The sequence below is a fragment of the Molothrus aeneus genome, chromosome 21, assembly GCF_037042795.1.
Source record: "Molothrus aeneus isolate 106 chromosome 21, BPBGC_Maene_1.0, whole genome shotgun sequence".
Taxonomy (NCBI): Eukaryota; Metazoa; Chordata; class Aves; order Passeriformes; family Icteridae; genus Molothrus; species Molothrus aeneus.
The window spans coordinates 1549098-1609602 of record NC_089666.1 but is presented as its reverse complement, the minus strand read 5'-3'; the positions used below and the strand labels follow the sequence as shown (position 1 = coordinate 1609602).

At 50.6% G+C, this 60505-nt stretch overlaps 1 protein-coding gene across 1 annotated transcript; it reads right to left on the bottom strand.

Moving 5' to 3' along the window:
* Positions 1-6269: 6269 nt before the first annotated feature.
* On the bottom strand, positions 6270-60063 carry IFFO2 (intermediate filament family orphan 2). Its single transcript, XM_066564047.1, has 9 exons — positions 59459-60063; positions 24528-24588; positions 24090-24185; positions 21003-21143; positions 18407-18552; positions 14032-14152; positions 10293-10382; positions 9384-9514; positions 6270-6663 (listed from the first exon to the last, which is right to left on the bottom strand). The coding sequence occupies exons 1-9, from the start codon at positions 60061-60063 to the stop codon at positions 6558-6560; spliced, it is 1497 nt and encodes a 498-aa protein (XP_066420144.1). The 3' UTR covers positions 6270-6557.
* Between the last annotated feature and the right edge of the window lie 442 nt (positions 60064-60505).

Here is a 60505-nt window from a genome sequence, read left to right as displayed (position 1 = left end):
CAGGACGGAGGGTGAGGAGGGCTGGACACGGGCTGGACACCAGCACACCTGGGAGGGGACACTGGGGTCGGTTTTGGCACTAAAAAAAGGAAAAATGGAGCAAATCCGCCGAGCTCAGAGGAGATGGGGTGGTTCTGGCTCTGGCTGAGGATGTTCTCAGGGCTCCTCCTGCCGTGGATTGGAGTCTCGAAGCGTTTCGTGGTCCCAAATCCACTGGTGGTGTCCCATTCCAGCCCCAGGACCGGGAGCTGGGTCATCCTCCAGCCTTTCCCCACCTGGGGTCATCCAACAGCATCATCAGTCCAGTCTTTTCTGTTAAAATGAGCTAATATACAGAATATAAAGCACAGTATTTACACGGGGACGGTAACCAGGGGCGTTCCCACACCATCAGTAGTTCATTGTCACGGGGATAAAAGAAACTCTCAGGTGACCTAAAGAGGAACGGACAAGAAGTGACACAGCAAGAGGGAAGAGGCATCAATACCTCCCACTCGAACACGATAAATAATAAATAATCTTTTTTGGCAGAAGGTCGCTACATTTACTTTAACCACAGGAAGGTGTTTTAGGGACTGGTTTGTGAGTTTTTTGCTGAAACCAGGTTACACAAAGGAGCGTGGTTTAGTGACTGAGCTTGGACCGCCCTCAAACCCTCTCCAATAAAACAGAAATTTGGGGTTTTGGGGGTGCCAGTCTGGGCAGCTCCACCGGGTTTGTGGCACCGTGGTGCTCTGGGCTGTGCTGCCACAGAGGTGACACCGCTTTGAAGCCACTCCAGGGGCTGTTTTAGGCTGTTTAACATCATTTCCCAAAAGAGGGAGCTGGCCAGACCCACAAGCACCCCCTTCCCGAGTGCTTCACTGTTGGAGTGCCTCAGATTAGGGGGGAATGGTGATTTCTGCAATCAAATACCCATATTTAAACACAATTTATTGCTCCTTCAAAAGAGAAGCTTCGAAAGGCTCCTGCAAACGCAGAAGGGTCTGTGGACACTGAACTCACACAAAAACAGACAGGAGGGAAGGCTCAGGTGTTTCCTCAGTGCTCTGCCAAGGGCCTGGCCCAGCCCTGGGTGTTCCCTGTGCAGGGAGAGGGGCTGGGATCCCATTCCCATGGAGAATTCCCAGGCAGTGCCCCCAGCTCCCCTCTGCTGTTATTCCCACCAGGACACCGCCTGCTGCCTCCTTGGTAATTTTGTTTCTCGGTTAAAACTCACAGGGACACAAAACACATCCCACTACAAAGCCTAAAATCCAGCGCTGGGGTGGCAAGCCCAGAGGCAAAGAGCTCTGAGGGCTGTGTGCTCCCCTGCAGCCGAGCACAAGGACAAAAACCCCAAAAGTCCTGAAGCCAAGGGTGGGAAATCCTCCCTGGGGTGTCCCTGCCTCATGCAAGCGCTGGGATGTCGTAATTTAGCCAGGATCAATCACTCCTGAAACACTCGGCTCTAAAATGAAGCACTCGAACGTGAAAGCTCCCAGCTCTGCAGCTCTTCCAACACAAACATCCACCCCATGTTCCCAGAGCCAAGGGAAACACCAGGAACAGCTCTGGGAGCACCCACGGCCCTTCCACAGCCAGCTCGTGTTTTTGCTGGCAGGAATGATCATGGAAAGGAAAATTAATATAACCTCACTTTAGAAGCAGCTCTGGATGCATATTCAGGCACGATTCCCATCTGTTGTTTTGCTTTGTTGAGTTAATCCCAATTTCTACAGGTACAAATAGAATTTGTAGTTAATTTTTTATTATCCAGGCAGAGTTTAACCCCTGTCCTGCCACGCTCCTGGGATCCAGGAGGTCCTGACCCTTTCCAGGAGCATCCTCCCAGTCGGGAGTGAGGAATAAAATTGCAGGGAAGGGAATGAAATCACAGCAACAATTCTGCAGAGGCAGAAGAGATGCTGAAGCTGCAGCCTCCCCTGCAGGAAGCCACCTGTGAGTGCTCCACAGCCAAACCTGTCCTGGTTATTTCCACCTTGACTCCTGGAACCATCAGAGAATTTGGGGGTCCCATCAGAGCAGAAGAGACTTTACAAGGGAACAATTGCATCTGCCAACAGAAATCTGTTTGCACTTTAAAAACCTCTGATAAAAATAGAATATATACTGTGTTTTTATAAATAGATTACACATTTAGCTTAGATGAGTTTCATTACATTCCCCCCCAAACATTTTTTTTTAAAAGAATTTTGCTTTTTTTCCTTGTGTGAACTAAGATGATCATCACTAAGTCTTTGAAAAACATGTTTGTACCACATTATTCTTGAAAACATTTGTACCACATTATTCTTTGGACATTTTTGAACAACATGCATCCACAAACTGCCATTTGTTTACTGAAAACATTTTTTGTACAAACCCAGTTTAGGAATTTGATCTATTATTACACTGCTAGCGAGCAAAAAAATTTGCTTCCTTGAAATCCCCTTTTAAAAAATGAGAAACGATGAGGAGGATTTTCTGACTGTAAATCTAAAAAAGTGTCAATATGACACCGCATTAAGAATAGAAAACAAAAATAAAGTATTTACAGCTTTACAAAGGAAAAAAGAAAGAGGTCATCAAAATCATTTCCAGCATTTTTACAATTAAATTCCTTTTTTTTTTCATTTTTTTTTTCTGGCAAGCTTTGATCTGGTGCCACACACACGGAGCAGGAGCAGCAGCACGGCCGGACTTGGAACCAACGACCTCCCAAAAACCCCCAAGGACCAACCCCAGCTGCCCCAAAAGGCTGGCCCAGCCTAAATGAAAATAGACCCCGAGCATGAAAACGCCTTTTCTGCTTTAGGAATGGATTACATGTGGTTACAGAAAGACACCAACACCCACGGGAACCTCTACTGTCCTACACATCACCCCCGAGCACCTGAGTTCCACACCCTCTGCTACACCCCACATCCCCCTCACCCACCCTCTGTGGGTGCTCCTGCCCACCCCACACCCCAATTCCTGATATGGGAATTCCCTCAGCCCCCACTGTGGGTGCTCCTCTCCATCTCACACCCCAATTCCTGCTATGGGAATTCCCTCAGCCCCCTCTGTGGGTGCTCCTCCCCATCTCACACCCCAATTCCTGATATGGGAATTCCCTCAGCACCCTCTGTGGGTGCTCCTGCCCACCTCACACCCCAATTCCAGCTGTGGGAATTCCCTGCCCTCAGCAAAACAGCTCCTCCCTTTGGGAACACTCAGCCTTTTTCCTACCAGGACCCTCAGTTTTAGGGAAAAATAACAAACCCAGAGTGGAAGGGAAGCACAACCTCAACAGCTGCTGGGGCTATGGAGCCAGGAGCATTTCAGGATGAGGGGACAGCCAGGGGCAGGGCTGGGGGCATTCCTGGGGTGAAGCAGCTCTGGGAGTGTTCTGGGTGAGGGCAGAGCCAGGGGCAGCTCCAGGAGTGTTCTGGGTGAGGGCAGAGCCAGGGGCAGCTCCAGGAGCGTTCCCAGGTGAGGGCAGAGCCAGGGGCAGCTCTGGGAGCGTTCCTGGGTGAGGGCAGAGCCAGGGGCAGCTCCAGGAACATTCCTGGGTGAGGGCAGAGCCAGGGGCAGCTCTGGGAGCGTTCCTGGGTGAGGGCAGAGCCAGGGGCAGCTCCAGGAACATTCCTGGGTGAGGGCAGAGCCAGGGGCAGCTCTGGGAGCGTTCCTGGGTGAGGGCAGAGCCAGGGGCAGCTCCAGGAGCGTTCCTGGGTGAGGGCAGAGCCAGGGGCAGCTCCAGGAACATTCCTGGGTGAGGGCAGAGCCAGGGGCAGCTCTGGGAGCGTTCCTGGGTGAGGGCAGAGCCAGGGGCAGCTCCGGGAGCGTTCCTGGGTGAGGGCAGAGCCAGGGGCAGCTCCGGGAGTGTTCCCAGCAGGAAGGGAGCCAGGAAGGGAGCTGGGGCAGGCTCCAGGAGCTGATTCACTGTGCTGAGCAATGCCTGCCCCAGCCACTGAAGCATCACAGACATCCAGACTTGGCAGACGCTTCCTCAGCCTCGGGAGAGGCTCCTCGGGAGCAGCTGAAGTTCAAAACCCTTCAAAACCCTTCAAATTGCAGATTTCAAACATGCAGTCCCAGCCCAAAAAAAAACCCAAATCCCCCTCTACCCAACCCCCAGCTTGCAGCCCTAGCGAACATCACATTTACCACTTTGGCCACCTAAGAAATAACAGGAATGAGCACTTCGGAATGAGGTTTCTCTTCCAGAGAAAAGTTATTTACAGGACAGACCAGGCTTTGGAAAGGCCCTCACCCTAGGAGCCAAGGAGTTGTCACCTACTCTGCACTGAGCATTGCCACCAGTAAGGACACCACAGGAATATCCTTGGATCCACCACAGGAATATCCTTGGATCCACCACAGGAATATCCTTGGATCCACCACAGGAATAGCCTTGGATCCACCACAGGAATAGCCTTGGATCCACCACAGGAATATCCTTGGATCCACCGCAGGAATAGCCTTGGATCCACCACAGGAATAGCCTTGGATCCACCACAGGAATAGCCTTGGATCCACCACAGGAATAGCCTTGGATCCCCCACAGGAATAGCCTTGGCCTTGGACAGAAGCCATCAGCTGTGGCTCTGCACTCTGTGCATGCTGAGGGATCAGCCTGCTCCCTCCTTCCCAGCCTGGAAAGCTCAGGGAGCTCCTCTGACCCACGTGGCCTCAAGGCTGCTCCGTGTCCAGGCAGGAGGAGGAGCTGACAGCCAGGCAGCAGCACAGGAGGGGAATCATTCCTGTGCCCACAGTTCCTTCCCCCAGGAACACCCCAAGCCCTGCCCTCTCCATGGTCATGCCACACTGAGGGGTTCCAGCCAGGAATGAGGCATTTTCCAGGACACCCATGCTTTCCATGGAATGGAGAAGCAGGATCTGCACTGGCTGCTTGCTTGCAGTGCAGCTCCAGAGATCCAGAGGCTTGGGGACAGCACTCAGGAAGCTCACAGGATTGGCCACTTTCCTTTCTTTAACACAGAGGCTGCAGGAATTGGGATTTTCCCTGTCCAGCCCTAGCACTGCTCCTGCACAGCATTTCCTGGCAGGCAAAACAAACACATGTGGAATTTACTCTGAGTTCCAACCACTGCTTAACCCCACAGCTGGCTTTGGGCAGTATCAACTACGCTCTCAATCCTGATTTAAAAACAAACATAAAGTTATTGGCTGAGGTTTATACCCTGTTTTTACCTGGCTGAGGTGCTACAATTCCCATTCTAACCGTGAAGAGCTCGGTGGGGCTGGAGTTTCCTCAGCCACCACCGCGTGATCCGACTTGGATGCTGCTTCTCCTGGGTAAAAATGCAGAAAGATGGGCAAAGCCAAGGTCCTGCCACTTTCTCACAGAGAAAGCACGTGGCTGTTCCTCCCCAGCTCTAGGGCAGCAGCACTTTGGGATTCAGTTTACCATGCCCTAAAAAGGATGACAGCATTTCCCAGTGCTCAGCTTTCCCCAAGAACAGCGGTCAGGAGCTCTCCCAAAGTCCTGTCTCCAGCCTACACCTAGGTCAGTTTATCCTGATGCTTCACCTACACATCATGGAAGCAGCATAAAATGGAGTTATTTCTCTGTCTGCAAAGGAAAATCTGCAAACACTAAAAAAAAAAACCCTGAACAAAGAGACAAACCAGGGCTGACTCCCCTCCTAACCCAGCACTGGAAACAAAGGCATTGTGATACAACATTCCACCTCAAAAGAAGCTCTACAGACATCTAAGTGTGCAAATGTGGGTTTAGCTTTCCTTTTCCCAAGGGATAACTGTAGCCCAGCAGGGACCAAACATTCCATAGAAATAAGGCGAGCTTTTTTTGTTGTTTTTGCATAGTAGTTACTCAGTGATAGTCCCCCCCCAGTGACCCCTCCTGTGCCCCCCTGCTTTGCCACCGAGCTGAGTCCTGCTCCTCCAGGTCCTGGAGTCCAGAAGAAACCTTGGACACATCCCAAAGGCTCCCTCAGCCCAGAAGGTGGGATGAAGGAAACCCTCTGAATTTTGTAGAACTGCTTCGCCCTGCGAGCTGACTCCAAACCCGCTCTTGTTGTTAAACATGTGCAGTTCAATTTGGAGGCAATTCTTTATTTTTTTTTCCTTGTGCCAGACATTTGTAATTGCACCACAATTGTCTTGGTTTTGCTGCTCTTTTTGCCAATGTTGCTTTTGCCAATCAGTGCAGCAGCTCAATAAAACCAGCAGCTTATTGAAGTACCCAGAGCCTCTGCAGCACCATCCTCTGCTGCCAACAACTTTGGTTGTTTGTAGGTTTGTTTTTCTTTAATAATATATTTTATAAAAACACCTGCTATTAATATTCCACTGGAGCTCAAAGTGGCTCAGCTTGGGGCAAAGGCACAATTAAAACACCGTGTTTCCCTACAGGACTCTGCATTTATGGTTTGTAGAACAATAGAAATGTACAGCACCAATCCTTGGCTGGGAGGGGATGCGTGTAGGAATGAGTCCTCAGAGTCCCTCTGCAGGGGCTCTCGAGTCTTTCACCTTTCCCCCAGCAATTGGTTTGGAATTTTTCTTCTCTCTCCATCTCCCCCTGGACTGGAATGCTCCCACTTCTATCAGCTGACCATGGGCTCCACGTCCGTCTCTCTGTCCAAATCATCCTGAATTTCATCTGTGTTTCCTGAGTCACTGCTGGCTACAGAGCTGGGGGATGGAGAATTCCTGCAGGGAAACACAGGGAAAGGTGCAGCCAAAAAGTTAAATATCCATGACTGAAGGAAGAAAAAAAAAGTCTTAGAAGAAAACAGTCACTTTCCCTTCCCAATACTATTCAAAAACCCCTTTAATAACATTAAACATTGGAATTTCCCCAAGCTATTCAAAAACCCCTTTAATAACATTAAACTTTTGGCTAAACAGGAAATATCAGCAGAAAAATCAAGGTGCCACCCCAGCCATCCCCCACTCAAACACAGAGGCTGTCCCAGGTTTACTGATGGGGAAATGGAGAGCAAAGACTCTCAGCATCCCTAATACCCAGAGCCCTGAAAATTGAAAGTTTATCATCTTGTTCTACTGGGGTTGAGCAAGAGATAAGAGAAATCCCTCATAGTGTAATGTTCTTAACACATGAGAAGATTAAAAAACAAGTTCTTCATGTAAGTCCAGAGTCGAGATTTAATTTGGGGTTTTAAGAGTTCTAAATCTGAGATGTTAAAGACTGGAAGTCCAGCTGAGCTGGAGCTCCCTGTGCTCAGGAGCAGCTGCTGAACCCTTGGGGCTGTTCCACACTCCCCCTTCCAGGGCTGAGCTGGGACACAAGATTCTCCAAAGGACAAGGCCATCAAGTGACAGCGTTGCCTTTAGCCCAAGCTGGCAGGAATTGATGCTTTAAGTTTTAGCTTTAATATTTCTCAGATTCTGTGCTGCATTTGTGTATAACTCTGAACTTCACACAGAGTGTTAGCAAGTTCTCCTCTCCTTTTCCAGCCCCAGAACCAAGGGGAACTATTGCAGCTTCAGGCCCAAGAAGTGTAAACAGAAGTGAATTGGGGGGAAGCAAACTGGGAGAATGTGACTTCATTACCTGAAGCTGTAATTGGACAATTAACCCACAATATGCAAATGGAATAAACTGATCAAGTGTGAAAACTGATCCCCCATGGTCCATCCTGGGTGTAGCCTGGGCCAGGCTCCTGCACTGCCCAAGGTGTATCTTTGGAGGCCTTTTAATAAATCCCTACTTTATTCCTGTAACAGTGTCCAGCCTCTGCTCCAGGTGCCCTCTCCAGCATCAGACCCAGGAAGGAATGTGCTGGTTTTCACCTTCTTTCCTACCTCTGCTGAGGTCAGGATGGAAGGCACTGGAGCTGATAGTTTGTGTTCAGATTTAGGTGTTTATTATTTCTCATCAGTGTTACAGTCTCACAGCAGTGAGTTCTGCAGTTCTTCACCAACATGGCACTAAATGGCCAACAATCTTTTGCTGCAAGGTCTTTTAAGGCTAAACTGTCCAAGTAAGAAATTACACCTGAATTATTTTTACTTTTAACCCAATAATTGATCCCTCAAAGTCTGCAATGCAGACTTTTCTGTCCAGTTAGAAAATACCACTGAAACCCATGGAGAAGAAGGAAGAAGAAGGTGAAGAAGGTGAAGAAGAAGGTGAAGAAGAAGGTGAAGAAGAAGGTGAAGAAGAAGGTGAAGAAGAAGGTGAAGAAGAAGGTGAAGAAGAAAGTGAAGAAGAAAGTGAAGAAGAAGGAGCAGCCTCCACTCTAAAACCTCCATCTTGCTCTATATTTATTACTATATTCTAAAAGCCCAAACTCTAAGTTTTCCACCCTGTGATATGACACACTTCTAATCAACCACAATCCCAGTGTTATCACTCAATTCTGGAAGCTTTTCCACGGCCTCAGGTCAATGCAGTGCTCTCCTGGGGGTCAGTGCCTGGCAGCACAGAAAGGCTGAAATTCTCAGCATGCAGAGCTGCAGCAGGAGGGAGCAGGAGGGAGCAGGAGGGAGCAGGAGGGAGCAGGAGGGAGCAGGAGGGAGCAGGAGGGAGCAGGAGGGAGCAGGAAGGAGCTGGAAGGAGCTGGAAGGAGCAGGAGGGAGCTGGAAGGAGCAGGAAGGAGCTGGAAGGAGCTGGAAGGGGCAGGAGGGAGCAGGAAGGGGCAGGAGGGAGCAGGAGGGAGCAGGAGGGAGCAGGAGGGAGCAGGAGGGAGCAGGAAGGGGCAGGAAGGGGCAGGAAGGGGCAGGAAGGGGCAGGAAGGAGCTGGAAGGAGCTGGAAGGAGCTGGAAGGAGCAGGAGGGAGCAGGAGGGAGCAGGAGGGAGCAGGAGGGAGCAGGAGGGAGCAGGAGGGAGCAGGAGGGAGCAGGAGGGAGCTGGAGGGAGCTGGAGGGAGCAGGAGGGAGCAGGAGGGAGCAGGAAGGGGCAGGAAGGGGCAGGAGGGAGCAGGAAGGGGCAGGAGGGAGCAGGAAGGAGCAGGAAGGAGCAGGAAGGAGCTGGAAGGAGCTGGAAGGAGCTGGAAGGGGCAGGAAGGAGCAGGGAGGGGCAGGAGGGAGCGGGAGGGAGCGGGAGGGAGCGGGAGGGAGCAGGAGGGAGCAGGAGGGAGCAGGAGGGAGCTAGAGGGAGCAGGAGGGAGCAGGAAGGGGCAGGAGGGAGCAGGAAGGAGCTGGAAGGAGCTGGAAGGAGCTGGAAAGAGCAGGAGGGAGCTGGAGGGAGCTGGAGGGAGCAGGAGGGAGCAGGAAGGGGCAGGAGGGAGCAGGAAGGAGCTGGAAGGAGCAGGAGGGAGCAGGAGGGAGCAGGAGGGAGCAGGAGGGAGCAGGAGGGAGCTGGAAGGAGCTGGAAGGAGCAGGAGGGAGCAGGAGGGAGCAGGAGGGAGCAGGAGGGAGCTGGAAGGAGCAGGAGGGAGCTGCTGGGGCAGCAGAGGAGCCCTCACCTGTCAGCTGAGCCCTTGATCAGCCTCCTGCAGGTTTCCATCTGCACGTCCAGGCCCCGTTTCATGCTGCACATCTCCATGTACTCGTGCAGGTGCCGGTTCATGTCGCTCTTGGCTGTGGCCAGTTCCAGCTGAAGGGCAAAGAATCAGCTTCAGGGGAGGAGCAATCCCACTTTTCCTGCGTTTCTTTCCTTTTCCTGCACTCTTCACACTGCCTGAGCTGCCCAGAGCCCACCCAAACACCCCACAGTGCCCATTTCACTCACTGCTCCTGACTGCCAAGGCACCCATGAGCCCAGGAAGGGCAGTCAGAGCTCCACACTGGTTCTGAACAACCCTGGTTTGGCTTTTTATTAAAACTTTTCTGTTTCTAACACTACCACAAAAGCCATCCTGCTGATTTTATGCCTTCTAAAGTACCTGAACTATCTTAAGTGTAATATAGATCTCCAAGAGCTTGTAAGACCTAGCTCAAAAAAGCCATATATCACCCTGGAGGGCTCTTCCTGCTCTTGGCACCTTGTTTGTCAACAGGCAGTCACTAATGAAAGCAGCTCCAGGCAGGACAGAGATTTTGAGAAGCTCCAGCTGCTGTTTCTGGCCATCTGTGAGGCCCCATCCTGGGAAGCATTTCCCAGGGTGAGGGTGGACATGCAGAACAAAGCAGGGGAAAAGAAAAATAATGTGTTTTATTCCCTTTGTTCTGCAGGTTCTCTCTCCACCAGCCTCAGATTTATGCTCAGTGCTGAAGTATGGAGCAATAACAGCCCAGAGAATGGCATTTAGAAAAATCCCCAGGGCACACCAGAGGGAAATGCCTTTGCATTGTTGGATATATGGACATTCCTGCTTCCCTCTGGGACACCTCTGTGCTGTGTCCATCCATCAGGAACAACTCCCCTTCCTCACCTCTATCTGCCCTATTGTCTCCTGGTATTCCTTGTCTCTTGTTTTGAAGAAAGACTCTGTCTCATGGATCAAGTTTCCCAGGTTTTCTTCCTGCAGGGGAGAGGAGGACACAAAAAATTAGCAAGGAAATAAAGGAATTCAGGAGATAAGTGAAGATTTTATTTAACCTCCCTGGAAATGCAGGTTATTGTGTTCCTTCCTGCACTGATTTTTTAAAGACACTTTCACAGACTAGGAATATTCTTCTTCAATTGGAATACCAGGAAAACACATTTCTGTGCCATGACCACAGCTCTGGACACACAAAGGCAAGGTCTGATCAAAGCTCCAGCAATTAAACCCATGCACCTGCTGCATTCCAAAGCACCAGCCCCCTGGATTTTCCTGAGCCTTTCACAGCCTGATCTCACTTGGACAGACTGGAATTGCTCTCCAGACATGAAACTTTTAATTCTCCCTGCACTGACCACGCTGCTACTCCCAGCTTTGCAATGGAATTCTCATTTTCCAGTTGCATATCATCACTCCCCAGTGCATGCATGGATTCCCACTGGAATTCCTGCACTGCTGGATAAAGCAGGAACAAATGCAGTCCCACAGGAAAGCTCCTCCTTTGGACTGACAGCACAGTCTGGGCTCCCATCACACAGAGCTGCTTGGTGCTGCCCAAAAAGGCACCACAATGTCACTGTTCCCTCTTTCAAGCCTTCAACCACCTCAGTTTTCCATTAAAAAATGCTCCTCAATTTAGCACGACTGCACCAATGAGTGTTAATGGGGTTTCCATGCTCTGGCCACATCTGTGGCAGATTTACAGAGCTCATTCCTGGTACCCACACCAGGCTATGCAGCCTGGAGTTACAAGAATCATCCCTCTGATCCTTTTATATGCAGAAGAGCTTTAAGGAGGAAGGTCATAAAAGAAGGTGGTGAGGGCAGCGTGTAAGAACTTGAAAGGAATAAAACCCACGGAAGGAAGATTCAGGCATGTAAAGCACGTGTTAAAGAGCAGGCACAGCCGGAGCAGTCTTTATTCTGAACCTCCATCTACAAGCCAAATCTACCCTTTCCTTGTATAATTTTCATTTAGAAGGATTTAAGCTTCTTAAAATCTTTAGAGTTTCCCCCGCGCGGGGCCTGGGCTCGGCGCTATTGCTGTGCTTAGCCCGGCACGCCCGGCTATGCAAATCAGCTGTCATTAATTCATTAATTCCTGCACCAGGCTGCTCGTTATCAGCCTGCCACTCTCCCTCTCCTCGTTATCGCTGCCACTCTCTGCTCCTGTTATCCCTATGGTGCCACTCTCTGCCCCCATTAACCCTATGGTGCCACTCTCTGTTATCCCTGTGCCACTCTCTGTCCCTGTTATCCCTATGGTGCCACTCTCTGTTATCCCTGTGCCACTCTCTGTCCCTGTTATCCCTATGGTGCCACTCTCTGTTATCCCTGTGCCACTCTCCAGTCCCTGTTATCCCTGTGCCACTCTCTGTCCCTGTTATCCCTGTGGTGCCACTCTCTGTTATTCCTGTGCCATTCTGCCCCCATTATCCCTATGGTGCCACTCTCTGCCCCCGTTATCCCTATGGTGCCACTCTCTGTTACCCCTGTGCCACTCTCCAGTCCCTGTTATCCCTGTGCCACTCTCTGTCCCTGTTATCCCTGTGCCACTCTCTGCCCCTGTTATCCCTGTGCCACTCTCCAGTCCCTGTTATCCCTGTGCCACTCTCTGTTATCCCTGTGCCACTCTCTGTCCCTGTTATCCCTATGGTGCCACTCTCTGTTATCCCTGTGCCACTCTCTGCCCCTGTTATCCCTATGGTGCCATTCTCTGTTATCCCTGTGCCATTCTCTGCCCCTGTTATCCCTGTGCCACTCTCTGCCCCCATTGTCCCTATGGTGCCACTCTCTGTTATCCCTATGGTGCCACTCTCTGTTATCCCTATGGTGCCACTCTCTGTCCCTGTTATCCCTATGGTGCCACTCTGTTATCCCTGTGCCATTCCGCTCCTGTTATCCCTGTGCCACTCTCTGCCCCTGTTATCCCTATGGTGCCACTCTCTGTTATCCCTGTGCCACTCTCTGCCCCTGTTATCCCTATGGTGCCACTCTCTGTTATCCCCATGGTGCCACTCTCCAGCCCCTGTTATCCCTATGGTGCCACTCTCTGTTATCCCTATGGTGCCACTCTCTGTTATCCCCATGGTGCCACTCTCCAGCCCCTGTTATCCCTATGGTGCCACTCTCTGTTATCCCTGTGCCACTCCCCGTGGTTTCTGCAGCCCCAGCAGTTCCCAGTAGTCCCCAGAGGCTCCCTGAGCTCTGGATGGATGATCCAGGAGCAGGGAGGTGGAACAGGAACACGCCCTGGCAGCCAAACATCCCCCAGGCTGCTGCCTCAGCATCTTCCCAGCCTGGGAGGGATCACCTCCCACCTCCCACCCTGTGCTGCTCAGGATGCAGTAACACGGCCATTCCCAGCCATTCCATCATTCCCAGGCTGTTCCCTGCCATTCCATCATTCCCAGGCTGTTCCCTGCCATTCCCAGCCATTCCATCATTCCCAGGCTGTTCCCAGCCATCCCCAGCCCATTCTCAGCCATCCCCAGCCATTCCCAGCCCATTCCCTGTCATTCCCAGCCCATTCCCATCCCTTCCCAGTTATTCCCAGACTGTTTCCTGCAATTCCCAGTCCTTTCCCTGTCATTCCCAGTCCCTCCTTAGCCCATTCCTTGTCATTCCCAGCCATCCCCAGCCCATTCCCAGCCATTCCCAACCCATTCCCAGCCATTCCCAGCCATTCCCAGCCATCCCCAACCCATTCCCAGTCCATTCCCAGCCATCCCCAGCCCTCTCCAGGCTGGTTTAAGAGTGGCTGGATTAACTGCCTTTCCCTGGGATTTCAGGATTAAAAGGAAGCTGTTCATTATCCACCAGTGCCAGCAGATCCCCACTGACTGGGCTGAGGGAAGCCCAAGATTCAGGGGTCCAGAGGATCCCTGGGGCTTTTTGTGGCCCTGCAACCACAAGTTCTTTGTCTGGGATGGGATCTGCACCCTTCAACACCTCCCCAGACCATGCCAAGGTTGCTCAGCTCCCCACAGGAACAGCTCTGCAACCCCATGTCCTGCACTCCACACATTCTCATCATAAAGTGGGAATGATAATTCACAGAGAAAGTGAGGTGCTGTGGAAGATCACAGAATCCCAGACTGGTTTGGGCTGGAAGGAGCTTCAAGTTCACCTAATTCCACCCCATCAATGGGCAAGGACACCTTCCACTGTCCCAGGCTGCTCCCAAACCCATCCAGCCTGGCCTTGGGCACTGCCAGGGATGGAGCAGCCACAGCAGGCCCTCTTCACCCTCACAGGGAAGGATTTTTTCCTAAAATCAAATTTAAACCTCCCTCCTGTCAGCCCAGAACTTTAGAGAAAGCTTTGAAGGGTGACAAATTCCCTGATGGGCCTGGAACAGACACCTTGGATCCTTCACCTCTCACTCAGTATTTTAAATACTCACTCTGAAGGAGCCAAGGAAGTAAAGTTTGGCCAATGAAGTGATTGCACAGACTGCAAATCAGCCACAGAGAGGAAGCACTAAGAGGATTTTAAAATCAGAGTCAGTCTGTGTGGCAAACTAGAACACCAGTCCAACACCCACAGGCTCAAATGGCTGTCAAGGAGTAGATGAGGGAGAGTTTGTGCAGAGAAGAGCTGGAGAAAATAACAGGGATGAACTCACCTCTCCTTGGAGGTCGATGGAGGGGTTGCAGTTGGTGAAGTCCTCCCAGAGCAGCAGCGTTTCCTCGTTCTCCTCCCACGTTAAACTGTCACAGTCGTCATCGAAATCAAAGGTCTCACGGCTGGGAGAACAAAGAGCCATCACCCAGGGCACTGCAGCCCCACTCCCTCAGTCCTTAATTTAATTAATTGTCTAGAAAAATGGGCTATGAGAGCTGAATGGGGACAATGCAGCGCTGGAAATCCTCACAGCTTTTCCCGACAGCCCGTGGCACTGCCCAGGGCCTCTCTGCTGGGCTCTCTGCCACCCCAGGGCACAATAAAAGCTCCTTGGTGGAGCTGCTGCTGGAGCACCAGGCCTGGCTCTGCCCTCCAGAGGGAGCTGCACAGGAGCTTCCCCTGCTTGCAAAACCACAGAAGTGTTTGGAGCTGTTCTTTCCTCCAAAGGAGCCCAAACGCAGCTCAGGGGATGTCACAGGGCTCAGAACCCACAAGGATCTCACAGAGGGGTTCAGCCAAGGGCTCCCCTGCAGCCTTGGAACACAGCAGGGCTGGAAGGAACCAAGGCTGGAAGGAACAAGGACTGGAAGGAGAAAGAGCTGGAAGGAAGCAGGGCTGGAAGGAACAAGGGATGGAAGGAACAAGAGATGGAAGGAAGCAGGGCTGGAAGGAACCACCAGGGGCTGGAAGGAAGCAGGGCTGGAAGGAACAAGAGGTGAAGGAAGCAGGGCTGGAAGGAACAAGGGATGGAATGAGAAAGAGCTGGAAGGAGGCAGGGCTGGAAGGAACAAGAGGTGAAGGAAGCAAGCCTGGAAGGAAGCAGGAATGGAAGGAAGCAGGAATGGAAGGAACAAGGGATAGAAGGAAGCAGGGCTGAAGGAATAAGGGCTGGAAGGAACCAGGAATGGAAGGAACCAGGGCTAGAAGGAAGCAGGGCTGGAAGGAACAAGGACTGGAAGGAGAAAGGGCTGGAAGGGACCAGGGCTGGAAGGAAGCAGGGTTGGAAGGAACAAGAGCTGAAGGAATCAGGGCTGAAGGAACAAGGGCTGGAAGGAATCAGGGCTGAAGGAAGCAGGGCTGGAAGGAACAAGGATGAAAAGGCTGAGCCCCTGAGATGTGCAGAGCAGCACAGCCACTGCTGCAGCCACTGAGGGCAGAGCACAGGGCAGGAGTGGCCTTTCACACCCTCATCTGCTCTACCCTTGTGCAATGAGGGAAAGCTGCAGAGCACACAGCACTAGCTGCTCTCATGGTGGTTAAGGAGCCCTGACAAAGAGCTGGGATTTCTCCCTGAGCAGCGTGCATTCCAGGGTGATGCATTTTTATGGCTTTAGCTCACTTCCTCTGAGCTGATAAGATCTCAGGAAGGAGCCTGATGCTGTCCCGGGAGGCTGCAGAGCCTGGCAAGGGCCAGGAGGTTTGTCTGGATCAGCAGCACTGGGAAAATGTCATTTTAAACACTTGGACACTCCTGAGTGTGCCTTTTGCAATTCCACTTCTTCCAATTGTTCTCTTTTTCCAAGATCTGTCCTGGTCAGAGAGCACAACGGCTCCTGAGCTGACCTCACACAAAATCCACTGCAGTTCTGATTTTGTGCTACTTAATTCTTAAAAATTACGTTCATTACAGCTAAAAAGCAAATTGGTTTGTTTCTGTTAATGATACCAGCTCCTCTATCTATTTCTAAGCTTCACAAAGATCCCGGGGCCCATCCCCACCAACATTTTCACCCCAGCTTGACAGAACAAGGCTCCTGTAGCACTTTGTGCCACGGGTAATAGGACATGGAGATAAGAATTTCATTAGCAGGACCAAAACCAACTGGGTAGCACAGGGCAAGTTTGGGAACAAAATTAAAACCTAAATGCATGACTAACCTGGCAGGTCCATTTAACTTCTTGCTTTTCAAAAAATCCACACACTGCCTGCTTGTCACACTGAATTTAGCAGTGGAACAGTCAAAATTCTGTATTTATTACACTGATTATTACTGAGAGCCTAAAGGCATCTGAAAGGAGCCCTAACAAGGGGGAATCATCAGAGCTTTGGCCAAAACCATCCCATCCACACAGGGGATTCAGGCAGAAAGGAGGAAATGCTGCCCTGAAAAGGAACTGCTGGCAGAGTCTGAGAGCAGAGCAGGAGCTGGTGGTGCTCAGAGCATCCCTCGTGTGCCCCCAGCACAAACCCTGCCCTGCCCTGGCTGGGAGATGCCACCAGGGTATTTTCTGAAAAATCCTCTTTGCCCAGGATTTTCTCCTGGGAAGCTGAGAGGCCTCAGAAAAGAATGCAAACAATAATGATCTGATAGCTTGGGAATGTGGCCTGGAGATTGTTTAGCAACAGGTGCATCTTTGATTGGTTCCATGTGAATTGTTTTTAATTAATGACCAATCACAGCCAGCTGTGGCAGACTCTGAGGAATCAGTTCCATGGGCTTTCATTATCATTCTTGTTTAGCCTTCTGATGTATCCTTTCTCTATAGTTTAGTATAGTTTTAGTATATATTATATTATGTTACATTATATTATGTTATATTATATTATATTATATTATATTATATTATATTATATTATATTATATTATATTATATTATATTATATTATATTATATTATATTATATTATATTATATTATATTATAAAACTATATTATATTATAAAACTATATTATATTATATTATAAAACTATATTATATTATATTATAAAACTATATTATATTATATTATATTATATTTTAAACTATATTATATTATAAAACATAATATAATATAATATAATATAATATAATATAATATAATATAATATAATATAATATAATATAATATAATATAATATAATATAATATAATATAATATAATATAATATATCAGCCTTCTGAGAACATGGAGTCAAATTCTCATCTCTCACCTCGTCCTGGGCACCTCACAACATCACAGGCAAGCTCTGGGAGTTCCTCTCTCTGCTGTCCCTGCAGGGGCTGGCAGGGGACACCCCCATGCCCTGGGGTGCTGCAGTCACACCCACGCTGCTGCTGCTTGGGGCTTTTCTCTTTTCTCCCAAAAGAGAACAGCAGAGAGCTCAAAAAGCCTCACCAGGTTATATTGCTGGATATTTGGGGGGTTTTGGGGTCCCCACCTGTGTTTTGAGGCTCCTAGGGTGGAATTTGGGGATATTTGGGGGTGTTTGAGAAGGATTTTGGGGGCTTTTGGGGGTCCCAGGAGATCCCAGGCTGGGGTTAGGGGGTATTTGGGGGTATTTGAGGACTATTTTGGCGGGTTTTGGGGGTCCCCACCTGCGTTTTGAGGCTTCCAGGAGGTTTGGGGATCCCAGGGTGGGGTTAGGGGATATTTTGGGGTGTTTTAGGAGTATTTTGGGGGGTTTTGGGGGTCCCCACCTGCGTTTTGAGGCTCCCAGGATGCAATTTGGGGATATTTGGGAGTGTTTGAGAAGGATTTGGGGGGGGTTTGGGGGTCCCAGGAGATCCCAGGCTGGGGTTAGGGGATATTTGGGGGTATTTGAGGAGTATTTTGGGGGGGTTTGGGGGTCCCCACCTGCATTTTGAGGCTCCCAAGGTGGAATTTAGGAATATTTGAGAGTATTTGAAGGGATTTGAGGAGTATTTTGGGGGGGTTTTGGGGGTCCCCACCTGCCTTTTGAGGCTCCCAGGAGGTTTGGGGGGTCCCAGGGTGGGGTTAGGGGATATTTGGGGGTGTTTTAGGAGTATTTTGGGGGTCCCTACCCTGGCCCTGATGGGAGAAGGGGACACAAGGCACACCTCCAGCCACCTCCCTGAACTGCTCAGACAGCACCACGTGCTGGGAGTCCCTCCTGGGCTGCTGCAAACTTCCTTCCTGGGAGCAATGTGGTTTGGGGTAAAGCTTTGGGCAAAACAAACTCCAGTTCTTCCAGGGTGGGAGACTGGACTTTGCAGCAACAGCTGACAACACCAACATTCCTGACATCTATAAATTGTTGTCCACTGATCTTCCAGACACATCCACCACTCCCATTTGCCTGCAGCCCAACTGAAAAACCTCCCAAAAAACCTGGGAGGTTTGTATCCACCCCAAGCTGAGCTCTCAGTTCAAATTCTATCCAGCCAAGCAGCAGCAAACTCCAGAAATCAAATATTCAGCCCAAGATGCAGAACAGACTCCTGGTTTTGCCTCTTTTTGTTGCGTTTTTTCCTCTTTTGCAGCAACCCAGAACAGCAAAACCAGTTTGTATTTTTTATACTCTCTCTAGTTCCTCCCACTTTGAGGGAGGAGCTAAAATCCGATCACTTCATTTGAACTTCCCCAAAAGCTCCTGGCCTGTGCCAGGCTGCCAGCTCAGAGACTGCAGGCTCAGGCAGTTTTGCAGGGTTACTCACAGCTGGTTGAACATCCTCTTCATCTCATCTGTGATGTTGAGGGAGCAGCTGACCTCATCGTCCGAGAAGCGCCCGTTGTTGTCGGCGTCCTGCTCCGACAGCTCCTCGTCCGACGGCAGCTTCCGCTCCTTCTTCTTGGAAGCCACCTGGGGGCACAGACAGCACTGACTGCAGGCCTTGGGGGCCTGGGAGGGGAACTGGGGTGCAAGGAGAGCAGAGGGGTTAGGGCTGAGCCTGGGGTGTGGCTGCCCAGCACCCCCGGATTCCCTGCCCGGCCTGAGGAGCGCGCACGGAGCACAGGAAGCGGCTGGGGAGAGCAAAGCGAGCGGCAGCGGCTGCCAGAGCTCTGGGGACGGTCACTGAGCCAGCCTGGCACCTGCCAGGGGCCATGCACAGCCTGGGAGGAGCCAGGGAAAGGCTGGGATGAGCCAGGGCAAAGCAGGAGGGGCAGCAGTGCCCGGGCACAGAGCAGGGACAGAACTCTCCCTCTCCTGCCACCACCACAGGCGTGGCCTCCAGAACAGAACCCCAGCAAGGAACAGACAGGAAACCTTTCCAGAGAGCCTTAATTCCAGGGAGGAATTCCCAGAGAGCCTTAATTCCAGGGAGGAATTCCCAGAGAGGAATTTCCAGAGAGCCTTAATTCCAGGGAGGAATTCCCAGAGAGGAATTTCCAGAGAGCCTTAATTCCAGGGAGGAATTCCCAGAGAGGAATTTCCAGAGAGCCTTAATTCCAGGGAGGAACTTCCAGAGAGGAATTTTCAGAGAGCCTTTATTTTAGAGAGCCTTTGTTCCAGGGAATAAATTTCCCACCCCAGCAGCAGCAGCAGCAAATTGAGGATCCTCAGCACACAAGAAGGGTTGGCTGAGCCATGGAAAAGCCTGGAGAGCCCCTAAGAAATGAAATTCAGGGAACTCAAGGGACAGCCCTGCAAGGGGCACAGAGGGAACACACAGGATGATCCCAGAGGATCCCAGGGGTTGGGAACACACAGGATGATCCCAGAGGATCCCACAGGGATGGGAACACACGGGATGTTCCCAGAGGGATGGGAACACACAGGATGATCCCAGATCCCAGAGGGATGGGAACACACAGGATGATCCCAGAGGATCCCAGTGGTTGGGAACACACAGGATGATCCCAGAGGGATGGGAACACACAGGATGTTCCCAGAGGGATGGGAACACACAGGATGATCCCAGATCCCAGAGGATCCCAGAGGGATGGGAACACACAGGATGATCCCAGAGGATCCCAGAGGGATGGGAACACACAGGATGATCCCAGATCCCAGAGGATCCCAGAGGGATGGGAACACACAGGATGATCCCAGAGGGATGGGAACACACAGGATGATCCCAGATCCCAGAGGGATGGGAACACACAGGATGCTCCCAGATCCCAGAGGGATGGGAACACACGGGATGATCCCAGAGGGATGGGAACACACAGGATGCTCCCAGATCCCAGAGGGATGGGAACACACAGGATGCTCCCAGAGGATCCCAGAGGGATGGGAACACACAGGATGCTCCCAGAGGATCCCAGAGGGATGGGAACACGCAGGATGCACAGCTGGTGCCAGAACCTCAAACACACAATCCACTCCCACCCTACAGCAGTTTTCCCTCTCCTTGGCACTCAGACCACCCCTTGTTGGCCTTGTTCTCCTGGTCATTTTAACCCCTGCAGGCCTGAGCAGGAGTGTGCTCTGCAGTCACCTCTGAGCACAAAGACTCAGCAATTCCCCTCAGAGACAAGGAGGAGCCCTGGCACCATACAGTGGCTCAACTTGCCAGAGAAATAATTCTCCTCTGAGGAGGTTTGAGTCTTTTGGGGAACACAAGGGGAAAACCATCCAACATTTCAGCAGCTTCACCAGCAGAGCCCACAAGGATCTTTACAGTGTTTCTGACAGCACTTAGCACACTGTGTGCTATCACTACACACAGAAAAGCATCAGATTTACTGAAAGCCTGAGCAAGACACATTTAGATGGAAGCAGAAGGAAGGTGGGTTAGTCAGAGCTGGAACTGCAGTTATGACAAGACCAGCAGCACTGGGAGTGACAGCCCTGATCCAGCAGAGCTGTCACTGCTCGCTTTTGGAGCAAATTAAAGGACTTTCCTTCGAGCTCCATCCAAGGAGCTCCAAGGAAAGCAACTGGAGCAGCCAGAGCTCACCATCACAGAAATGTTATTTCTGGCCACAGAGCTCGAGCCAGAAATAAGAACATTCAGATGACAGTTCCATGAGCTTAAAACCTGTCACTTGTGAAGGGAACAAATGGGAGGGAGGAATGATACAAACCTAGACCCTGTAACACTGCTTTTTTTTCCCTGCATTCAGCACAGACTAACATCAGACTCACAGCACAGCTTAAAGATCATCCTGGGACTCCTTTTTTTGTCCAACTCTCTGCACTTTGTGCTCCTGGTGCTGCAGCAGCTCCCGCAGCAGAGCTACCCTGACAGACAGCGGGGGAAACACAGCTACAGAGAGAGAGTTCAAGAAAAGGCAAAGGACCTGGGCCACACTGCTCAGCACTGCTCCCTCCTGCCCTGCCCTATGGAAAATTCAGGGCCTAATCACCTGGAAAATCTTGGAAACGTCTTCCGAGTTGCGCTGCTGCGCGACATCGCACAGCTTGGCCGTGATATCGATTCGGCGGCAGATGTCCATGTCCACCTTCATGGCCTTTTCTTGGATCTTTGTGTCCAGGTCTGTCATGGGCTGCAGGAAGGACAGCAGGGATTATCTTCTATTATTAGACAGTTCAGGCAAGAGGAGATACCCCACAGTATCTCTGGAACCCCAGGCCACACCAGTGCTGAACCTCACACCCTGTTCTGGGGCAGGCAGAGCATGGGCAGTGCCCGGGCACAGAGCAGGGACAGAACTCTCCCTTCTCCTGCCACCACCACAGGTGTGGCCTCCAGAACAGAACCCCAGCAAGGAACAGACAGGAAACCTTTCCAGAGAGCCTTAATTCCATGGAGGAATTTCCACAGAACCTTTGTTCCAGGGAATAAATTTCCTACCGGGGCAGTCTGAGGACTCCACAGCTCACCCCTGATTCTAACAAAATTCCAGCTCAGAGGGGTTTGCCACTGAAAAAAAACCTGCACCCACCCCAAAACAACTGCTCAGTGTGGCAAGGGGAGCCTCAGTGGGTCAGGAACAGGGCAGGACAATGCAATGCCCAGAGAAGTGAGGCTGCCCTGGCCCTGGAAGTGCTCAGGCTGGGCTTGGAGCACCCTGGGACAGTGGAAGGAGACCCTGCCCAGGCCAGGGGGTGGAGCTGGATTGTCCTGAAGGTCCCTTCCATCCCAAACCAATCTGGGATTCCATAAATAACACTTTAAAAATGGAGAGCACCCCCCTCTGCAGCAGAGCAGAGTGAAATGTAAATCCTGGTGAGGATGCAACACTTCCCCTCTTGCAGACACTGAAGTTGTGCCTGCACAGAGAAGCTGCTGAAAAACCAGAATCCAGGCTCCACAGCAACTGCACACAGAGCATGGGACCAGCAAATCATGATTGGATCCAAAGAGATCCATGAAAACCTTGGCACAGAGAACATTCCTCACTGGCACTGACCTGGCTCCCAGCCCAGCTAAAGTTCTGCATGAGAATTTCTGAGTGAAAACACTGCCTTGTAGTAGCTCTAATTTCTGAGATCCTCCCACTCAGACAGAAATCTGGCTCCTTGTGAAGGAAGAAACATTAAAAAACCCCCAAAGCATATTTTCCATCCTAGCTGAGACTTCTCTCCTGGACAGCTCCACTCCTAAGCAATGCTTCCACCTGGGACACAAAAGTGGGAAAACCCTTTGCAGACCATTCTTGAACAACAAATCCCTTTTCTAAGAGAAAACTTTGGGCTTTTTGTTGGTTTGATTTGCTTTTCCCCATCATTTTTAGTTTTAAATTATTACAGAGTCTTCTCCAGGCCCTGTGAACCACCATTAAAGTCTGAGATTGTTGTTTTAAATTTTTACACAGACTCCTCTCAAGGCCCTTTAGAGTTTGAGATTTTTTTGGTTTAAATTTTTACACAGACTCTTCTCCAGCCCCTGTGAAGCACCTTTAGAATTTGAGATTTTTTTGGATTAAATTTTTACACAGTCTTCTCCAGCCCCTGTGAAGCACCTTTAGAATTTGAGGTTTTTTGGTTTAATTTTTTACACAGTCTTCTCCAGCCTCTGTGAATCACCTTTGGAGATTTGTGTTTGTCCAGACACTCTGAGGAAAATAAATCTCTCAACACTGACACAGTCTCACTTGCTGAGCTGCTGATCCTTATCTGCAGGAAGGAAAGATCCACGTGCCAACATTTTGCACTTCTCTATTCTAAATATTTGCCCATGAGGCTCAAAGCAAGCACTCCCAGTGCTTTCCTTGCACTCAGAGCCTGCCCAGAGCACTTTCCCTGAGCCCAGAGGATGTTTGCCTGCAGCAGCACCTCCCTCTCTGCACACACAGCAGCTCCTGGGTGAATGGAGCCAGGCCCCAGCCCCAGCAGCCTCTCCCCTCCAGGCTCTAACCCAGCACAGCCACCCTTGATTAAGCACAGAAGGACACACAGCTAATTGCCAAATTTCCCAGGAGCAGATCTAATGGCCCTGAGAGAATGGATTTGACACCTGGGAGCGGGTTCTGCAGGTTTCTGTGAAGTCAGGAGAAGGCTGTTTGTGCAAAAATTACAGAATAAATCAGCATAACAGGGTTTATTCCTCAGACAAATGGCTTCAGCACTACCTCAGACTTACTGAGAAAGGCACCTTAATATTCACCTGGCTCATCCTTCCAGATAGCTGCATGATCTCACTTCTAAATAAAAGAATTTTATCCACTCAGGGCCTAAAAGATCCTCTGGCTTTGAAGAGAGCTCAGTATCTAATGAGACATGAGGAAATTCCTGAGAAAACAAGACTTTTTCTTTTTTTTTTTTTTATCCATGAGGTTGAACCAGCCCTGGAAGCAAAGCCAATACCTGAACCAGGATTCATCTTTTCAGAGTTCATTAAGGGAGATGGAAACACTTATTCCACTTATTCCTTCCTGTGAGGGTGGTGAGGCCCTGGCAGAGGTGCCCAGGGAAGCTGTGACTGCCCCTGGATCCCTGGCAGTGCCCAAGGCCAGGGCCTGGAGCAGCCTGGGACAGGGGGAGGTGTCCCTGCCATGGCAGGGGTGGAACAGGATGATCTTTAAGCTCCTTCCAATCCAAACCAGTCCATGATTCCATACAATGTGTTCCTAAAGGATTTTTTTTTTTTTTTTTTTTTTTTTTGCATGGCTCCAGGCAAAGTCCCCGTGCCAGCAGCTGCTGGAGCTGCCCAGGGCTGAGCCTGCTCCCCAGCCTGGGCCTTCTCCAGCCTGGGCCTTCTCCAGCCTGGGCCTTCTCCAGCCCTTTTCTCCCAGATCCGAGGCTGCCCAGCAGCTGTGGGGAAGGGAGGGAGGGCAGAGTCCTGGTTATGGGTAAGCAGCAGTTAATGCATCTCCACACAGACCAGACAGGAAGCAGGGGAGGGGGATCTGTCTGATGCATTGGATCCCAGCAGCCATCACTAATTACACAGCAGCACTCGCTAATTACACAGCAGCACTCGCTAATCACCTGGCTGGGGATGGGGCCATGTGCAGGACACGCTCCCACAGAGGGCCCTGTGTACTTACATCACTCATCAGACCCTTAAACACCACCAGCTCTGCCTTCAGCCTCTCGATCTTCTCGTTCAGCTCCTCCTGCAGAGCTTCTGCTTCCTGGGCCTCCTGCAAGGCAAACAGCCAGGGGGTGAGAGCCCAGCCCAGCTCCCACTCAGCCTGAGCAGGCTGCTTAAAAAGGGGGTTACAATGGAACTTCATTCTTTAATGAAATGTAATTGTTACCCTCTGCTGTAAATTCCACTCCCTCCTCCCACTCTGTCACAAACTTTGTCACAAACTTCATCATTTCCTGCTCCAGCTTCCCAGCGTTAGCCCTGTCCTCTACAGCAGCACAGCCGCTCTAGCCAGAGGGCAAATTTTTAATTAAAAGACAAATAAAATGCTGAGCAGCATGAGGAGAGCTGCAGAAAGCCCTGCACCTTTCACCCCACACTGCCCAAACCTCACCTCTCTTAAGGTTTCCACCATGGATTCCAGGCTCATCCTTCTGGTCAGCTCCTCTTCCCATCTGAAAGACAAGAGGTGCAAAGTGTCAATTACAGAGAAAAGCAGTTTTTCCCCTCAGAATGACAAGTTCTGATGGCTGTGGGAGGAAATGTGACAGTTACTGGAAATGCAGAGCAGATGGTGTCCCTCAGACAGAACAGGAGTCTGGGAGGGAAGCAAAGCTGTCTCCACTTTCACTGGGACCAGCATTGCTCCAGCAGAACCAGGGAATCACGAGTCTGGGCTGGGAGGGAGCTCCAAGATCCCATCCCAGGGATGCATCCCCTCAAAGATCACCTTCCACTACCCCAGGTGTTCCAGCCTGGCCTTGGACACGGCCAGGGAGGGATGCAGGGGCAGCCTCTGGGCAGCCTGTGCCAGCCCCTCACAGGAACAATTCCTCCCTCATTTCTAACCTACATTTCCCCTCTTTCACTTCATTTGCTATTTGGCTGCAAACGAGGTGGGAAGTTTCTGGTCCAGAAAGAATCAGGGAAGTTATGTCAATCAAAAATGTTACAATTTCCCAGTTCAGTCCAAGCAGTCCAAATGTTTCTGTGCCATCTGTATCCAAATCCTCACTGAGCTCCATGCCCCAGCCTCTTCCCAGCCCTCCAGCTGCCAGGAGAACACTCCAGCAAGTCCCTGAGTGCTGGATGCCCACCCTCAGTGCTGGGGGTGCCAGGGAAGGAGACAGAGCTGAAATTGTTTCATATTTTAATGTGGTCATTATGGAGCTCTGAGCAACCTGGTCTGTGGAAGGGAGTGAAACAAAATGACTTTAATGCTGCTTCCAACCCAAATCCTTCTGGGGTCCTACAATTATTTTTATAATTGTATTTTAGATTGTATTGTATTATATATTGTATTGTATTTCATATTGTATTGTATTTCATATTGTATTTTTATATTGTATTGTATTGTTTGTTTTAATTCTATTTTTAAGCACTGAAACCCTTTACAGCAAAGCCCAAATCTGACAATTTTAACTGGAAACACTCTGGAAAAATGCTGATACACATCCACAGACATGGGCATGGTTTGAGTCTGGCAGGAGAAGGAAAGCCAAGCATGTACTCCTCTTTGAACAGGCACCAGTGCCACCCCAGACCTGCCTGTCTGTTGGGACAACAGGAATTACCCTCCGAGAAAAGAAACTTTGGCCACCACAAATCAAAAAGAATCCTGTGAACAGACTCTCCACGTGCCATCACAACCATTCCTGTTGCTACCTCAACACTTCTCAAGAGTTCAGCTGGAACTGCGAGGCCAGAAATAAAAAAAAAAAAAACACAACAAAACCTGTTGTTAAATGCACCAAAATGCAGAGATTCCCTCCATTTTCCAAGGCACAGAGCACGAGGGGATGGCTGCATGCAGGATGAGCCCCAGGAGGCTGATCTGGTGCCCACAGCAGCACGGGGCAGGGTTCACCCCTGCCAGCAGCAGAGGGGCTGTTGGGGTGTTTGGGCAGGGAAGGAAGGACATGGTGCAGCTCTGAGGACATCCCCACCCCAGCCACTCCTCCCTGCAGCTGGGGGGCAGAACACCCAGCAGAGCAGCCTGTGAGAGCTGCATTTGAGCAGGAGTGTGGGGAAGGGTGAAAGTTTGAACAAGAAAGTCTCACAGCTAGGTGTGCTTAGCAGAAGGATTGTTAAATGTAGAGTCTGATGAAGGAATAGAGATGGAAGCAAGTTTTGATATAGAAGAAAAGAATTGCTGAGCCAGTCCCACTGGATAACCAAGGAGGCAAAGGGTGTGTTAGTTAGAAGGGGTTTTTATGGCTTAGAGCAAAGGATAAACCCACCTCAAACAAGAAGATGTTTTTACCAAGCAGAAAGATAGCACAGGCAAACAAGGCAGCAAATGTGGCAAGTAGAAAAAAGGTCTCAGAATTTTCCACTGCAAGAAAACTGAAAAACAACTTCTGGTTTAAACTGTAATGTACTGACTGTTAGTGATTGGAGAACAGTAACATGAATATGGTAATTATAGCAGTTATGATGGGTTATAGATAAAAGTTATGGTATAGATTGGTTCTACTGTATTGAGATGCTCAGCAAAGAAAAGTATAGAATGCAATGTAACCAAAAGAAAAGTATATAATGCATTGTGACCAAAAGAAAAGTCTAGAATGCATTGTAACCAAAAGAAAAGTATATAATGCATTGTGACCAAAAGAAAAGTCTATAATGCACTGTAACCAAAAGAAAAGTATATAATGCATTGTGACCAAAAGAAAAGTCTAGAATGCATTGTAACCAAAATAAAAGTATAGAATGCATTGTAACCAAAAGAAAAGTATATAATGCATTGTGATCAAAAGAAAAGTATATAATGCATTGTGATCAAAAGAAAAGTATAGAATGCATTGTGACCAAAAGAAAAGTCTAGAATGCATTTTAACCAAAGCCAAAGGGTCTCCAGGCCTGCCTGCAGTTGGAGCTGACAGCTGTGGGCACAGCTCTGTCACCCACACCCTGGACTGCTGTAACCTCTTGGATACAATAAATTGCATTTTAGAGAGCCACCTGGAGTCCTGCATCCCTCTTTTAGGCTCTTACACAGGAGGACTTGTTGTGCATCTTTTTACCAGCATGGATTCACTGCCAAGCAGGGGAAAAATATTTAGGCTGGAATTTGCATTTGTCACCAAACGTTGCAGGGGTGGGTTTTGTACTAATTACATGTGCACTGCTATAAAAATAGCAACTTTGCCTTCCACGTTCTAATATCACAGGCAAGAAGGTGAAATTAATTAAAGCAGGCAATTATATTGGCAATGTGTGAGCTGCCTCTCCTGTTTCAGGGCAATCATCCCTGCTGCCAGTGCTGGATGGGAGTGGAGCAGACACTGCAAAAATTGATCTGCTGCTTCTGAAGGTTTGAACTCCTGGCAGGAGGGATCCTGGCTGCATGCAGCCCTCCTGCTGAATTATTGCCTCCTCACCCTGCCTTCTGCAGAGGGAGGCAGGGATGTTTGGAGAACGTCATCCGTGTGTTTGCCCTGACTCTGCCAAAAGGCAGGAGAAGGGATTTGAGTTCCTCCCCAGCAGGTCAGCCAGGGCAGCTGCCAGAATTACACATCCCCAGCCTCCCTCATCCTGCAGGCAGCCCAGCAGCTCCATTTCTTCACTTGGTGCTTTCTGCAGAGATTTACAGCCCTAATTCCTGCCCAGTGTCTTCTTCAGGAGAGGGGGAAAGGTGGCACCTTCCACACACCCTCCCACAGTGCCTGTGTTTCTCTTAATTACAGCAACAATAAAAAAATCAGGTGATTTTTAATCAGTTCCAATCAGTTTTTTACCCGATTTTTTTAAAGTTCCTGCCTGACTGAAGGGATTTTCACAGGTCTGGCAAGGAGGGTCGTGCTAACCATTAATATCAAATTCTTAACCCCAGAGCACATTCCTCCCACCCACCACCAAGCTGATTAACCTCATTTACCAGCTCAAAATGCCAATCTTACTTTCCCCTCACACTTAAACCTCGGGAGAATCTTCACAGTGAGGAGAGGACAGAGCCAGGCAGGGGATGACAATGGAGAGGAGGATTAATTGTGCATCTCAACTTCCAGGGAGGTGAGACAATAAGAAGATTGCTCATTCTGTGATCATCCTGTGTTTGCTGCAGCACACCCGACTTTAAAGGGACCTTGGCAGCTGTGCTGCTGCACATTCCCAAAATCCAGGAGGTCAGGGCACTGAGAGGTGCTAATTATGGCTCTGCTGCCTTTATTATTCACCACACTCCATTATGCTCCTGGTCATTTACATTAATCAGTATTTCTCTCCTCAGTTACCATCTGAGGTCAAATTGTAACCCCAGCAAGCTGTGGGTGCCCCTGTGCTCCCTGGCACACAGAACCAGGGGAGGCAGCCCAAAAATGCCACAGAGGGCCCCAACAGCTCCAGGAGCTGCCTCTATCCCAAGGGAGAGCGGAGCACCTGCATTCCAAGGGAAAGGGGAGCACCTCCATCCTAAGGGAGAGGGGAGCACCTCCATCCCAAAGGAGAGGGGAGCACCTCCATCCTGAGGGAGCACCTCCATCCCAAGGGAGAGGGGAGCACATCCATCCCAAGGGAAATGGGAGCACCTCCATTCCAAGGGAGAGGGGAGCACCTCAATCCCAAGGGAGCACCTCCATCCCAAAGGAGAGGGGAGCACCTCCATCCCAAAGGAGAGGGGAGCACCTCCATCCCAAGGGAGAGGAGAGCACCTCCATCCCAAAGGAGACGGGAGCACCTCCATCCTAAGGGAGAGGGGAGCACCTCCATCCCAAGGGAGAGGGGAGCACCTCCATCCCAAAGGAGAGGGAAGCACCTCCATCCTAAGGGAGAGGGGAGCAACTCCATCCCAAAGAAGAGGGGAGCACCTCCATCCTAAGGGAGAGGGGAGCAACTCCATCCCAAAGAAGAGGGGAGCACCTCCATCCTAAGGGAGAGGGGAGCACCTCCATCCCAAAGGAGAGGGGAGCACCTCCATCCTAAGGGAGAGGGGAGCAACTCCATCCCAAAGAAGAGGGGAGCACCTCCATCCTAAGGGAGAGGGGAGCAACTCCATCCTAAGGGAGCACCTCCACCCCAAGGGAGAGGGGAGCACCTCCATCCCAAGGGAGAGGGGAGCAACTCCATCCTAAGGGAGAGATGGACACCTCCATCCTAAGGGAGCACCTCCATCCCAAGGGACAGGGGAGCACATCCATCCTAAGGGAGAGGGGAGCAACTCCATCCCAAAAGAGAGGGGAGCACCTCCATCCTAAGGGAGAGATGGACACCTCCATCCCAAGGGAGCACCTCCATCCCAAGGGAGAGGGGAGCACCTCCATCCCAAAGGAGAGGGGAGCACCTCCAGCTCTGCACAGCAGGAGCTGCCTGATCCCTGAGGGTCCCTTCCAGCCCAGGAGACTCCAGCTCCTACAATCCTGCAATAGCCAAACTGCTGGGAAGCCAGCAGCCTTCCCACTGCAGCAGGAGATGAGCTGCTGCTGCTGCTCCCCAAGCACACTTCATTTCTTGGCTCACATGCAGCAATTGCAATGGTTTCCAGCTGCATCCAAAAATCCTTTTTCTGACTCAGAAATGTTGCCATCCAAAGCTCCCAGACTTTGGGGCTTTTTATTACATTTTTAGTTCTTTCTTCTAAAAAAAGATCAGCGACATGAATTTGTTCATGCCTAAGCCAGGCTTTTTTATTTTTTTCCCCTTCTTTCCCACCTTCCAAGGACGTGTCAGTCCCATCCAGCCGCAAATAAAGGGCAAGCCTGACTTCTCTGAAGCCCTTTTTTCCCAGATGTGACACATCACATTCTCACATTCCAGGGCCATTCCGTCACTCCTTCAGCCCTGCCTCGCTGTCTGAGAGGAGAACAAAGGAAGCCCCGGCTCTCCGGGAAGGACAGCGGGCAAACAAACCCCCGGAGCAGTCAGGATTAGCACGGCTCCAAGCAGTGTCCTTGTAAAGCTGAGTCACAGCACAGCTCTGCTCCCTCGGAGGCTGGGAGAGCAGCCACCGGCTCCCAGGAAAGAGATGGACACGGACACACCTCGGGATAACAGCCCTGAAAAGCTTCCCCAGCTCCTCCAGCCTCAGCGTTGATGGAATTGCACCAAGCTCTGTGCTGGCACCAGCCCCAAAACACTTTGCCACCCATGCCTCAGGTTTAGATTTTCTGGTTTTCAGATTCTGTGCTGATATCTCAGGTTTAGCTTTTCTATTTTTCCCATTCTGGGCTGCTTTAGTGTGTGGGTCTGGGCTCACATCAGGGCATGGTGAGCTCTGCACAGAGCAGGGACACAAAACAATTCCTGCTCCAGCTGGGACCAAGGACAAATGACCCAAATCTCAGCCCAGGAGCACAAACACCGTGGGCTGGAGAGAGAAAAACAAGGATGGCACTGCATGGGCTAAAGCTGGAATGGGACAATGAACTGCAAAATGCAAATGGAGCAGAATTTATAAAAGTGAGAGACCCCATGACTGGTCGTGCATTTTGTGACCATTTTGGGTTCATTTTGTGTCATTTTGGGTTCATTTTGTGACCATTTTGGGGTTCATTTTGCGACCATTTTGGGGTTCATTTTGCGATCATTTTGGGGTTCATTTTGTGACCATTTTGGGGTTCATTTTGTGATCATTTTGGGTTCATTTTGTGACCATTTTGGGGTTCATTTTGCGATCATTTTGGGGTTCATTTTGCGATCATTTTGGGTTCATTTTGCGATCATTTTGGGTTTATTTTGCCATCATTTTGGGTTCATTTTGTGGCCATTTTGGGTTCACCTTGGGTTCATTTTGTGCCATTTTGGTTCATCTTGGGTGCAGCCCTGGCTGGGTTCTTGTGCTGCCCAAGGTGGATCCCTTGAGGAGATCCTTTCAATAAATCCTTATTTTATTCTTTAACTCTGTCAAGTCTCTGTTCTAGCTCAGCCTTGCCAAGGCATCAGCACTGCCTTAAAGCCCCTTTCAAGGAATCCTCTTCCCTCCTCCTGTCCCAGTGCCACGTGCAGCTCAGAACACAGAGCAGGGAAGGGCAGCAGATTCCCAAAAACCCCTGTGGAACAGCAAGTCAGCTCCAGACAAGTTTGCCTTGCAGAGAGCTGTTCAGTAATTGCCTTTTGGAGGGATTTGAGATGCCTGGTTTGATTGAACCAACGAACAAGGTGCTCACAGAAGGCACCAGGTACAAACATGCTGGGTTCAGAATGTTTTTGCTCAAGGCAGAAAGGCACAAACAGAGCAGCTGATCATTAATGACGCCTGATGGTATCAGCTGGATTAATCCTTCATTAAAAATATCCCTCCCTCAAGGAATAAAACATTCACCAAGTCATACTAATAACAGAGTATTTATTCCATAAGCAAAACTCTTCAGAAAGACCCTTTTTCATAGGGTCATGGAGGGAAGAAAATCCCCAAAGAGAAGAAGGGAAGGTTTGGGAAGGTTTGGGAAGGGAAGGTTTGGGAAGGTTTGGGAAGGGAAGGTTTGGGAAGGTTTGGGAAGGTTTGGGAAGGTTTGGGAAGGTTTGGGAAGGTTTGGGAAGGTTTGGGAAGGGAAGGGAAGGGAAGGGAAGGGAAGGGAAGGGAAGGGAAGGGAAGGGAAGGGAAGGGAAGGGAAGGGAAGGGAAGGGAAGGGAAGGGAAGGGAAGGGAAGGGAAGGGAAGGGAAGGGCTCCAGAGCTATCAGGTCTAAGTCCACAAGGGGAAACTGAAGCGTTGGTTTCAGCAGTACCCATAAATTGCCCATGGAGACAGGAACAGTTCCCAAGCACAAACACCCAGAACACTGAGCACCCCAGGAACAGAACCCCTGCTGCATTCCCTGCAGCACCCCAGTGTGGCACCAGCTGCTCCCAGCCCAGCCCTCCTGGGGCACGGCAGCCCCTCCTCCCCTGGCACAGCACCCACGCCCCCGAGGCCATGCCCTGCTCCCAGACCCAGCCTTGTGCTCCCACCCTCCTCCAGTGGGGCTGGGCTGCTCCAGGGCCCGGGGGGCACCCACAGGAGCCTGAGCACGAGGGCACATCTGTGCTGGCACCACATGGCACCCACAGGAGCCCTGAGCATGAGGTTGTGCCCACAATGGCACTGTGTGACACCCACAGGAGCCCTGAGCATGAAGCTATGCCCACATGAGACCGTGCCTGCACTGGCAACGTGTGGCACTCACAGGAGCCCTGAGCATGAGGCTGTGCCCACGCTGGCACCACCCGACCCACACTGGCACCGTGTGACCCACACCATGCTGGCACTGTGTGACCCACGCTGGCACTGTGTGACCCACACTGCACTGTGTGACCCACACCAGGCTGGCACTGTGTGACCCACACCAGGCTGGCACTGTGTGACCCACACTGGCACTGTGTGACCCACACTGGCACTGTGTGACCCACACTGGCACTGTGTGACCCACACCAGGCTGGCACTGTGTGACCCACACTGCACCGTGTGACCCACACTGCACTGTGTGACCCACACTGGCACCGTGTGACCCACACCATGTTGGCACTGTGTGACCCACGCTGGCACTGTGTGACCCACACTGCACTGTGTGACCCACACTGGCACTGTGTGACCCACACCAGGCTGGCACTGTGTGACCCACACTGGCACTGTGTGACCCACACCAGGCTGGCACTGTGTGACCCACACTGCACCGTGTGACCCACACTGCACTGTGTGACCCACACTGGCACCGTGTGACCCACACTGCACTGTGTGACCCACACCAGGCTGGCACTGTGTGACCCACACTGCACTGTGTGACCCACACCAGGCTGGCACTGTGTGACCCACACTGGCACTGTGTGACCCACACTGCACTGTGTGACCCACACCAGGCTGGCACTGTGTGACCCACACTGGCACTGGCACTGTGTGACCCACACCAGGCTGGCACTGTGTGACCCACACTGGCACTGTGTGACCCACACTGGCACTGGCACTGTGTGACCCACACCAGGCTGGCACTGTGTGACCCACACTGGCACTGTGTGACCCACACCATGCTGGCACTGTGTGACCCACACTGCACTGTGTGACCCACACTGGCACCGTGTGACCCACACTGGCACTGTGTGACCCACACTGGCACTGGCACTGTGTGACCCACACTGGCACCGTGTGACCCACACTGGCACCGTGTGACCCACACTGCACTGTGTGACCCACGCCAGGCTGGCACTGTGTGACCCACACTGCACTGTGTGACCCACACCAGGCTGGCACTGTGTGACCCACACTGCACTGCGTGACCCACACTGGCACTGTGTGACCCACACTGCACTGTGTGACCCACGCCACGCTGGGTGCATCCCTGGTGGCACTCAGCCCCTGGCAGTTGCCCAGGCCTGGCCCAGGGGTGCAGGACGTGCCCGCAGATGCCATCCCACAGGCACAGAGCAGCCAGCAGCAGCTCAGAGGGACGCTGTGCTGGGCACTGGGGGCACTGCCATGGACCTGGCAGCCCCCAGATGAACCCAGCAGCCAGGGCAGGAACCTGGGCAGAGGTTTGGCTGCTGGGGATGGGAAAGGATCGTGTTCCAGACCTTCCAAACAGCCTCAGAGACACCAAAGCTCTGCTGCAGTGCCAGGTCCATTTAACCATTTGTCAGCCATGGGAAGAGCCACCTCTGCCCCCTCACCAAACCATCCCTGGGGCTGGAAGGGAGTTTGGGATTGTAAACACAAACAGGAGCAGGAGCTCCAAAGGTCTGAACCATGCAGGATAGATTTCATTTTAAAGATGTAACTCTGTGATGCCTTCTTTACTTTCCATGGAATCCCAGAGCGGCTGGGGTTGGAAGGAGCTTAAAGATAATCCCATTGCACCCCCTGCCATGGGCAAGGACACCTTCCACCACCCCAGGGTGCTCCAAGCCCCATCCAGCCTGGCCTTGGACACTGCCAGGCACAGGGCAACTACAGACTCCTGGCTCTTGTTAAATAAAACAAGAGACCCAAAGGAAAAAAAAAAACAAAAAAACCAAAACAACATCACCACCAAAAACAAAATAAAACAAAACCAAAAAAAAAACCAACCAAACAAACAAACAAAAAAAAAAAAAACCAAACCCAAACCCAAAACAAATGAACAATTCACCATTCTCTCTGATTTTGGAACCCTCGCCTAAGAGATCATTTTCCTTCCAGTTTTCATTTTGCACTAAATTAGACATAAAATTGCATCAACCAATTAGGTTCTTCACAATTACTACCTCTGTCTAAATGAACATTTTTAAGATGCTGCACAACACAGGGATTCCTCCTGATTATCCCAAGCGTTGATCATGTTGATCCCACGTGCCCAACCTCACTGAAGCAAATTAAATGTTACTTGATGGGCTCCATGGAGAACATATTAATTTAATGGGAAGGGCTGATTCCATTAGAGCCTGGCTGGAACAGAGGATGCAGCACTGAGTGAAGTTCTGTTTCTGCCTGTTGCAACACCCTCTCCACAGAAGCTCTTTTGCCAAAAACCATTCCAGCATCAAAATTCCCAAACATCAGAGCCATGGGGGAGTTTATCCCTGAATCTGTGGTGAAATCTCTGCAGAGCAGAACTTCCCAAATATCAGAGCCATGGTGGAGTTTGTTCCTGAGTCTTTACTGTGAGCCATCAAATCTCTGCACAGCAGAACTTCCCAAACATCAGAGCCATGGGGGAGTTTGTTCCTGAGCCTGAGACATCAAATCTCTGCAGAGCAGAACTTCCCAAATATCAGAGCCATGGGAGAGTTCATCCCTGAATCTGTGGTGAAATCTCTGCAGAGCAGAACTTCCCAAACATCAGAGCCATGGGGGAGTTTGTTCCTGAGCCTGAGACATCAAATCTCTGCAGAGCAGAACTTCCCAAACATCAGAGCCATGGGAGAGTTCATCCCTGAGTCTGAGCCATCAAATCTCTGCAGAGCAGAACTTCCCAAATATCAGAGCCATGGGGGAGTTCATCCCTGAATCTGTGGTGAAATCTCTGCAGAGCAGAACTTCCCAAACATCAGAGCCATGGGGGAGTTTGTTCCTGAGTCTGAGCCATCAAATCTCTGCAGAGCAGAACCTGCCCCCTTTGCCCTGCTCCTGTTGGGTGTTTCCCCATAAAGGAGAGGTTTAATATTAAAGCCTTGTTCCAGACCTGGGCTCTACTTAAAGCAGCAAGCAGACCTTTGAACAGCAATTCCTTGTGAAGAAAATTGCTAAAAGGAGTTACTCTACAGGAAAACATTGCCTAATTACAGCCCCTGATTACAGCCAGCGAGGCAGATGCTCCAGCCTGTCAGTGGAACCACAAGAAAAATCATCTGCAGCTTCCTTTGTGTCTCCTGCTGCCCACACGGGCTGTTCAAACAAACCCAGGTTTAATGACACCACAGGTCAACAACATCAAGTAAAAGCAGCAGCTGTGCCTGCATTCCTTCAGAGGGAAAATTATGGGGCTCTGAGCAGAGCAGGAGGACCCACAGGGCCGGTGACACCCTGCAGAGTCACCGCTCCTGTGTGAGCCACCCCTGCACCACAGAGCTCTGGGAGGGCACTGCTCAGAGCCCTCTGACCCCTGCACCAGCTCAGGATCCCTCTGCTCGTCCCTGCCCAGCCCCTTGCACAGAAATGCATCCCCAAGGACACCAGGAACTCCCTCAGAACCTGCCTGTGGCTGTCCAGGACACCAGCACCCCTGCCAGGGGGCTCAGAAGCCCTGGCATGGGGCCCAAAGCACCTGTGGGTTTGATTATGACCCATGGAGCAAATCACCAACCTTAGATGAAGATCAGCAAGCCATGACAGTTTAGGCAGAATGATAGTGAAGTTATCACAGGGTGGAAAAGTAGATTTTGGGATTTTTGGTATGGGGGTTCAGAAGGCAAGATGGAGGGAACTGGACATGTCCAGCCTTTCTCCTTCTTCTTCTTGGCCTCCATTTTCTGCTGTGATGGTGGCACTTTGGGATTGGTTTAGAGTAGCTCAGTGTCTAACACAGGTGATGGGTATTGGACAGTAATTGTAAATATTGTACACATTGTAGTTTTTAGTATAAAGACATAACCCTGCCCTGGGGGCAGGCAGAGTGCCTGGAACTGTCCTGCTGGACAGACCTCAGCAGGGCAGGAGAAAGAATTTTACAGATAAGGAACAATAAAGAGCCTTGAGACCGAGAAATGAAGAGCCCTGACTGCTTCTTCAAGCGCCAGGCTGGGAAAAGAGACTTTCCAACACATCTGGGGGTCACTGTGAGCAGCTGGAGATCCCAACACCAGCCCAGCACAGCAGGTGAGGCTGCTCTGGGGGTCCCAGTGTGCTCCACACTCCTGGGTTTTGGTTGACAATTGCTGCCCTGAGATGTGCAGGGTGTCTCTGCTTTGGCCCGTGCAACTGCAGAACGAGTCTGGACTCTTCACTTTTCAGTCTTGAAGTTGTTTATTAATTCTGATCTATAAAATTTTCTTTCTGCCCAGCCGAGATCTGCTCAGCAGGGCAGCCACAGGCACTCTTTGTGTTGTCCTTTTATACTACAAACTACATATAACATATTGACACTTAATTCCAATACCCATCACCTGTGTTAGACAGTGCACTTCTACTCTAAACCAATCCCAAAGTGCCAACATCACTGCAGAAAATGGAGAGCAAGAAGAAGGAGAAAGGCTGGACACGCCCAGATTCCTCCATCTTGTCCCCATAACCCCCATACCAAAAATCCTAAAATCTACATTTTCACTCTGTGATCATTTTATTGTTAAACTATTCGAAGCTCTGTGACTTTCATGCCCTCATACAAATTTGGCAACTTGCTCCAGGGGTCACAATCAAACCCCCAGGTGCTCTGGGCTGGGTGCCAGGGTCTCTGAGCCCCCTGGCAGGGTCCTGGCAGCTCTGGACACCCGGAGGGATGCACTGAGTTCAACACCACACAAGGGAGGAAATCCAGGAGATCCCCTGGCCTTGCACAGAGCTGCTGATGGGGGCCCTCAGGTTTGCTCAGTCTCACACCCAGCCAAGTGAAGGAAAATCTGATCACTGTCCTGGTTTCAAAGCCTTTCCACAGGAGAGTCCAGAGCTTCTGCAAGTAGGAGAAGTCTGGACAGAAAAGTTTTGTACATCTCAGCTTCTTCTTTCTGCTGCCCACTCTTCCCTTGCCTAATCAGATTCCTTATCTCCTGGAGAGAAAGATCAGCAGAACCCAGCCTGATTATCATCACTGCTGTTCCTATTCCCCAGCTCCAAATGATTTTTAACATTGTTTACCAGGTTAGGCCCATGAGGATTGTCCAAAGCACAACTCCCACCCACGATGGCCAGGAGTACACGGTCCTGAGGAGAACCTGGCCATGGCAATTCATTCCTTAGTGAATTCCTTCCCAAGGTTTCATGGAAGCTCACAGCATCTGTCCACTGCAGCCTGGCCCTTCTGCTGCTCCTGAGCTCAGGAAATCAGAGCTGCTCCAGAGCAGTTTCATCCTGAGGAGCAAAACCACAAAAGGCCTCTGCCTGTGCAGTCTTTATAAATAAAATATCCACACTCAAGAAATTGGAGTGTAATTAAAAGTACATTTTATCACACCTCCCACCGCTGTGCCATGGCAGGAACACACAGTTTCCTGCAGAGAGAGGATTTGGGGTTAGTCATAAACTGCTCTGGCTGATAAGACACCACCAGGTGTGCAGAAAGGCTTGGGCTGTGATTTGTGAGGTGATAATGGAGACAGAATGGAGACAGAATGAGAACTGAACTCTGCTTTCTGTCTCTTCCTCTGCACATCTGTGCCCAACCTGTCCCAGCCCGAGCCACAAGAAGTAACAGACCAAGCTGGATTGGATTTCACTGAACCCCAGGATGGTTTGGGCTGGGAGGGACCTGAGAGCTGATCCAGTTCCCTTTGCCATGGCAGGGACCCCTCCCACTGTCCCGGCTGCTCCAAGCCCCGTTCAGCCCAGCCTTGGACACTTCCAGGGACCAGGAATCCCCAGCTTCTCTGGGAACCTGTGCCAGGGCCTCACAGGGAATGACTTTTCCCCTCTGTTTTGCCCCTGGCAGGCTGCAGGCAGAGCCAAGGCTGGTTTTATTTTCCCTCTGCACCAGCAACTAAAATTCATTTTTCACTGCTGTCAAAACCTTGCTGACGGTGTTTACAAGCCCTGAACAAATGCATGGCTCTTAAGCACGAACAAATCATTCTGCAGTGGGGATCTGCTGCAGTTTTTGACAGCTGAAATGCAGGTTTTGGGGAGGCAGAGCTGCCAGGGAAAGGGAGAGGGATTTATCCAGCTCTGCCTCCCATTCCCAGCCATTTCCTGGGACTGCAGCAACCCAGAACTGCTCCCAACAAAAGAACCTGGTGGGAAACAGCAGCCTGGGAAAGGTCTGCAGGGCCTCTGCTCTGGGGGAGAGGGAAATCCCTGGGAAATCATGGAAAAGCAGCCAAGAGAACAAGCACAAACAAGTCCACAGTGAGAAAAACATCAATGGGAACGCTGGACAAAAACATCAGTGGGGAAGGGGAAAATGGGCAGCACAGAGAAGAGGAGCCTCTCCAAAGCCAGATACCCCTAGGAAGTAAAAAATAAAAAAAAAAAAGGAAATATGGTGATGAACTTTAAACTCTAAACTCTCAATTTCTGAGACTGGCCCTCGTTTGTTTGAGACAGGCTTGGAGCCACCAGAGATACCCCAGGGACAAGTGAGCTGCCAAAAACCTGAATTAGCCAATTATTTTTTCCCTTTCTCTATATATACAGACTTTTGTTAACAGCAAAGGGCAAATTTAACCTGGGCACATGCTGGTTTCAGCCTGGAGGATGGCATTGGCATCACGTTTCCAAGGCTTTTTCCTCTGCTGGTGTTCCCTGAGGGGTCTCAGGGTGCTGCTGGGAATTCATGGACTGGCACAAGTGGGGAGCAGAGAGGGAAAGGAAAATGGTTGGGTCAGATGGCACTTTAAAGCCCCATTCATTCCAACCCCTGCACGGAAGGGAGAGGGGAAGTTCCACAGAACTCAACTAAAGCTGGGAAGAAATCCCATTTTTGCAGAGCCCCACAGTCTCTGCACCACACTGTGATCCAACTGTTGTGTCCCCAACAGCAGCTCCACGCTGCTCTCTGCACGTTACCAAACCCTGCCCTGCTGTGCCACTGAGGGACCAGGGAATGGCCCCAGGCCTGGGAAGCCAAGGCTGGGCACAGCTCAGGGAGCAGCCCCACGGAAGCTCCCACTCCTGTACGAGTGCTGGCACAACTGCAGATAAAACCATTCCTGAGACTCCTTTGCAAACAGGGCTCTGAAAAGCACAGGATGACATTGCTGGGAGTGCTGCTGGCTACAGTTAATTATCAAATCTGAATTCCCAGCAAAGGGAATCTCCAGCAAACAGAAGCACTACAAAGGCCCTGCATGAACACAGCCCCTCATGAGCACACATTTATTTACATTTCTTTTACAGTTCTCCTGTTGACAAGCTGCAATTTCATGGGATTTAGGGTGGGTGCATTCAGGTGTTTTGTCCCAACACTGTGGCACAGGCAAATATCAAAAACTGCTGGGAAAATTCAGCTGAATAAACTCACTGATGACCACAGTCCTTGAAGAAAATACAACCAAAACTCAGCAGCAGATGCTTTGGAATCATTAAGGCAGCAAAAGATCCTGGACTCCTACAAAACTTCAGCAAAGAGCAAAGAACAGAGATGCTGAGCCTGAAGAAAGCACTGATTTAAGTCAGTATCTTTTTAACTTCCTGCACAAGTCCCAAACCCAGTTACTCTCTGCTGAACCTGAAGAAAGCACTGATTTAAGTCAGTATTTTTTTTTAACTTCCTGCACAAGTCCCAAACCCAGTTACTCTCTGCTGAGCCTGAAGAAAGCACTGATTTAAGTCATTCTTTTTTCTGAACTTCCTGCACAAGTCCCAAACCCAGCTATTCTCTGCTCCTGAGAAAGTGCTCTGTGTTTCTCTCCCCACCTATGGCATGCAGGGGTTAAATTTCACTCTGAGGGTCTGCAGCCAGGCCCAGGCAGCCCTGAACAAACCAGAGGCAGAAGTTGGACACCTTGAAGGAGTTTTTTCTGCCAACCCTGCAAGAGCAGGGCAGGAAGAAGAAGCCCATCCAGTGCTTTTAAATCTCATTTCACTCATGTGATGCCTTGGGATGGCTGCCTAGAACAGAGGCTGGACAAGATTGAGAGAATAAAAGTGAATATTCATTAAAAACCTTCCATAGATACACCTTGGGCAGTCAGAAGCCTCTGAGGCTACACCCACTATGGACAATGGTCACGAGTTTTTCAGACAATTATAAATTTTTAACCCCATTTGCATATCAGGGGTTCATGCTCCAATTACAGCTTCAGGTGATGAAGTCATTTACCCCCAGTTTGCTGCCCCCCAGCTCATTTTGTTTGTACTTTTCAGGGCCTGAGGCTGGAGGGTGTCCTTGAGTTTCAGGCCTAGAGAGGAATTGTTGTGTCTGAATAAAACGGGAGAACAGCAGCTGGCAGAACAGGCTGTGGAGTTTAGAGCTCTACACTGAGGCAGTGCAGGGTCTGAAAAACAGAGAAGCGAAATCTAAACATCAAATGGACTTTTCATCATCTCCAGTGCTTCTGGTGCAAGTGCTAATGGGAGAAACCTGTAGGGAAGGTGAAAAGCAGCTCCAGAGAGCCAGGGCAGACAAAGGGGAGGAAACAGCCTGGAACTGTGCCTTGAGAGCCCTTCAGAGAGCTCAGCACACCAGCACTGAGAGCACAGCATGGCACAGCATGGCACAGCATGGCATGGCACAGCATGGCATGGCACAGCATGGCACAGCACAGCATGGCACAGCATGGCACAGCATGGCACAGCATGGCACAGCATGGCACAGCACAGCATGGCACAGCATGGCACAGCAGGGCACAGAATGGTACAGAATGGCACAGTACAGAATGGCACAGCATGGCACAGCATGGCACAGCATGGCACAGCATGGCATGGCACGGCACAGCATGGCATGGCACAGCATGGCACAGCATGGCACAGCATGGCACAGCACAGCATGGCACAGCAGGGCACAGAATGGTACAGAATGGCACAGCATGGCACAGCACAGCATGGCACAGCATGGCACAGCATGGCACAGCATGGCACAGCACAGCATGGCACAGCATGGCATGGCACAGCATGGTACAGCATGGCACAGCATGGCACAGCACAGCATGGCACAGCATGGCACAGCATGGCACAGCACAGCATGGCACAGCATGGCACAGCACAGCATGGCATGGCACAGCATGGCATGGCACAGCATGGCACAGCACAGCATGGCACAGCACAGCATGGCATGGCACAGCATGGCATGGCACAGCACAGCATGGCACAGCATGGCACAGCACAGCATGGCACAGCATGGCACAGCATGGCACAGCATGGCATGGCATGGCACAGAATGGTACAGCACAGCATGGCACAGCACAGCATGGCATGGCACAGCATGGCACAGAATGGCACAGCATGGCATAGCACAGCATGGCATGGCACAGCAGGGCACAGAATGGCACAGCATGGCACAGCATAGCACAGCACAGCATGGCATGGCACAGAATGGTACAGAATGGCACAGCAGGGCACAGAATGGCACAGCATGGCACAGCATGGCATGGCACAGCATGGCACAGCATGGCACAGCATGGCACAGCACAGCATGGCATGGCACAGCAGGGCACAGAATGGTACAGAATGGCACAGAATGGCACAGCACAGCATGGCACAGCATGGCATGGTACAGCATGGTACAGAATGGCACAGCCCAGCACGGCACAGCACAGCATGGCACAGCATGGTACAGCACAGCATGGCACAGCATGGCACAGCATGGCACAGAATGGCACAGAATGGCACAGCACAGCACAGCAGAGCATGGCACAGCACAGAATGGCACAGAATGGAACAGAATGGCACAGCATGGCACAGAATGGCACAGAATGGCATGGTACAGAATGGCACAGCACAGCATGGCACAGAATGGCACAGAATGGCACAGGAATGGCACAGCCCAGCCCAGCCCAGCCCACTGGAGCTGTGCTGTTTACAAGGGAGCTCCCAGCAGAACTGGAGCAGCAATGGGAAGGGGGATCTCTGGGAAGGGGGGGATCTCTGGGAAGGGGGATCTCTGGGATCTCTGGGATCTCTAGGGGATCTCTGGGGGGATCTCTGGGATCTCTGGGATCTCTGGGGGGGATCTCTGGGATCTCTGGGATCTCTGGGGGGATCTCTGGGATCTCTGGGATCTCTGGGATCTCTGGGAAGGGGGGATCTCTGGGATCTCTAGGGGATCTCTGGGGGGATCTCTGGGATCTCTGGGATCTCTGGGGGGATCTCTGGGATCTCTGGGATCTCTGGGATCTCTGGGGGATCTCTGGGAAGGGGGGATCTCTGGGATCTCGGGGATCTCTGGGGGATCTCTGGGAAGGGGGGATCTCTGGGATCTCTGGGATCTCTGGGATCTCGGGGGGGATCTCTGGGATCTCTGGGATCTCTGGGGGGATCTCTGGGGGAATCTCTGGGATCTCTGGGATCTCTGGGATCTCTGGGGGGATCTCTGGGATCTCTGGGATCTCTGGGATCTCTGGGGGATCTCTGGGATCTCTGGGGGATCTCTCGGAAGGGGGATCTGACTGAGTCACAGGATAATGGCTGCAAAATCCGGCCTTTGTCTGGGGACATTTGGAAACTGCCTCGTGCTCCTTGGTTATTCAAATGGAATAAACCAGCAGGAGATGGGCACAGGCATGCCTGGACTGAATGCAATAGGAAAAAAATTGAAATTAAAAAAACGAATAAAAATAATACAAAAGTCTTATCCCAGCCCTCGACAGAGCCTTGATAATTTGCTAAGATGCAGGATTTGCCCACATGAGGACTCCATGCCCTGGAACCTGGTGTTAAGCAAATATTTGTAAGAACTAAAAGCTCTTTGCAAGCTGCCCCCAAACATGACTGGGAGCTCCCTGCCCTGGAAATGTGACTGCCTCCATGTCCTGAGGTCCCCAAAGCAGGGGTCCCACCCTGTTTCATCTCCCCCCACTTCTTCTTCCTTCACCTGCCCTTCAGAATGTGAATCTTAGGGGAACATAAAATACCCAATAATCAATCCCACAGGCCCTGGAGGGCACTGCAGCACCAGGAGGCCTTGGCAGGACTCACCTCAGAGGCCAAGCACCCCAAGAGCTTCGAAATAAAATCCAGAACACAAAACTTGACTTGACTTTCAAGGCTCTCCCTCAACTCTTTAAGTAGCATGAGAAGAACCCATATTTTTTCACATACACCTGTATTTCCTCTTCTCTGACCTTTCCTTCTTATTTCACCCTGAATTCTCAGTTCTTTTTTCTGGTTTGTGTTTTGGTTTTTTTTAATCCTCCAGAGCTGATACAAACATGAGTACAGAGGAGGGATCTCGGGCAGGAGCACAAAGAACGAGAGAAACAAAACCCACAACAAGCCAGGTTTGAAATCCTAATCAAGAACATGCTGGAACAAAGCAGAATAATTCCACCCAGCTCCAGCCTGGCAGCCACTCTGAGGAGGTGACATAAGAGCGTGCTCCAATATACAGCATCACCCTTTTAAAAATACATTTGTGTTTTTATGGTGCTCAGGACATTTCCTTTGTCATTTCTCACCTCCTACTGCCACTGAGGCTCTCAGCACCAGCAGAGACTTGGCCAAAGTCCTGGCAGGAGCTCCAGGAGGGATTTCAGGCCATAATAAGATCTAAGCTGTCGGAAAGTCCAGGCAAACTTCTGTGGCATGTTTTTCCTTTCTCTCCCCTATAAACAGCCCGTGGAAGCTGTCCTGGAGGCTGCCAAGGGAGCACAGTGCATTCTCTCAGCTGCTGCACATGACTCTGGGCAAGGCTCCTCCATCACAGCTCCCAGCATTGTCCCCCAGGCTGTGGCTACAGGAAAGCTTGCCCTTGTAGGGTGAGGATTATTTTGTTTCACAACTGCCTTGTGACTTCATGGCAGGCTGGTGGATGTCGGGTCCGGCTGTCTGTCTCTGCCCCGACACGGGTAGGGTGGTTCTGGGGCAGCCCGCGTTTCAAAGGACGAGTCTGGACTCTTCAGCTTTTCAGTCTTTGGATTGTTTATTATTTCTTATCTACAAAATTTTCTGTCTGCCCAACAGAGGTCTGATCTGCAAGCAGTCACAGGCACTCTCTGACCACCCACGGGGCGGTCATGTCTTTTTATACTAAAATCTACGTACATAATATTTACCTTTATTTCCCAATGCTTTTCACCCATGTTAGCAAGTGCACCTTCACCATAAACCAATCCCCAAGTGCCAACATCACCACAGGAGATGGAGGACAAGAAGAAGGAAGAAGAAGGACAAGACACGCCCTGATCCCTCCATCTTGTCTCCATAACCCCCCTGTACCAAAAACCTTAAAGTCTATATTTCACCCTCTAAATGTGTCTCTTTTACACCTTTTACTCTAAAGTGATTCTCTTGTCCTCAAACTCTTGTTACTTCTGTGGATGGATCAAAATCAAGCCACCAGACACTTCTGGCAACATTCCAGGATTTTCGAGACCCCCAAGGGTTCTCCTGGCATCTCTGGACATCGGGAATGATGTGCTGAGATCCCACAGGTGGAGGGGGAACGTGGATGTTTGGGTGGGGCTGTGGGTCTCCTGCTCTCCAGACACAGCTGAGATTCCCTGCCACTGGAATTGCTCCCACCAAGGCTCCCAGCGAGGTCTCTGGTGAGGAGGGTGAGCCAGGACAGGTCTCAGTGGGACCCTGGCAGCAAACCCTGACTGCCAGACCTGGAAAGCCACCCCAGCCAGGCTGACAGCCTTGCTGAAGGATTGCTCTCAGGGACACAGCAGCTGAAAAAAAGGAAAGAAATCCCTGGGGTGGCTCAAGCCTGTTGGGGAAGGTGAAACAGGAAAGCCTTATCAATATGATTGTCTGGCAAAAGATTTTGAGAATATGGAAACTATGAGTGAGATTGAAATGAAAGCAAGCTTTGAGATACCTCAGTTACTGAACAACTGGAAAACAATGGTGTGGCCAGCTGAAGGTGATCCCCTTTTGATGGAACAACACCCTCTGCTTGCAGACAGGCCCAAGGGTCAGAGCAGACCCTGCAGCTTGGCAGAGGGGGCCCAAAGAGGAGTTTTTAGGGTTTAAAATGTAACACAGGATGGTAATGTAATGATTCTTATAGGCTGTGTGTAAATGCTATAGGATTTGTATCTTGTACTAGATTGGTCAGTGAGAATCAGAATATTCAACACAGAAGAAGATTTATTGTATTGGAACAGGAACTTCACTCTCTTACCTTTTTACTCTCTTTCCCTTTTACTCTCTTTCCCTTTTACTCTCTTTCCCTTTTACTCTCTTACCCTTTTACTCTCTTACCCTTTTACTCTCTTACCTCTTTTACTCTCTTACCCTTTTACTCTCTTTCCCTTTTACTCTCTTACCTCTTTTACTCTCTTACCTCTTTTACTCTCTTACCCGTTTACTCTCTTACCCTTTTACTCTCTTACCCTTTTACTCTCTTACCCTTTTACTCTCTTACTCTTTTACTCTCTCACCCTCCCACCCTCTCTCCCCCTCTCTCCTCTCAGCCCTGCTCTGAGCTGTGCCTGGCAGCTCCCAGCAGGGCCCTGCCCCCAGGCCCTTTGCAATAACCCCAAATTCCCAGCCCTGGCTGCAGGGATCTCTCATCTCTGTCCATCCCACCCCTGACGCTCCTGCACAAGCCCACCAGGGCCAGCACCCCTGCCACCACCTGCAGGCACACAGCAGCCCCTGAACCCAGGGATGTTCCATCTCCTCCCACCCCAGCACTCAGACAAATCCCCCATTTTTGGGAGAAGCTGATCCATGCTGTTGTGCAGCACTGAGCTGTGCAATGAAATGTGCATGGGCTGAGCTCAGCCCTTAGAATGGAACCTGCACAAGGCTCAGAACGCTGGTGCTGAACATCCTCTCTCATAAAAGGCCTTTATTTACTTTCTGATTCCCTGAGTAAATGCTGTCTATAAATAGCCCTCCCTGCCCAGCCACGCTGCTGTTATCACCTCAGCCACTGGGAAAGGCCCTGATAAGAACAAATGATAATAGATCAGGATCACCCTCCTGTGGAAAGGAACCTGCTGGAATTCATTACTGTACCATTTTCACTCCCCTCTGCAGCTCTTCAGCCTGAAGCAGCAAAAATAATGGAGTGCCCAGGCCCTCCTCACCTCGTTTGGGTTTATCTCCCTCTTCCACCACATCCTTTAAGAACCAGCCTCAAAACAGAGCCAAACTCAAAACTGAGAGCTCGGCTCACCCTAATCTCTGTCCCAGCCCTAAATACTTTTACTGAACCCACTAAAGAACAAAGAAAACAATGAGATAAAGCTTATCTGCTCCCAGGAGTCAGGAACACAGGTGGAACACACACCTAGGGCACAGCAAAGCCTCCCAACACTGCCCTGCACATGCATTATCTCTGTGTGAAGAGCTTTATGACCTTTGTAAAAGTAAATATATTTAAGTGCAGCTTTTATGTGCAGTGTGGAGGTTCTGACCTCAAAAGAAATAAACTTTTCTTCAAGGGCTCCGCTGCCACTGGAGGGAATGCACAGCACTCCTACAGTGCTCCTATGGATCCATTATCTACATTTCCAGAGTTTTATTGCCTTTGAAAATGTAAATATATTGAAGGGTAGCTTTCATGTGCAGTGTCAGGGTTGCAAGAACATGAGGATTAACCAAGGGAAGAAATAAAAAGCTCTTCAAGGGCTCCGAAGACACTTGAGGAACACACAACACTCCCAAGAGTGCTCCTATGGATCCATTCCCTTATCTGCATTTGAAGAGCTTGATTACCTTTGAAAATGTAAACATATTTTCTGTGCAGTGCCAAGATTGTAACAACACAAATGTTAACAGAGGGTAAGAAATAAACTGATCTTCAAGGGCTCCCATGGCCTTGAGGAACACCCAGCACCCCTGCAGAGCTCCTACAGATCCATCCCCACATCTGCATGGCAAGAGCTGCACTTAAAGAGTTTAAAATCTGCATTTAAAGAGTTTAAAATCTGCGTTTAAAGAGTTTTACTGCCTTCACAAAGGTAAAGCTCTTTCATGTGCTGTGCCACAAGTGTAACAACACAAATGTTAACAGAAGGTAAGAGACAAACTGTTCCTCAGGGGCTGCAGTGGCACCTGAACACCCACCCCAGGACCAGAACGTGGCCCTGCTCAGGCTGCCCTCATCACCTCTGGAGCTCAGGGCTTCCAGTTCATCATGGGGACTACAGAATTACCATCAACCACAGCACGCTGCCATTGAGAGGGAAGCAAATGAATAAAGGTGACAGCATGGGTATAAAATTCAAGATGAGGCATTTTTAAATATTTACATAAAGGCAGAACGGTCTTCAATTCACACAAACAAACCAGGTGCTTTTGCTGCCTCAGTTGCACAGATTTCCCAGAACTGGAGTTGTTTAGTACTTGAATTTTTAGCAGTGAGGGACATAAAGAGCCAGGGCAGGGGCAGCCCTGGGGTATTTGTAGAGGGGAAGGGATGGGCAGCAGCAGAGTTCCAGTGCACACTTGGTTTGCATGGAAAACCAGACTGGTTTGGGTTGGAAAGGCTTAAAGCTGATCCAGTGTCACCTGTGCCATGGCAGGAACACCTTCCCCTGTCCAGGGTGTTCCAGCCTGGCCTTGGGCACTGCCAGGGATCCAGGGGCAGCCCCAGCTGCTCTGGGCACCCTCACAGGGAAGGATCCTCCCCACAATCCCATCTAAACTGTCCCTCTTTGTTTAAAACCATTTCCTGTCCTGCCCCTCCATCCTTTGTAAACAATCCCCCTCCACACTTCCTGCAGCTCCTTCAGGCACTGAAAGGCCACAATTAGGTCATTCCAGAGCTTCTCCAGGATGAACAATCCCAACTCTCCCAGCCTTTCCCACTGTACCAGGCCAGGGAACAGGGCTGCAGTGACTGAGGCAGTGACCTCATTCCCCTGCCCCACAATTACAGGAGGATGGAGCTGAGTCATGGAGCCAACCCCCCCAAACCACAGCTCCCCCAGGAATCAATCCCTGCCCACAGGCCTGCAGCTGAATCTCACTGGGAATTTTACAGGAGAAAGAGCAAACTGGAATTAATGCTCCACTGAAGGCTGGGAAAGGGAAAAGGCTCTGCCTTTGGAAACAGGAACATTCTTTATTAGGGCTGAAACAATCCCAGAGCAGCTCAGTGTTGCTCCACACGAGGCTCCCACCCTCCCCTCCATTAAATAAGAAGTGGAAAAACAGTGAATTCCTTCTTCCAGCCACCAAAGGGGAACAGGGAAGAGCCTGCCTGCATTGCACATCCACTGAGAGAGGAATGGATCCACTGGCCCCAAGGGGAACCCCACAGGGAAACCCCACAGGGAAACCCCACAGGGAAACCCCACAGGGACAGTGTTGTTAGCTGTAAGAGGTTCACAAGAAGGATGTTGCTCCTAATTAAGCAATAATATAAAAAGTAGTGATTAAAGGCCAGTTAAGTCCACTTTTATCACAGCTATCTATAAAAGAATGTGTGGTTTCTAATAAACACAACATTTTTACTTTCTGAGACTTTATAAATCACTTTATTGACCCATCCTCGATGCAATAGCAGCAGGAGGGGAGGGAGGAAGGAGAAGGGGTTCATTTGCAGATTCCTCTGTGCTCCCCCAGGGGAGGCAGCATGAGGGACAGCATTCCCAGGGTGACTTTGTCCCTGCACAGGGAAAGGGAAAGGGAAAGGGAAAGCTGCTCTCCTGCTGCCAGCCAGCAGCTCTGTGCCAGGGGGGAATACAGATTAGCAGGAAAACGTATTTTCCGGAGCATTAAGGAATTTTTTTAACTGCTCTGCTCTCCACATTTCTCCCTTTCTTGAAAGAAAATAATAAAAAAGAGAGGGGAAAAATTAAAAAATAAAAAAAAAATTAAAAATAAAAAAATTAAAATAAATTAATTAATTAATTAAAATTGCAGAAAGAGCCAAAGGTGAGGTGATTTTGGCATAGACATTTGGGGGAAACATTTGATAAAAGAGTTGGGAAAATATTCCAGACTGCCCAATGCTTCAGCATATGGAAGAGAGGGAAATAAAGATTTCTCTTCTGCCTGCGAGAGGGGGGATTTCCTGTAGCAGTTTTAATGACAGCAGCTGTTTGAAATATTAAATATTGATATTAAAATATCCCCATTGCAATTCAATATTAATGCACCCCCTGCCAATTGATGGAATTCAGTAAATTTACAGCAGTGCCTGGTTTTCTCTTTAACCAGATGTGACTCGTCAGGGTCAGATTCTGTGACTGATCTGACAATTTCAATTCTGTGCTCTGTGTCAGAGGGAGCTGCATTTATAAAAAAGAAATTAAAATGGCATAGTTGCATTTTCTCCCTTCAGAGACAAATTTTACCTGTAAGAATGCACAGGCAGAGACTGTTGCAGTGGAATCCCAGATTTGGAATCAGTCCTGAGGCAGGATCCCTTTGATCCTGGGTCCCAGCCTGAGTCACTGCACTGAAGGGAAGGGGGATGCTGTAAATCATCACTTCCTGCAGCATTCCCTGCCTCAATGAGCCACTGCAAATGACCAACTTCCCTTGCCCACATGAAGAGGAGCAAGTTAATTCCTCCTCTTTTTAGTCCAGGATCTTGGGGCTGTCAGGTTTTCCAGCACTGTTCCAGGTCTGCTGTCTGTGCACACACAGCAAACAAAGCCAGCACCCCTGAGTGCCCAAAGCACCAAACACAGAGCTCTGGATGAAGCTCACCTGCTCCCAAACCCTGAAGAGTGGGAAATTTTAAGTGCTTTGTCCACAGAACCAAGAGATTTGGGAAGTTACATGGAACTGAGGTGCAGGCTGCAACACCAAGCCTTGTTTTTGACTGGATTTCAGTGCAAATTCAGAACAAATCCCCTGAAATGAGCAGCACATTGAAGATTAAACCCAAGACTCTGATCACACACAGGGCAATTCCACCTCAAAGCAAGGAATGGTGCTGCTTCCAGGCAGGAAAAGCCAAAAAAGGGACCCCTGAACCTGTCCCCAGCAAGAAGGAGCAGCCCAGGCCCAAAGAGCTGACGTGACCTGGTGAGTGCCACAAAGTCCCCTTGGCAAGGGCTCCAGATGAGCCAGGTTTGGGGGAAGTGGGACACAGGGAGCCAGAAGAGTCACATGGAGCAGTGCTGGATGCAGGGACAAAGGGCTGCAGGGACGCTGTGCCGGGATTTCAGCGCTGGCCTGGCTCCCTAACGAGCTGGGCACTTCGTTAGCGGGCACAGAGCTCCATTCTCTGCCAGCCCTCCCTCCTGCAGCACCAGAGCCACAGCTGATGTCACTGATGTCACTGCTGCCAGGGAGCAGCAGCACCCACAGGAGCAGGGCCGCAGGAGAGGCTCCCAGGCCTTCCAAACCACGGCTCAGAATTCCATTTGGAACGTTTTTAATTTTTCAAAATACCACAGCACCTTGGTAATTCAGTGGTGGTAAAAATGTGTGCGTGGCCCAGCTGCCACTGCACTGCAGAATGTCAGGGAACCTTTCCCAAGCTTCCTGAAAATTAAAAAAATTTTAACATTTTTAATTTTCCAAACACAGCACCTTGGTAATTCAGTAATGGTAAAAATGTGTGTGTGCCCCAGCTGCCACTGCACTGCAGGGAACCTTTCCCAAGTTTCCTGAAAATTAAAAAATTTTTAACATTTTTAATTTTCCAAACACAGCACCTTGGTAATGCAGTGGTGGTAAAAATGTGTGTGTGCCCCAGCTGCCACTGCACTGCAGGGAACCTTTCCCAAGCTTCCTGAAAATTAAAAAATTTTTAACATTTTTAATTTTTCAAAATACCACAGCACCTTGGTAATGCAGTGGTGGTAAAAATGTGTGTGTGCCCCAGCTGCCACTGCACTGCAGAATGTCAGGGAACCTTTCCCAAGTTTCCTGAAAATTAAAAATTTTTAACATTTTTAATTTTCCAAACACAGCACCTTGGTAATGCAGTGGTGGTAAAAATGTGTGTGTGCCCCAGCTGCCACTGCACTGCAGGGAACCTTTCCCAAGTTTCCTGAAAATTAAAAAATTTTTAACATTTTTAATTTTCCAAACACAGCACCTTGGTAATTCAGTGGTGGTAAAAATGTGTGTGTGCCCCAGCTGCCACTGCACTGCAGAATGTCAGGGAACCTTTCCCAAGTTTCCTGAAAATTAAAAAAATTTTAACATTTTTAATTTTCCAAACACAGCACCACGGTAATTCAGTAATGGTAAAAATGTGTGTGTGCCCCAGCTGCCACAGAATGTCAGGGAACCTTTCCCAAGCTTCCTGAAGTCAGGTAAATCACCTGGGAAAATCCAGGTTTGATTTGAAGCAGGATGATCTGATAATCAGGATAATCTCATGATCTGATAATCTATGATCCAGGACCATGAGAGTCCCTGGACAAGGTGACACCAGGGTTTAGGAAACACCAGACAAGTTTTTGATTTCTTTGCCATCAAAACCAGATCCCCCCCAGCCCACACGATCCCTTCAGCATCAGCAGGCAGCCAAAACATCCCCAGGTGCCACATCCACACCATTTTTGAACATTCCCATGGATGGTGACTCCACCACTCCCTGGGCAGCCTCTGCCAGGGCTTTGGGAGCTTTTCCATGAGGAAATTTCCCCTCTACCCAATCCAAACCTCTGCTGGTGCCACACAAGGCTGATTCCTGTCACTGCTCCCTGGGAGAAGGGCCTGACCCAAATTCAGGCATTTTTGACAATACATTTGAAATTCAAGAAGCTCTCAGTGTGCTCAGGCTATTGCCCTACTACAATAATATTTTTGTCCCTTATTCCAAATTTATCATGAAGTGGAGGCAAATTGCTTCCATTCAGATGTGAGAGGGGGAGGTTCAAGGTTAGAAATGTGGGAAAAACAAACTCAGCTGTGGCTGCCCTGGATCCCTGGCAGTGCCCAAGGCCAGGCTGGACAGGGCTGGGACAGAGGGAGGTGGCCCTGCCATGGCAGAGGGTTTGGAATGGGATCTTTAAGGGCTCTTCCAACCCAAGCCACCCTGTGATTCCAGAATTTCCCCATTTCCCAAGCCATATTTCCCTGTTTCCCCACCCAGCCTCATGCCATTTCTTATCATTTATTGCCTTTTATTATCACTTCTCACTAATCCCTCCAGCAGCAGTTCTTGGAGCAAGGTAATTTTTAATAGGAAGAGGTCACAAAGCTATGCAGGAGTTTCAGCCTCTCTGAACAGTGCACACACAGACACTGTGAAGCTTTTAAACTTCAAAAAAACTGGAAGAAATCTCTTCCTTTCTCATACAACCACACACAAAAAAAAAGAGCTGGTTTTAAAGGAGCTGGTTTTAAAGGAGCTGGTTTTAAAGGAGCTGGTTTTAAAGGAGCTGGTTTTAAAGGAGCTGGTTTTAAACACCAAGAGGGAGATTTAGAATCAGAATATCCCAAGCTGGAAGGGACCCACAGGGCCCCTGCAGGACCAAAAAACAACATCCTGTGAGTATTTCTAGCACAGAAAAAAAAGTAAATTTAGTCAGAGAAAAGCAGATGCAGGAAACCAAGCTGAGAGCTGGCAGAGCAGCACCACAAAGGCTGAGCCACAAAAAAGCAGCTGCTGAGCAGAGGAGGCTGCAGAGCCCTCCCTGGCCCCAGGTCCAGCACTCCAGAGGCATCTCTGCTCCAAAGCCCCAGGAGAGGAGCTGGAATGCACTGGTTATCACTGGTTCCTGTGTTTGCCTCCACCTCAGCCCACCCTGCAGCAGCAGCTGGGGAGATTCTTTGGGTTTAAGATCGGAGCTGTGTGAGGGGTTTGCTCCCAGAGCGACTCAGAGCTGAGCTGTGCTCTGAAAATCTGGGGTTTTATTGCCTTCAGAAAGCCCAGAGTGAGTCACAGGAGGAATCAAAAGGTAAATTCTAAATACACACACACAGTCCTGTGGTTCTCCTGCAGCAGGGGAAGCTTCAAGGAGAAGTTTTTTCCTTTAAAACTCCAACCACAACACGAGGGGGGGGATTTTTCTCCTCACTGAGTTCATCTACAAACTCATTATGTTAATTCTAATTGAAAGACAAAGTTCAGAATAACAGCAGCTCCTTCAAGTCAGTCATAACACACTCAGCCCTCCCATTACAAACCAGTTGAAGGCACACACACAGATTTCTTTGTCTATTACATTTTCCAAGCACAGCCCCAAGCCCAGCATGGAGCACTGCTAGGAATCAGGATCAAAGAGAAACATCCTCCCCTCCCCATAAACCTTCTCCCGCATCCCTACAACCCAGAAGTCCCAGTTCCCAGCTGGAAAAAAATAAATAAACCTGAGCTTTGTGAGGGATGCCATGTGTACCCTAAATGTGTGTCTGTGCAGCAGCATTTTAGAAGAAAAGATGGAATTATTTAAGGAAATATTACTCTTATGGGGCTTTGCTTGCACAGCTCCAAGCAGAGCCACTTTCCACCCAGCAATTACAACTGGATATTTGTGCCACACAGCCAAGGGGGTTTTTCACATCAGGCAATTTTATCCCTTCTCCACAAGGAAAACTGATGTTCTCCCAGGCCAGGGAAAAAGGGGCTTTTCAAGCCTGGGTCTCAGGTTTCAGCAGAGCCAGCATTTAATATCAAACTTCACATCTTGTAAGAGGCAGCCAAAAATCCCCCAGACCAGGGATTTTCCACTACTCTGGAAGCGGTGGAAAATCGGGAATTTCTGTGAAAAGCCACATTGAAAAATAATTATCCCTCTAAAACAGAGAAAGAAAAGCAGGAATAGCAGAATTAAAGAGGTGGCTTTCCACAGAGATTGTTCCTGCCAGCCCTGTGACCAATCGAGGCAGGGACAGGTCTGCCACGCTGGTTACATTCCTCCAGGGGGATGAAAAAATGATTTGGTTTTGATTGGGTCTATGCAGAACATTTGCATCTTGTTACTGCTGATATTTTAGCCTTAAAAGTTCTCAGACATTCCTCCAGGGCTTATCTTAAGCACATTTTTATTAAGTTCCCTTCTCTAAAAAAAAAAACCAAGCTCCAGTGAGTTTTGACGCGCGCTGCCTTTGACAATGATAATCTTTGTCCTTCCCAGCTGCAGCAAATTTAAGATAATCTCTTTTCCAAGTGGACTTTATTAATCTTGCCAGTGAAATACCATCCTGAGGTAAAACAATTCTTTCCAGTTCAACTCTTAGTAGCAGCTAAGGCCGTGCTGGAAAAGACAACCAACATCTGGCAGCCTCAATATCTGCAGCAATGAAGAGTAATGGTGGAACCATAAATACACAAATGTGTGCTGGGGCTGGGCTGGGGACAGCCACCGAGGGAGGGAGCGCTGCAGCCAGCTGGGCTGGCACACACGGGGACACTGCCACTGCCACACTGTCACACCTGCACTGCCACTGCGGCACTGCCACACCTGCACTGTCACACCTGCACTGCCACTGGGGCACTGGCACACCTGCACTGCCACTGTCACACCTGCACTGCCACTGCGGCACTGCCACTGTCACACCTGCACTGCCACTGGGGCACTTCCACTGTCACAGGGGCACTGGCACTGGGGCACTGGCACTGGGGCACTGCCACTGTCACACCTGCACTGCCCCACCTGCACTGTCACTGGGGCACTGCCACTGTCACAGGGGCACTGCCACATGTGCATTGTCACTGTCACAGGGGCACTGCCACTTTCACAGCAGTACTGTCACTGTCACACCTGCACTGCCATTGTCACTGTCACAGGGGCACTGCCACTGCCACACCTGCACTGCCACTATCACCATGACACCTGCACTGCTGCTCGTCACTGCTGCTGTCACAACTGCACCATCACTGTCACCTGCACTGCCACTGTCACCATCACAGCAGCACCATCACTGTCACACCTGCACTGCCACTGTCACCATCACAGCAGTACTGTCACTGTCACACCTGCACTGCTGCTGTCACCATCACAGCAGTACTGTCACTGTCACACCCGTACTGCCACTGTCACCATCACAGCAGTACTGTCACCGTCACAGCACCACCACTGTCACTGTCACACCTGCACTGCCACTGTCACCATCACAGCAGCACCGTCACCGTCACAGCACCACCACTGTCACTGTCACACCTGCACTGCTGCTGTCACCGCCGTCACAGCAGCACCGTCACTGTCACAGCACACAGGCACCGTCACACGTGCACTGTCCCCGTCACAGCAGCACCACCCCTGTCCCTGTCGCTGTCCCCGCGATCCCCGGGACGGGGACACGTCCGGGCCATCACCGCCACACCTTGCACGTGCCACGGCAGAGCCCCTCGGCCAGTAATTAACAAGAATTAACTAATTGGGGGGAGAATCCCGCCCGTTCTCCGCAGGGCCCTCCCTGCGGTGCCACTGGGGCTGTTGAGGCTCCCGAGTGTCCCAAAATGGGGACAAAGATCCCCAGAGGAGCCGGGCCAGGGCCGGGCTCAGCCCCAGCTGCTCCCCCAAGGCAGATAAAGATAAAAGCAGATTCTGCTCCTCAATAACCGGAGGGACCAAGCCCAAATCCAGGGATACCAGCCTGGATGCCAGCCCTGCTCCTGGAGGAAGCGCTCTGCACCTCCGAGCACCTGCAGCACCACGGCTGATTATTATCATTATTATTATCATTATTATTGTCATTATTATTATCATTATTATTGTCATTATTATTATCATTTTTATTAGTAGTATTCTGTCTAAAAAAAAAATCACCTTAGTGTTTTAAATTTAAAAATGTGACCCTGCTCTGTTTTCAATTACCTGTCCCTGAAAGTGTTTTTTATTGAGCTGCTTTGACTGCCAAAGTGCAATTTTGCAGAAACACAATTTTGCTTTTTTCTGCTAAAAGAGTAACAAGAGGTAAAAATTACGAAAGATCTGACAGATAAACAATAAATTATCTGACTGGGAGTAAGATCTATGTCCAAAAGCTCTTCTAAATGCAAGCATAGCTGGAAAAAAATAAAGAAAATTAATTTAACTTCATTTTCCCTCTAAAACTTCTCCAGTTGTTGACTCCCTCACTAAAGTCATAATCTTGTGTAAAATCATGATCATTGCTAAAAAAAATATGAGATTAAGTCAGCAGAATAAGTAGAAAATATGCAAATTTATACATCATTTGAGTAAAATACCATCACCTGGAGGAAAAAGTAAAAGCAGTTTTGGACTGAAATATCTGCTGGGTTCTTCATTTTGCTCCAGACACAAACAAAAGCCAGGGTAAAATATGATAAATAAAATAAAATATCAGTGTGCTCGACTGACTATGCCCTCTCAGAGCTCCAGTTTGTTGTGTTACAACGTCCAAGGAAAATTATTTGAGGGAACAGAACAAAGAAATTAAGCAAATTTCCCCCAAATGAAGCCATTGCTAATCCCAGAAACTGCACAGGCAGAATTCCATTGGCAAGAACATCCTGGATCATCTCCCACCGTTGTTTTACAGCAGCAAGGCTGCTTGTCCTTTAAAAGAAAGGAAACAAAAGGGATTATTTCCCCTCTGGATTGCAGCCCTGCCTTGCCCAGTTCCCAGCTGGGACATCAACAGCACCAGAGACATCCCAGGTGAGCCCTGCACACCCAGCACTGCCCTGCTGTCCCACCCATGCCCTGCCTGCTTTTCCTCACAGCCAAATACTGCAAACCACAAAAACATTTGGCAGCCACAACCTCCTGGGCCAAGTGGCCACCCTGGAAAGGGGGAAAAGGCTCCCTTGCCCCAGGAGATAAATGGAATTATCACTTAAAGGTCTTTGGCTATGGGCTGGTGGCTCCTGGGTGAGGTTACAAGGCCTGGCTGCTGCACAAAGGCTCTGCTGGCTCTCAGACTGAGCAATGGAAAGTTCTTTTCCTTTTCTTTCCATTTCCTTTTCCTTCCTTCTTTCCCTGCTCACACACCTGGCTGGGAGCCCGTGCTGGTGCCCAGCTCTGCACAAGAGCCCCACCAGGAGAGAGGCACAAGGCTCCTCCTGTTCCACGTGGAGCTCAGCTCCCTAAATAAACCCAGAGCACCCAGGGGATCCCAGCAGGGTGAGGGAACCCCAAAGAGGGCACTTAGTGCAGGCACACACACACAGAGGTGCCAGGGCAGGCCAGCCCTGCAGGGTGGCTGGCAAAGCCTGCAGCACCCAGAGCCCAGGGCATGGAGCTCAGCTGCTCCACCCGAGTGCCAGGAGGAACTCACACAGCTCAGCCCTGCTCCCCGAGCTCGCCCAAGGCAGATCAAGGCCCAGAGGAAAAAGCCAAATCCCCAAAAGCAAGGGTGTGCTGTCCATGTGGGACTGAAGGTCACAGAGCAGCGACCAACTCCAGTTCCAGAGAAATGAGCATCCATCAAACCCACACCGCAGACACAGCACCACCAACGTGGGATGAAACGTGTTGATACCTGTTAATTACCTTTATTTTCCCCACGAGGAAAACACCTTTCAAGGGCAAGAAAAAGACCTGAGGTTCCCCTTTGCTCTGCTGAATTTATCTGTTTTATGCAACCCCTGAGTGAGGAAGAACACAGACTAGGGGGAAAATGTGCCTTACACAAGTGAGTAAAAGCAGAAAAATCAACTTTGTATCAGCAGAAAGGCTGAACCCGAAGGCCCACAAGTCTCCTCTTCCTCCAGAAGCAGGAATAAATCAAATATCCATGGAAAAAGGAGAAGCAGCCCCAAGTTTTGGTGACACAACCCACACCTCACATGCTGTGGGATCCCCTTTCCCCACCCAGCCCCACTTTTTGTGCTCCCTGCTCCTCCCATTCCTTGAGACCGGCCACAGAAACCAAATCCAGCCCGAGCCGCCACGACTGTGGGCTGGAAAACAGAGAGCAGCTCCTTTTCTCCAGCCACAGCAGGGACAGAGCACCCGAGGCGCCTCCAGGGACAGGCACCGGCCCAGGACCGGGGCACAGAGCCCGGCTGGGGCGCCAAACCCGCCCAGGAAATGTCATCATCTCCCTGTCCAAACCCACATCAGCCTTGAAATATTTTATATTGGTCTGATCTGAAAAACCAAGCTGGAGCATTGCAGATCAAATAAAAAAGGGACAAAGGAAAGATTAGTAAGTACAGAGCAGCTTCTACATTAAGACTGAATGGGATTCCTCAGTCTAGAAATCAAATGGGAGATAGATGTGAGAGGTTTGCAACAGCGTGAACGGCCTGGGAAACGGGGACGGGGAAAAATTTGTTTGGATTTGTCACAAAAAAGGAACTAGAGGGCCTGAAAATGTTGTTAGACAGAAACTACATCTATGTGTAAGGGCCACATAGAAAAAGGGTCTGGGGGAAGCCAATGGAGCAGCAGCATATGGGACAGAGGTGTGCAAGAAATCCATTGCATTGGAGAGAGTCTGATGGAGACCTCACCTCCAGCTGATTCCAGGCTGTTACAAAAGCTGCCCTGAGTGTGCAGGAGCTCACTGCAGTCTGCAAAGCCGAGCAGGAGGGACCCGGCCCCGCTCCGCAGGCCACGGAGCCGGGAAATGCGGGAAATGAGGACGGATCCGGGGGGTTCTGCAGGGAAAACCCCGGCCCCGTGAGCAGGAAATGCATTTTGAGGCTAAACCCGCCCAAACTGCAGCCGGGAGAGCGAACGGCAGCCCCGAAGGGCAGCAGCTCCTCAGACAATGCAGGAATCTCCTGCAGAAGCCCAAGTACATTTTTTTCCCCTCTGGCCTCCATCTCTGCCACAGCAAACAGCGATCCAAGGGAACGCCATCCATCACCATTCCAACCCAATCCACAGGCCAGGGGACACCTCCAGACCCGCCGGCCTTACAAAGGCTTTTGTTTTGGATAATTCCGAGCAACATCTCGGAGTGCAAACCTTGCCCTGCAGTATTTGCAACCCAAATATTGCAGCGCTGAGCTAATTTCAGGGAGCTGGCACACACCAGCGACTACTGGAGTAATCAGACCAAAAAAAAAAAAAAAAGAAGGCGAGCTAAATTTAGGAGTAACTATGCGATGCAATATTAATAACGGATTATTTCCCTTCTAAACAAAAAAAAATATACGTATATATGTGTGGGTATATATATATATGTATATATATATTTTTAAGTCAAGCTGACAATGCTCCTTGCAAGATCCAGGCTCTCCATCCCCCCAGGGATGGATCCCGCAGTTTTCTGGGTATCAAAGGAGGTTCAACCCCCACCCCCCCCCTCGGAAAAAACCCCCAGGACCCCGGGGCGCATCCCCGGCCCGCAGCGAGCCCCGGGCAGGAGGAGCCGGTGCCCGCGCTGTCCCCGGGCGCTCCCGGGGAGGGCTGGCCCCGTTTCCCCGCAGTGCAGCGCGGACCGCCCGCATCCCCCATCACTCACTTCCTCTTGTACTCGTCGCGCTCCCGCTTGACTTTGGCCAGCACGTTGTAGAGGGCGCGGATCTCGGGGGTGATGGTGTCGATCTGCACCCCGACGCCGTCCGGGTGCACCCAGGACACGCCGGGGCCCTGCACGGTCTCCAGGCCGCCGCCGCCGGTGCGCCGCACCTGGGTGTAGCTCCAGATGGTGCCGGGCAGGCGCCCGTAGTGCGGCGGCGACGGCAGCGGCCCGTGCCCGGGGCCCGGCGGCGGCACCAGCGGCGGGGTCCCGCCGTCCGTCTGCACCGCCTGGTCCCGGGAGAAGGTCTTGTAGCGCAGCCGGCGGTCGCGCTCGCTCTGCTGGGCCGCCAGCTGCTTCTCCAGCAGCCGGTTCCGCCGCTCCAGCTCGTGCACCTTGGCCAGGAAGCAGCGGAACCGCACGTTCAGCCCCTTGAGCAGGTGGATGTTGGAGCCCAGGTCGTTCCGCAGCGCCGCCGTCACCGGCGGGCCCCCCCCGGCCGCCGCGGGGCCGCCGCCGCCGGGGCCCAGCGGGCAGGAGGAGGCGGCGGCAGCGGCGGCGGTGGGAGAGAAGGCGCGGGCCATCTCCCCGAAGAGCAGCGAGTTCATGGCGGAGGGGCGGTGGCGGAGGGGTCGGCGGTGATGGACGGGGTCGGCGGTGATGGACGGGGCCGGCGGTGATGGACGGGGCCGGCGGTGATGGACGGGGCCGGCGGTACGGAGCAGCCACGCCGGTGCCGCCGCTGTCTCTGCGGCCGCCGCCGCGCTCCGGGGGCTCTGAGGGCTCTGGGCGGGAGCGCGGGGCGGGACCAGCCCCGCCTCCACCCCGCGCGCCGGGCCGAGGCACCGCCTACGCCCCAAACCACGCCCCTTATTTCCATATACACCCCGTCATTTACATAACCACGCCCCATATTTCCATACGCAGAACCTCATTTCCATAACCACGCCCCATTGCCGGGTCCCTGTGTCGGTCCATAGCCACGCCCTCATCTCCATAACAATGCGGCTCATTTGCATGGCCCCGCCCCGCGGTGCCGCAGCCGCTCCC

Coding starts and splice junctions, on each gene's coding strand:
- IFFO2 (XM_066564047.1), bottom strand. CDS start 60,063: ATGAACTCGCTGCTCTTCGGGGAGATGGCCCGCGCCTTCTCTCCCACC. Junction 9,515..10,292: donor AGACAATAGGGCAGATAGAG/GTGAGGAAGGGG, acceptor TTTGCCCTTCAG/CTGGAACTGGCCACAGCCAA. Junction 6,664..9,383: donor ATCAAGGGCTCAGCTGACAG/GTGAGGGCTCCT, acceptor GTTTCCCTGCAG/GAATTCTCCATCCCCCAGCT.